Genomic DNA, 72089 nt, shown 5'->3' on the forward strand with positions numbered 1-72089 from the left:
CGGGAGCAGGCTATTGAATTGGATGATCAACTATGATCATAATGAATGGCAGAGTAGGCTCAAAGGGCCAAATGGCCTACTCCTGCTCCTAGTTTCTATGTTTCTCTGTATGAACAGCTCTATACTGATCTCAGGAGAATTGAGTCGCCACAGTTTTTTTTTCCTATATCCTACTGATGTAAGATATGAAGGCGATGAAACATGGAGGTGAGCCTTTGACATTGGAAGCACTGGAGAATCAAGAATGAATGTATGTCAACAATGGAGGAAGTATGAGACAGTAGAGTTTTGGTTGATCTGAAAGTTACATAGCATGGAGATGATAGGACAATTAGGAGAGTCTTGGAATAGTTGAGTTGGAAAGTGATGAATGCATGGATGAGAGTTGCAACAGCAGATAGGCTGAAGGAGTGAGATAGGAGATTGAGGTTATGGAGGTAGTTGAGGTTATGGAGGCGCAAGTAAATCTTCTTAATGGAGAAGATAAAATGGATTTTGGAAGTTCAGCTATTCAGCTGTAATAGGATTACCAAGGTTATCAACATTCTGCTTCAGCCTGAGACAGAGTTCGAGGGGGAGAATGGAGTCAATACTAAGGTTATGGATTATCTGGTGGGGCACTGAAGACAATGGGCAGAATCATCCCAAAATTACACTAAATGCGGTGGCAGGTGTGAAAAATGATGTTTTACCCTCTGGTCGCAATGGCAGGTTTTTGTGTCATATTGTCCGCTTCTTGCCTCATTAGTTATGCAGCCAAAGGAAACATGCTATCTTGCTGGCAGGTGGCGTCTGAATTTCCTGCCACTTTGTTACCTCACTGTTCCCTCACTCCAGGTGCCATAATTCAACTGCAACCGCACATACAATTCTCAATGCTTGTAGCCCAGGACAGCTCTCATGAAGACATGGCCCTGAAAGCCAAGGAGAGTTAAGTGACCCATCACTGGAATGCCTTTTGGAGGCCGCCTTGATGTCCTCTTCCCTCATTCTAGCTGCAGGAGGTCCAGCAACCTCACCACTCCAGCTTGGGAGGCGATGGCAGTGGTGGTCAGAGCCAATGCTGCACTGAAGAAGTTGGCCATCCAGTGCAGAAAGAAAATGAATGATCTCATCCCTACCACCAGGATAAGGCAACCACCTCAGTATCCTAAACTCACACACTGACAAGGCCATCACACATTCATTGGCATCTCACTCACTGCCAACTCACAGGACATTACGACTCACTCTCACACACATACCCTCACATTTCCATCTGGTCTCCTCTCCTCTGGAGACTGCCTCTTCAGCTCTCATCATCCTGAGGCCACTTGCACAGATCAACGTGCCCCCCCACACACACCCTGCGATACCTCCCTATCCCAGCACAGCACTTGCCCTGCAGCCTTTTCCCTTGCCTGGGGCCACAACTCCCTCTTCCCCAAGCAATCCCTAGCCCTGCAGCCATTGAAAAGCCAGCCCTGCTTTATGGTTGATCTGGTGGGCAGAGACCTGCCCATGAGCCCCCTTAAGAGAGATGTGGTACTGCCTGTGAAGCCTGGCACTGATAACTATGAGTGCGGCCCGAAGTAAGGTAGGCAAACAAACCTTGAAGTCTGGAGCGAAGTGCAGCTCACCAGGTGCACATTGCTTATGTACAGTTGTGGTTGCACGCTGATGTGCCCGGATGATCCAGTGTGGTGGTAGGGGGTGGGGGGGTTGATCCCGGCGAGCAGGGTTTATAATAAGACGCTAAAGTATTGAAATTAGGTTTCTGATGTGCAGTGAGGAAAATGTGACCCGGGGAGGAGACGATCACAAACTGGTTTTACAATGACGTGAAACCGATTTTTGAGATCTCCCGATACTTTCTGCTACCCACCCCCCAGCTATGATGCCCGTCACAAACATGAGTGGATGATTCCACCCAGTGATTCGGGCCTTTCCACCTGGAGGAAATCATCTAAGACTGGATATCAGTCAAGGAGTCTGACAGCACAGAGCAGCTGGGGCAGTCAAGAGAGGTGGCGTATAGCAAGATTTGGGGATTGTTAGCATCTGTGTGGAAGCCAACCCCATGCTGCAGGATAAAGCCTTCAAGAGACAGCATGTATATAAGAAAGAGTGGGAGGCCGAGTTTAGTTACTTGAAAGATTCCAGAGGAAATAATACAGGGAGGAAAGGGAAGTGACTGCTAGAGATATTCTGGTTAGGATTGACATCAAACAAGGGTAGACACACTGAGCTGGATAACAGAGGAAACGCATTGAGGACAGCATGATTAATTGTGTCAAAGGTTGCAGAAAAATTGAGGAGGATCAGGTGAGAAAATGCACCAGTCATAAACAATCGTGGCAATTCTTGACATTTTATCGCAAGGGTTGTGATTTGTCGGTAAAATTAAACATTGCTCGCGAGAGCAGTATGAAGTCTCACAATTTCCTGGGGGAACTTATTTTCTATTCGCACCAAGATGAATAGTTACTTTCAGATAAAACACTGAGTAGAGAATATTGATTTGATTTAATTTCTGGAAGCACAACTTTAAATTGAAAATCAGGGAACACTGTAAAGGTGTTGCTCATTGTTAAGTCCTTGAGCAGCTTGGCTGACTAAAGTTGCAATCTCTGCACCTTTACACTGGGTTTGAATTAAAATGAAAACAAGCTGACATCTACTCCTCCATGCCTTCTAGTATTTTCCTTTTGATTACTGCTTGTGTTGGGAAAAGTTCACAAATTCCCCCATGAGAGGGTGGTGGTGGTGAGCTGCCTATTTTAACAGTCCATGTGGTGTAGGTACACCCATAGTGCTGTTAGGAAGGGTGTTTCAGGATTTTGACCAAGCGACAGTGAAGATACAGCAGGATGATGTGTGGCTTGGAGGGGAACTTGCAGATGGCAGTGTTCCCATGCATCTGCTGACCTTGTCCTTCTAGGTGATAGAGGTTGCAGTTTTGGAAGGTCCTGTCGAAGGAGCCTTGGTGAGTTACTGCAGTAATCTTATAGATGGTACACACTGCTGCCACTGTGTCAGTGATGGAGGGAGTGGTTGTTGAAAGTTGTGGATGGCTTGCCAATCAAGTGGGTTGCTTTGTCCTGGATGGCGTTGAGCTTCCTGAGTGTTGTTGGAGCTGTACCCATCCAAATACGTGTAGAGCATTCCATCACACTCCTGACTTGTGGTAGATGATGGACAGGATTTGGGGAGTCAGGAGGTGAGTTACTCTACACAGAATTTCCAGCCTCTGACCAGCTCTTGTAACCACAGTATTGATATGGCTAGTCCAGTTCAGTTTCTGGTCAATGGTAACCCCCAGAATGTTGATAGTGGGGGAATTCAGTGATGGTAATGCCATTGAATGTCAAGGGGAGATGGTTGGATTCTCTCCTGTTGGAGATGGTGTCATAAAAGCCGATTACAGCCACAATTTACTTACAAGCATATTGAACTTTTTAAGGAAGGCTTGTGTTTTTAAAGAAATGCAAGAAAGTACATTGAGCAAAAGATGGCTGATAATGTAAAGTGACCACTTTCTGGAAAACTCCTATGTGGGTTATACTGACAGGCTTGTCCTGAGAGAACATGGAATCTTGCACCTGAAAAGGTGTTATGACTTTTCTCAAACAGAGACACTCAAAAGAGAGATAGGAAAGATGCAAAAGACTGAACGTTAATCGCTAGTGGTTGCAGAGACATAAGACTGATTACCACATTTCAGCAGGCATCTAAAATCCATCCATTTTTTTCATATCGCATAGTGTATGACATTGTCAGAGAGCAAAGAAAACAGACTCTGGGGGCAAGACATGGTTTTCTTCCCTTACAGGAATACACAAGGGAAAAATGGGTTAAAAAGCTAACTGCAGAGCAGTGTTAGTGTGCAGTGAGAGTGACAGCACAAGAAGATGAACTAGTCACCCTTACATTGGCAGGCAAAGTCTCTCTGCCTCCCTCTGTTACTGGAGGCAAGTCAGCAAAGCCATAATCAAAAAGCTTCTCCAGCCAACCTGCAGAACCAAACGTCTCCAAACTAAAATGCCAAAGTTAGCTGTACTGGAATCACCCAATTTAACCTCCGCAAAGAATTGCCATGTTTATCTCACGGACAAGCCAAAGACTGATTTGTTTTTTTTAACTTTTATTTTTGGACTCTTAATGTCTCATTTCTGATCTATGTGTTTGCATTTTTATTATTCTTCTCATGTCTTCAGTAAATAATAAACTTACTCTTTCTTTGACTCAAGAAAGCCTACTTAAATTGGCTCCTGCGAAAACGTAAATACGTATCGACTGGGAAAAGGTATCCACAGGGGAAGGAATCCTTTTTAAATTAACCTTGTTGCAACCAACTGAGGGGTTGAATAAAGAAAAGCCAACTCACCCTTCCTCATCTGGGCGCATGCTCTTGGTAATTTGAATGATTAAAAATTGTTTGCCCAATAATTCTAAATAAGCAGTTGAAATAACACAACAAAGCAAGTTTTATCTGTGAGTTAAAAAGACAAATAAGGAATATTTCGTAATTTGATTTAAATGATTGATGAAATGCCATCTTGATCTTATTCAATTTGTGCTATTTATGAAACTGAAGTAATGAACAGGATTATTAATTTCCTGAAGTCAAAAGCTTTAAGCATTTAAAGTATTTAGGAACTAAAATGAACATTTCACAAAAAAAGATATGTTAGATTGGAAAAATAAATGATCTTAATAATATACTTTTTGGAAAACATTACTTCTAAAACCACGCTGAGCTCTCTGGATGTTCATTTTTTACATAGCACCTTGTAAACTGTCTTGAAGCACTTCACATGTTAGATAAAGATCATTGGGTTTGTGTTGCATTCCTTTTCTGAATTCTGCCTTTGCATTTGCTCTCCTTAAGTGCATAATAGATGACAATGGATCAGACATTTGCCTTGTTTCTAAATTTAAATTTAATAGGTTTTTAGAATATTTTCAATTTTTGTATATTGGCAACTGATGCTGCTTTCATTTGTTTACTGGAAACATAATGGATATCTGGAATCTCTACTTTGTTGCAAGTATGAATATTAAAGAGTTTGATGAATTAATGTACTGTCTAGGAGGACTACATACTGAGTGTTAATTGCTAAATTCACAGAGGTGGCAGACACTTAAATTTGATTAAAAACAGAAATGCTGGAAATACTCAGGTCAGGCAGCATCTGTTGAGAGAGAAAAACAGATACATTTTCAGTGGCTCTTTCATCAGAACTGGGAAAAGTTAGAAATGTAAAGGCTTTTATGTAGGTGAAATGGGGGAGGATGTAAAAAAAACAAAAGTGAAAATCTATGATAGAGTGGACAACAAGAGAAGGGAAATAGAAAGCAATAAAGGCGAACAAGGAATTCCGTTGGAGAGAAGAGCAGAACTTCTTAAAGGTGGGAATTCCTGAAGAGATGTTGCAGTGAATTAAACACGAATACAAAGAAATTACTGCAGTTGCTAGAAATCTGATAGAATAAAAAGTATATGTTGGAAAAAACTCGCAGGTTGAAAGGATGGATAGTTGGAAACCAGCCAAATGTTCTCAACCCAAGTGACCGCTGTACCTCATGATGATAAGTGACTGATACTCATTTCTCTGGCAGTTTATATTTCAAAACAAAGAATGGGTGTAACATGCTCACTTTGAGAAAGCAGTGGAGGCTGAGCCACTGAATTTATTCAAGGCTGAGATAGATTTTGATAGACAAGGGAGTTGAGGTTTATGGGGGGAGTGGGCAGACAGCGAAGTGAAAGTGTCTTCGATAGGTATATATATAGTAAAAGGGTGGTAAAAGGAGGAGTAGAGTCGATTAGGGACCATAAAGATAATTTACCCATGGACGAAGGGGCCATGGCTGAGGTATTAAAGCCAAGGAGGTAGATGCTACCCAGGCCATGGTGACAGACAAGGAAACTCTGTTACTAAGAAGGGTTCAAAATTGATAAGGAGGAAGTGTTGAAGACTGTCGGTACTTAAAGTTGATAAGGCGCTGGGACTGGACGAGATGCATCCAAGGATGTTGAAGGAAGTGAGAGTAGGAATTGCAGGGACACTGGCCATAAGTTTTCAGTCTCCCCTAGACTCAGGGGAAGTGCCAGAGGACTGGAGAATTGTAAACATTACACCCTTGTTCAAAAAAGGTTGTAATGATAAGCCCAGCAATTACAGGCCAGTCAGCTTAACTTCAGTGGTGGGCAGGTTTCTAGAAACAATTATTCGGGATTGAATTAGTAGTCACCGTGGAAAAATATGGGTTGATAAGCAAAAGCCAGCATGGATTTCTAGAGGGGAAATTGTGCTTAATTAACTTGCTGGAGTTTTTTGAAGAGGTAACCGAAAAGGTCGATGAAGATAATGCTGTTGATGTGGTGTATTTGACACAGTGCTACATGATAGACTTGTGAGAAAAGTTATTGTCCATGGAATACAATGTGGATACAAAATTGGCTGAAAAATAGGAAGCAGAGAGTAATGGTTTTTTGGGCTGGAGGAAGGTTTGGAGAAGAGTTCCCCAAGGGTTGGTAGTGGGACTCTTGCTTATCCTGATATATATTAATGATATCGATCTTGGTGTGCAGGGTTTCATTTCAAAGTTTGCAAGTGATATGAAGCTTGGGAGTATTGTAAACTGCGATGAGGACAGTGTAGAACTTCAAAAAGACAAAGACAAGTTGGTGGAATGGGGAGATAGGTGGCAGATGAATTTCAATGTGGTGAAGCATGAGGTGATGCATTTTGACAGGAAGAATATGGACAGACAATATAAAATAAGGGGTGAAATTTTGAAGGAGGTGCAGGAGCAGAAAGACCTGGGTGCATATGTGCATAGATCATTGAAGGTGGCAGGACAGGTGGAGAGAGCAGTTAATAAAATATAAAGTATCCTGGCTTTTATTAATAGGGGCATAGATTACAAGAGCAAGGAAGTTATGCTGAATTTATATAAGATATTCAATGGATCTCAGGTGGAACATTGTGTATAGTTCTGGGTGCCACATTCTAGGAAGGATGTGACACATTGGAGAGAGTGCAGAAGAGGTTTACAAGAATGGTTCCATGGATGAAAAACTTCAATTATGAAGATAGATTAGAGAGGTTGGGGCTCTTCTCCTTGGAGAGAAGAAGACTAAGGAGATTTGATAAGATGTACAAAATCATGAGGGGCTGGACAGAGTAGATAGGGAGAAGCTATTCCCACCTGTAAAAGGATCAAGAATGAGAAGGCACAGATTTAAAGCGATTTGCAGAAGTAGCAACTGTGAGGTGAGAAAAAGCTTTTTCACACAACGAGTGGTTTGGGTCTCGAATCCACTGCCTGGAAGTGTGGTAGAAACAGGTTCAATCGAGGCATTCAAAAGGGCACTCGATGATTATTTGAATAGAAACAATGTTCAGGGGTATAGGGAAAAGGCAGGGTAATGGCACTAGGTCATAATGCTCATTTGGAGAGCCCGTGCAGACACAATGGGCTGAATGGCCTCCTTCTGTGCCATTAAAATTCTGTGATTCTGTGACTGGACTGCTGACTCTTTATAGCTTTCTTAGAGATGACTCTGTCATAGAAGTTGAGGGTGGTGTTCACCTTCATAGCCACTGAGGGACCAGTTGAGCAGATCAAATTTTCTTGTGGAGCACTTGAGGACATTTTACTATGTCAAAGGCACTACATTAATGCAAGATGTTGTTTTGATATTCATCATGTGACGTTTTCTTGCAGCAAATCACAAAAATGCTCTTTTTTTTCATGAAGTGCATTCTTCTCCAGTTCTCTGAATCAAAAGCAAAATACTTCAGACGCTGGAAATCTGAAATAAAAACAGAACATGCTAGTGATACTCAGTAGTCCAGGCAGCATCTGTGGAGAGAGAAACAGAGTGAATGTTTCAGGTTACTGTCCCTTCACCAGATCTGAAATGTTAACTCAGTTTCTCTCCGTAGATGCTGCTTGACATGCTGAGCATTTCCAGCATTTTCTTTCTTTTTATTTATTTACGGGATGTGGCCGTTGTTAGCTAGGCCAGCATTTATTGCTTACCCCTAGTTGCCCTTGAAAAGTTAGTGGTGCGCTGCCTTCTTAAACTGCTGCATTCCATGTGGTGTAGGTACACGCACAGTGCTGTTAGGAAGGAAGTTCCAAGATTTTGACCCAGTGACAGTGAAGGAACGGTGATACATTTCCAAGCCAGGATGGTGAGTGACTTGGAGGGTAACTTCCAGGTGGAGGTGTGCCTAGGACACTAACCTGAGGAACTCCTGCAATGAAGTCCTGGAACTGAGATGATAGACTCCAACAACCACAACTAGCTTTCCTTTGTGCTAGGTATGACTCCAACCAGTGGGGAGTTTTCCTCCTGATTCCTATTGACTCGAGTTTTGCTCGGGCTCGTTGATGCCACACTCGATCAATTGCTGCCTTGATGTCAAGGCCAATCACTCTCACCTCACCTCGCCTCAGAGAAAACCTGTGCTATCTCTATTGAGGGTTTAGGGGGATTTGGGGCATGCATGGAGCTCCTACTCTGATTGGGACATACATCTGCATGCCCATAAAACCATACTTAACTGGAATTGGGGAGGATGTGCTCTGACTCTGAGACACAGTCAGAAGCAATTGCAGATATTTGTTGAGATAAATTTTCAATGAAGTGGTTCAAAAATTGTTTCCAAGCTGCAGGCATTATTTAAAATTTCTAGGCATGTCAAACTCAGAATTTCTGACTTCTGTCTTGATCAGGTGATGCAGGCAGCTGCTGTGCCTCAAAAATTTCAGTCTAAAATGCATTGGCAGTGCAAACCGAGGAAACTTGCAGCTGCTCTGCCACTGGCTCTTGTTCTGACAAATGAACCCATGTGGATTTGTCAGGCAGATTCCAGAAAGTGCAAAGAATTCGGCAGATGTATTTTAAACTCCCTCAGTGGGCACAAGTGAAATGCAAGTAATTTTCTTCACTCAGTGCTGAAAATCATGAGGAAATTCACCCCTCTTTTTCTTCAACTGAGGCAGATTCAAAAGTGGCCATCACGAGCGTATTCTTCCTTGTAATTTTAATCAATTCTTGTCTGGGAATCCCCCCTCACAGTGAGGGTCCTGTTGTTCATGTGATTAGCTTTAAGACTTTCTCTTTATAACCTAGAGGATGCCAAGGTGCTTCAAGGGAATTTGGAGGGGCATAAGCAAGTGGGCAAAAATTTGGTGGATGGAATAAAATGTGGATAAATGTGAGGTTATAGACTTTGGTAGGAAAAGCAGAAATACAGAGCATTTCTTGAATGGCAAGAGTCTGGGAAGTGTTGAACTTCAAAGGGACTTGGGTGTCCTTGTTCATGGGTCTCTGAAAGCTGACACACAGGTACAACAAGCAATTAAGAAGGCAAATGGCATGTTGGCTATTATAATAAGGGGATTTGAGTATATTGTTATGAGCAATGTTAAATTTAATGGTTTCAGTTTAATTTAGGTTGTTTGTGAGCCTTGGTGCCTGGGAGTCTGGATAGACTCCTGTCTATCTTTTGGGTTTGTTTGTATGTATACATTTTTAATGAAGTTTCACAATCTCAAGAGGTGGGTTAAAAGGGGTTAAAGTTTATTGATTTGTGGGGAGGAAAACACAAAGGGCGGAATTGTCCCAGATTTGCACTAAGTGCAACAGGGGTGGGAACAAAGACGTTTTACCTGTGGGCCGCAATGGTAGTTTTCCACACCTTATTATCCCAATCCCACCTCATCAATAATGCATTCCCAGAAAACACGCCATTTTGGAGATGATGGGCTCTCATTCGCCTGCCACTCCATCACCTCGCCGTTCCATCACACCGGGCACCATTATTGATGTGCATCTGTGTGCACACCTCTCAGTGCTTCCAGAAAAGTACTACTGCAAAGAAGACATGGCCCCAAAAGGCAAGAAGACTGTAGCCCTCTGGCTTAATGAAGCGTTCCTCAAGTGCCTTTTGGATGCAGTAGAGGCCCACCACGATGTGCCCTGCCCCTCCCCTGTTTGCAGGATGGGTAGCAACATCACCAATCCAGCATGAGAGATGTTGGCAGTGGTGGTCAGTGCCAACACCCTACAAAAGAGGACAGCCACCCAGTGCTGAAAAAGGATGAATTATTTCCTCCATTCCACCAGGGTAACTCTTCTCATCACCCTCAACTCACACACTCACAAACCCATTACACATCCACAGGGCCTTCACTCACTGCCGGTTCAAGGGACATCACCATTCACTCCCTCACACTCACCTTCATTGTCTTTATCCTGTCCATGGGACCACTCACTATCCACACAGGCCAGGTATACTTATCATCTGGCCTGGCTGGCATCTTGCTTACACTCTCTCCATCTCTATTAATGCAGGACAGGCTGCCACACAACAACAGGGTGAGGTTGCAACTGGTGGAGGAATGTCTAAAATCAAGGTCCTCATGGACTTTGAAAATCCAACTGGCCGGCGAGGATCTGGCCGGTTCCTGTGCTGCCAGTGAGGTTGGCAGTGTTCCACCAAGTGAGGATCCAGAACTGCAACATCCATCTGATAACCATCCTGTAAATAATGTGTCCTGTTCCGCAGTCCCCTGCCATACACTAATTATTTCTCCTTGCTTTTGCAGGCACATCTGGGAAATAGCCGATGGAGTCTGCGACCCAGGGCCTCCAATCAAGCCATGAAGCAACCTCTGTGGCGAAAGCTGAAGGCACCTTCAATGAAGATCCATCAAAGCGCTCACCCACACCCTCCACTAGCACAGTGACACACACTTGATGGGACCTAGCTTTAGAGTAGCTTCAGGAACACAGTTGTAAGTAAGTTCCCAAGAATATTTCCTTGCCTAAGGCTCACTCTTATGATGAGTAGTGTTTGTGTCACTCAGTTGTGAAACCTTGGCTCTTGCACAAGATAAGGGCAGGTGTCTCAGTCCAGGGCCTCTTTCTTCTGCACTGTTCAGCCTTCAGACCAAAGTGATGGTCCGGCCTCACACTCACGAGACACGTTTGTGATGCCTGCATCTCGATAGTGCTTGGCATTGCTGCCAGAACGTCATGGGCTGGCATCACAGAATTCTGTCATTCTCTCTGTCTGCTGTCTGCAGCTTTAAGGTGGGGCTGGCCCCCATCTCATCAGCATCTGTGACCAGTGATGTTGTGCTCCTGAAGGGGTCAGGTGCTGAAGGCTGATAAAGGATCAGGTGCATTTAAAGTCTCACAGATGCGACTCCATGGTATGACCCTGATCACAGAGTGAGCTGCCCTCGGCCAGACAGGAGTCAGACATTCACAGAGGCAATGTGAAGATCGATGGAGTGTCCTTTCTCCATTTCGTCATCATTTTCCTGGAATTGAGTGACTATTAGGGCCTCAGCTGTGTTTCGATGACAGGAGCCTTATCAAAAGGGTATGTCCACTGCCATCAGCCAGACTGAAGTCAAATGTTCACAGATGCAATGTGAGGACCTATGGTGTCTCCTCACTGCATGATGTTATCATCCTCCACAAATCTAGCAACTATGAGGGCCTCCCGAGCTTGCCTGCTTCGTCTGGCCAGTGCAATGGCCTCATCAACATCATCGTCTCTTTCAAGAACCTCCTCACCCTCATCTCTGTTGACACCCTCCTCCTTGCAGGAGACGTCCAGCTCCCCCACCTCCTCCTCAGCCAGCTCGTCTTCCCATTGCAACGCCAGGTTGTAAAGGGCGCAGAAGGTGATGATGATCCATGACACCCTCTGTGGACCATATTGCAGGGCTCTACCAGACCGATCCAGGCACCAGAACCTCATTTTCAACATCCTGATGGTCTGCTCCACCAAGTTGCAAGTTGCTGCACGAGCCTCATTATACCTTCACTCTGCCGCAGTCTGAGGCTGCTGCACTGGTGTCATCAGCCATGTTCTCTGTGGGTAGCCTTTGTCCCTGAGGAACCATCCCTGCAGTCCCTGTGGACCCTGGAAGGCATAGGGATCTGAGACCGACTGAGAATGTAGGAATACTGGACACTCCCTGGGAAATGTGCGCATACCTGCAGGATGTTTTTGTGATGTTCACACACAAGTTCAGCATTCCACGAATGGAAGCCCTTTCGGTTGATATAGTTGACCGCTTGTGCAATGAAGATCTGAGCACCACGTGAGTGCAGTCAATGGCACCCTGCACCTGTGGGAAACCTGAGATCTGGGCAGATCCCATCACTCTTGCATCCTGGCTCACCTGGTCACAGGCGAAGTGCACAAAGTTCTGTAACTTCACGAATGTGGCATCTGTGACCTCATGGGTGCATTTGTGGTTGAAAGCTTTTTATATCCCACCGAGGTCACCTGTGGATTCCTGAAAGGAGCCACTGACGTAAAAATGCCCAAAGGCAGTTTTGGCCTCCATGCATCTGTGGCGCCAAATCCTGTAGCAGCTGGCAGATGTGACCTACCAGTTCCCTAGGCATGCGCAGTATTCAGCGACACTGGTTCTCGGTCATCTGCAGGAATGAAAGGCAGCGTCTATAGGCCCTGTGTCTAGCTAGGTGCTGACCAACGACAGCTGGTTGTGGCTCTTCAGCAGCATGTGTGGAAGTCCCAACCACCCCTTCTTCCTGAGGGTGTTGATCCTCCCTCTGCCCAGCCAGGCATCTCCATCGCTCTCATCTCCTTCATCTCCACTCTCTTTACACTACGAGGCATATAGCTAGGTCACCAGGGTCCATGCTCCTGATGTACTCCTCCTGCAGAAAGAAAGAGAGAGACACGTGGGTTATCTTGAGTGTTCTAAGAACCTTTCTTGGTTAAGTTTGAAAGCCCTTTAGTGCATCCCAGAGAGTGCTGGCCACAACTTGGATGGCCAGAGATTAGTGCATTGCATAGCTGCTTGAAACGCATCACACCTCTGCCCCAACCCACCTGACCGATTGGTGGCAGCTTTGCCCACTGGACTGCATGCTGTGCTCTCAGCTCAGGCATGGGCATCCTCCTAACCCACACTGCAAGACGGCACTGTTAGCTTGAACCATGCGGGAGACTGGTCCAAACCGGGATGATGACATTGCAAGGGGCTGTGAGCGCCTCCACCAGTGACTGCTCCACGGCCAGCTTTAGCAAGGAGATTATACAATGTGCCCAGACGTCCAACTCTTCTGCAGTCCACTAAAACTCTATTTAAATTTGCAGTCTGTGCCCGAGGGGTGAAAAGTTCAGGAGCATTTGGTGGCAATTTCATGCTTAAGGGGGCAGGTAAGCTAGAGATGTGAATCCAAGCATGTCAATTCGGTTGTTTCTGAACTATCTCAGCTGCCGAGGAATGGTCACTTTATACAAGGTTTTCCTGATGCGTGGCCGCTTCCCTCCCCCAACTGCATGTTCTTGTGCACTATGATCAACCACAGTGCAGCAATTGCTTTCCCCAAGTCGCCTCAACTGCAGTGCAGCCCTTGCCCCCCCCTCCAACTCACCTCAACCTCAGGGCAGCCCTCGCCTAGCACCCCGCTGCCAGCCAGCCAGCAAAAAGTGACTTGCCTGTACCTTCGCCTGAATGCCCAATGCCCCAACCTTGAAGTCCAAAAGGCGCACCTGGTGAGTGCTGTGCACTCACCTCAGAGTTCCCTTCGAAGTGCAGCCCGCAAAGTGTTTGCCTTAAATATGATGTTGTGAAACACGACGGCGTTATTGCACGCTGACCTCCTCGGATGATCCAGCTTGGGGGGGTTGATTATGGCAAGCTGGGCTTATAATGATATGCAGATATATTACAATGAGATTCCCAATATCTGACAGTGGGAAACATGACCTGCCATTGACAGGCAGAGGGGACGATCGCAAACTGGTTTCACAATGTTGTGAAACCAATTTTACACCATATTGTCCACTCACTGCCAAACACACCAGATGCCAGTGGGCTGGGAAAATTCCACCCAAAGTAGAAAAATACTTTACTGTTGCCCAGTGACAGTGGTGAAGTGACACAGGCACAGAGAAAAGTCAAGGGATAGAGTTTAGTGTGGTCAGAGAGAAGATAGGAATTTTAAACTCTCTGTAAGAAAGATTACAAGGCTGTTGGGGACAATAGTTAACTGAATAATCAGTTATAGAACTCAGTAAAATGATCAGTTTAGCACAGGTGCTACTAGAAGACTGAGTATAGGGAACTCATTTGTTTGCTCTGCATTTCAAGAAACAGTGTGCTTGGAGTACGGTTTTGGGGTGGCTCTGGAAGAGATATGAGTTGGATGGAAAGCAGCGAATGAATGCGCAGGAATTTAACTGGAAGAAAACCATTTGTCAATGTGCCTGTCCCAAGCGAGAAACCTTTGTGTCATGCTAGCCATAACTCTTCACTGGTTTATGTGTCTGTAAAGATATTGCTGGAGTAAGGAAATAGTGGAAATTTGAAGCTTCTTCTTTTGTTTGTATTGCAATCTTTCCAACCTTTTTATCTGGTGTAATATTGTTCATTTTTCTTGTTTAATAAATTGTTTATTCTTTGTGTTAGAAGCTCATCAACAAGCTCCTGTGAATTTGTTCAGTAACTTTTCTCCACGATTTTTAAATAAAAAAGTTAGGATCTATTAACCTAGGGTTTGCTCAGAGATCTGACATGTTGTTATTACACATCATTTTTTTAAAATGCTGTTATTTAAAATCCCAGAGAGATACATTAAACAACTGTCATAACCTATTTTTTCAATTGTTGTGTTTTGAGTTGCAGCTCTAAATTCAGGAATAAGACCAGGTTTTTATGTCAAACTAAATGAGGCATTTATTAATTTACAACAAGGTATTAAACACATATACATGGCTACAAATTACTACTATCATAACTTTTTAACAAATTCCCAAATTAACCTCCGCTAAGGCAACAACAACCCATAGACTTTAAACAGACACCAGGCAAAGCATTTTCACCTTACAAATTCAAAATGAATTCCCTTTCAATTTGGTTCCTTTGCAGACAGGCTGACAGGCTTTGATCTTACATGCCTTTGCCTTTCATACACAAAATCCTCTCAGGTTATATCCAGCCTGCCCTTTGAATGTAAATTTTCATTGTATCACGGCGTCCTTTGAACTCCACCTCTTCTAATAATAAAACCCCTTTCATTGTGCCAATTTTATTAGTAATATAAACATTGCATGGTGTTTCCTAGCTAGGTGCAAGGTTTCACACCCCTTCTTGAATGCTCTATTCTCTGTTTACACCTCAACTACTATTCATCAATGCACCCAGACTAGCTGGCTTTAAACCAATTAACACACACACAGACTAAACTTCTATTTGAAAAAATAATTTCTAATAACATTATATTCATTAATAGTTTTATGACACTTGTCCAGCATTAATTTCAGCTAGGATTATAAGAATAAGGGTAAAGATGTTTTACTACAATTTTATAGAGCCTTGGTGAGACTGCACAGAGAGTATTGCCTGCAGTTTTGGTCTCCTTACCTAAGGAATGATATACTTGCCATAAAGGGAGTGTAACAAATATTCACCAAACTACTTCCTGGGATGGAGGGATTGCCCTAAGAGGAAAGATTAAATAGACTGGGCCTTATTCTCTTGATTTAGAAGAATGTGAGGTGATCACATTCAAACATATAAATTCTTACAGGATTCGACAAGATGGATGCAGGAAGGATGTTTCCCCTGGCTATGGTTGGGTAGGTTCTAGAGCCAAGGGACACAGTCTCAGAATAGGGGCCAGGCCATTTAGGACTGAGATGAGGAGTAATTTCTTCACTTAGAGGATGGGGAAATGATTGGAATTCTCTACCTCAGAGGGCAGTTGAGGCTTAGTTGTTGAGTATGTTCAAGACTAAGATCGATAGATTGCTACATATCAAAAACATCAAGGGAAATGAGGACCAATTAGCTTAACATCTGTTATAGGGAAAATGTTGCAAACTATTATTGAAGATGTTATGGCAGGGCATTTAGAAAAATTCAAGCAATCAGGCAGAGTCAACGTTTTTTGCGAAAGAGAAATCATGTTTAACCAATTTATTAGAGTTCTTTGAAGGAGCCACATGTACTGTGGATAAATGGGAACCAGTGGATGTCCTGTACCTAGATTTCTAGAAGGCATTTATTAAAGTGCCACATAAAAAGTTATTGTGGAAAACAAAAGTTCATGTAGGGGGTAACATATTCGCATGGATAGAGGATTGGCTGGCTAATAGGGAACAGAGGGTAGCCATAAATGGGTCTTCTTTCTGCTTGGCAGGATGTAACAAGTGGTGTGCCTTAGGCATCAGAGCTGGGGCCACACTTTTCACAATTTATATGAATAACTTGGATGAAGGCACAGAAGGTAGGGTTGCTAAATTTGCTGATGATACAAAGAAAGTAGGAAAGTAAGTTGTGAAGAGCACATAAGGAGCTTACAAGGGGACATAGGTAGGTTAAGTGAACGGACAAAGATCTGGCAATTGGACATTCTGCTGACCCAGCACATTTCCCTTGCATCATCTTGACAGTCTAAATCAGCGAGCTCTCAAGAGGCTCGTTAACTACATCAATTGATTACCCACCACTTTCGGTGGGTGCCATGACCCCACCCCCTCCCACCCGCCCCACCCAACCCCCAACCAAAATCGCTGGGAGGCGGGAATGCACCAAAAACCCAGCATGTGGCATCAGCTCCATAATATAACTGATGTACTTTGCCTCCATCTCAGGATGGAAGTTCAGCCAAAGTGTTTGTTCCTTTCTCTTTAGCATGGGTAGGCATGCAACTGGGTAATGGATCAATGGCAGGAATGTGGGGACAGGGTTGTTTGAGGTGGGATCTCATGTGATGAAATCTCCAGGAATACACCCAATCAGAGTCAGCAACCAGAAGAAACAGACATCTACAAATTCAAAATAATAGCTGAAAAATCAACAGAAGAACAGTGTAGTTAATAATAACCAAAAAAAGCCCCATAAAAGGCAAAAAACTAACATTCTAAAAACAGACCATTAGTCACTGAAATTCTAGGATATGAGGCTTGAGATGTGTCTGTTTTTAACTTGATTGGAGTGGTGATGTAATTTCTCTGGGGTAAACTGTGCATAATGCAGGATGGAGAAGCTCCAGCTTTGGTTAATTATTTTCCAAGCTTTGAATGAGCTTGCACTGCCTTGCCATGAGAAATACCAAACGCCAACAGTCCAGATTCTTCACACAAATCTAATTTGTGCAGTCCCAGTGCTGAGTTGGAACAACATCTACTCCTGGGATCTTCCTGTTTCTAGCACACGTGGCTCCTACATTAGTTACACAAATGTGAAATTGATGTCAAGCATTGCAAAATGTTCCCTTTAGTACCTTTCATAACAATGGCATTACTTTGTTTACTTTATGGGGTTCCAGTAACAACAAATTTTATTCATATAGCCATTTCATATTCATATTTACCATTTTAAAATATCCTAAAGCACTTTAGCAGTGTTAGAAAGCAAAATTTAACATGGGCTACATATTATGAGATATTGGGTCAGCTGCTTGGCCAAAAAGGTAGGATTTATGGAGTTTCTTAAAGGAAGAAAGTGAGGTAGAGAGGCTGAGAGGTGAGGGGAAGACATTCCTGAGCTTAAGGCTTAGGCATCTAATGATGACCACCAATGATGAAATGATTAAAATTGGGGTTGCTCAAGATACCAGAATTCGATGAGTGCACGTAGGAGGGTTGGAGAGCTGGAGGAGATTATAGAGATAAGGAGAGTGTGTCAGTGCAAGGACATGGAGGGACTTAAAAAAAAGGATGAGAATTTTAAAATCAAGGCATTGCTTAACTGGGAGCTAATGTAGGACAGTGAGCATTGGGGTGACAATAGGTAAACAAAAAAGTGAGTAATTTAAGGAGCAGAACTGATGGGAATTTTACGGACTCCCAGGCTGGTGTATTTACAGGCAGAGGTGTGTATGGACAGTAAGACAGCTGGTTAGCCCACTTCCTTTCCCTCCGCCCCCGAGCTGACCCCCTAATTCAGTGGCTGGGTAAGGTGCAGCCAGCCCGTCTGCCCTTAGGCCTATTGAGGCCCTTAACTGGCCAATTAATGGTCAATTAAGGGCCTCATTCTGCTCACACCACAATAATACATGCAGCTGGGGAAGGCGGAATGAAGAAGGTCAGCCTACGACTTGACCATTTCATGTTAAAAGGTGGGAAAGAAGGGGGTACCTCTTTTCTAAGGAGCCATGTGTCCATCGGGCCAGGGGGTTCACCCCACCCCTCCAAGATGTTACCACCACCCTTTGTGACTCCCACCTTGGCCTCCAAAATCTGCCCCCCCACGTCTTTCCTTTAGACAGAAACCTTTTGTATCTCTCTACCTTATTCACTTCACCTGCATTCACAGCATTGTTTACGTCCAGACCTAATTTGTAGTTAAACCTACAATTTGATCCGTGGCAATTTCTTTTTTGAGTTCCCTTTTTGGATTCACTCTTATGAACTCCAATAATTGCCATGGGCTTCCCTCGCAACTTCCAGCATTTTGAACAAATGTGTCCCACTTTATCACAATGGAAATACTTAGGCCTTCAAGTTTCACTTCCACTCTCAGTACCTTCCTTCCTGATCTGGGGAGGAGATCGCAAGGTATTCCCAGCTATTCATTCTTTACCTTGGCTACTTGCCTTCCCTTCACTCTCCCACTTTCTATCCCTTTCAATTTTATGGTGGTGATGGAAAAAAGGTTTAGTTTTATGGACCAGCTCATAATCATCAGCCATTATTGCTGCCTGTCCAGCTGTTGCAACTCTTTGGTCTTCAACCTGGGTTCTTATTACAAAAGGTAGGGAGTTTTTAAATTCTTCCGAGAGAATGGTCTCTCTGAGAACTTCATAGGTAGTTTCGACTCATAATGCTCATATCCACCTCTCAAAACTACTTTGCTTAATCCTTTCAAATTCAATACAAATTTGCCCAGAGTGTTTCCCTAAATTTCAAAACTTTTGTCTGTATGCTTCAGGGAGCAACTCATATGCACTCAAAATGGTCTTTTCTACCATATCATAATCCCTAGAAATCTCCTCTGATGGTGAAGTATACACTTTCTATGGTTTATCTGTCAATTTGCTCTGCTTTTTTCCTTTGGCCACTTCATCTGTTTAGCTATCTTCTCAAATGAAATAAAGAATGCTTCAACATCCTTTTCCTCAAATTTTGGAAGAACCTGCACAAATTTAAACATCCCCCCATTGGGTTCTGATCTGGAAATAAGTCCAGCCTCACCTACTGGTGTCTGTTTTTTAACTGTCAGCATTCTAAACTGGAACTCTCTCTCTCTTTCTTTTTCCTCCTTTTTGAACTTCGCCTTTTTCTTACTTCCTTTGAAATGCTCTCTTTCTTTCTTTTTCTTTTTCTTTCTCTACCCTTTCTGCTTGTTCCCTTTGCAATGCACTTTCTCTTTCCTTTTCTTTTTCTGCTGTTCCCAGTTCCAATTTGTTGATTTGCAACTGAATTTGAACCACCCCTTGGAGAACTTGGTCTCTTGGGTATTCCTTCCAGTTTTAAATGCTACGCCACCTGTTCGATTATTTCTACCTTCCTAGCTTTGGCAGGCAATTCTATTCTTAATTTACTTGCCAATTCAATTACCTTTTAGGATCCTTTGCAAAATTGTCAGGGACATCTCTTGCACTTGCAGGAAAGCTTTAGCAGTTTCCAGTGCCATCTTATTTTTGATAGTGCAAACCTGGTGTATCATTTTAGTTTATATTACTTACTAAATCTACACCCAAATCATCATTGTCTTTTGTTCCAAAATATCCCGGACCCGAACCCCCAAACTCTATCACGGCCCACTGGAGATAGCGCTCAGTAATATCAAGCCCCACTGTTCCACGAGCTGCGACAAATGTGAAGAGTTTGATCAAATCGCCAGATTGCCCCAATTCTACCTAACTGTTTAATTTAGGTTAACAGAGTACAAGCACCAGGTTTGTAAACTTAATAAGTAAATAACTATTAATTGAACAAACTGTTGCTAACCAGTGGCAAAAGAAAGAAATAAAGGGCAGAATTTCCTGTTTGTCAGGTGGGTGCACGCCTGACCCAAAGGAGCATAAAATGACCTACAATGTCGTTGGGCGAGTGTCCCGACGTCATCGCGCTCTTGAGCAATATTTCGGTCTGCAGGCGCGTGCAGGAGTTGGCTGTGCGCCCACCGACAATTCAAAGGCCTATTAAGGCCATTAACAATCTAATTGAATTAAATTTTCCACTGCCTGTCCAACCTTATGGTTGGTGGGCAGGTGAAAAGGCCAAGCGGCCTTTGCATTTTTTGGGAAACCTCATCTACAGGAAGGGATGAGGTTTCAATCCGCCATTAAAAAAAATTCATACTAATTTCTAACATGTCCCTGCTGAAGTCACATGAGGGGACAAGTTTTTTAACTTCTTAAAATGCTTTATTTTTAATTTCTCATATCTTCATCTCCCTGAGGCAGCTTTGTGCTTCAGTGAGCTTTTCCTGCGCGCACCCGTGCGCTTGTGCTAAGTTCCCCGCTCGCCCTCCTCCACCCCACATGGGAAACGCTGAGCGCTGCAGCACACATTTCATGCTGGGCGGGCCTTAATTGGCTCGCCAGCGTGAAATTGTGGTCGCAGCCTGATCGCGGGCGGTGGTCGGCTTCCCGACTGTTCCTGGCTGCCCCCCGCCGAGCCCGCCCGACGAGGGCAAAATCCTGGCCACGAACTGCTAACTTCTATCACTATAGATTAAACTCTACCATCTTCTTAAATTCCTATACACGCACACATGCACACACATACACACAAGACACAGAAAACATGGATTTTAAGGGTGGGATAAACAGTTCAATAGCACCAATCTGGAGTACAGGATTCGATGGGTTGATTTTGATCGATGTCTTCCAAATTCCTTTTGGTTCTTGTTGATGAAACGAGGTGGTCTTCTAGCACTTTCAGTATTTAGGTCACTGGTAAAGAACTTGCTTTTCAATGTCTGTAACAGTGGTTTCCCCCTTTTCCTTTTTACAGAAGTTTACACAGAGAGATAGCAGGTTATAGAGCTAAGAGGAAAAGAGATTTTAGATGTTTCCTCTTTGCAAGCCAGGAGCTTTCTGCCCTGCTATCACACAAAACCCTGGTCACCTGGTCAGGAACCAATTAAAATGCTGTTGTCGGGCAGCTCCCTTGACTCCTTTCTGGCACCATCCTGCCTTTCATGATACACTCTATTCCAGGACTGCCACGTTGTATCTGTCTCTTATTCCATTCTAATGGACATGTCTTTCAAACTGCAGCCATTGTAACTGTAATCCACAGTTCAATAGAAAATAAAAAGATATGTTCTTTACAACAGTCGAACAGAAATAAAAAGATATGTTCCTTACAGTTGAAAATAGTCATGACTAAAAGCACAAATTGATGGATGAAGGATTCAGCAACAGATGAGTGGAGGTAAGGGTGGAGCCAGATGATGTTATGGAGATGTACAGAGGTCCCAGCGATGACAGTCTTAGATATGTGGTCAGAAGCACATCTTCTGAAATTCCTGTTCATCCACCCTGATAATTTGGAGACCATAAGACCATAAGACATAGGAGCAGAAATTAGGCCATTCGGCCCATCGAGTCTGCTCCACCATTCAATCATGGCTGATAAGTTTCTCAACCCCATTCTCCCACCTTCTCCCCGCAACCTTTGATCCCCTTACCAATCAAGAACCTATCTATTTCGGTCTCAAATATACTCAATGACCTGGCCTCCACAGCCTTTTGTGGCAATGAATTCCAGGATTTACCACTCTCTGGCTAAAGAAGTTTCTCCTCATCTCTGTTCTAAAAAGTCTTCCCTTTACTCTGAGGCTGTGCCCTCGGGTCCTAGTCTCTCCTACTAATGGAAACATATTGCCCATGTCCACTCTATCCAGGCCTTTCAGTATTCTGTAAGTTTCAATCAGATCCCCCCTCATCCTTCTAAACTCCATTGAGTATTGACCCAGAGTCCTCAAACGTTCCTCATATTTTAAGCCTTTCATTCCTGGGATCATTCTCGTGAACCTCCTCTGGACCCTCTCCAGGGCCAGCACATTCTACCTGAGATACGGGACCCAAAATTGTCACAATATTCTAAATGTGGTCTGACCAGAGCCTTATAAAGCCTCAGCAGCACATTCCTGCTTTTATATTCTAGTCCTCTCGAAATAAATGCCAACATTGCATTTGCCTTCGCAACTACCGACTCAACCTGCAAGTTAACCTTAAGAGAATCCTGGACTAGGACTCCCAAGGCCCTTTGCACTCCAGATTTCCGAATTCTCTCCCCATTTAGAAAATAGTCTATGCCTCTATTCTTCCTACCAAAGTGCATGACCTCACACTTCCCCACGTTGTATTCCATCTGCCATTTCTTTGCCCATTCTCCTAACCTGTCTAAATCCTTCTGCAGCCTCCCTGCCTTCTCAATACTACCTGTCCCTCCACCTATCTTTGTATCATCTGCAAACTTAGCCAGAATGCCCTCAGTTCCTTCATCTAGATCATTAATGTATAAAGTGAAAAGTTGTGACCCCTGCGGAACTCCACTAGTCACCGGCCGCCATCCCGAGTAGGACCCCCTTATCCCCACTCTCTGTCTCCTGCCAGACAGCTAAACTTCTATCCAAGCTAGTACCTTGCCTCTAACACCATGGGCTCTTATCTTACTGGGCAGCCTCCTGTGCAGCACCTTGTCAAAGGCCTTCTGGAAGTCCAGGTAGATAACATCCATTGGCTCTCCTTTGTCTAACCTACTCGTTACCTCCTCAAAGAATTCTAACAGATTTGTCAGGCATGACCGCCCCTTGATGAAACCATGCTGACTTTTCCTTATGTTACCATACATTTCCAAGTATTCTGAAATCTCATCCTTAATAATGAACTCTAAAATCTTACCAATGACCGAAGTCAGGCTAATCTACCAGTAATTTCCTGTCTTTTGCCTCACTCCCTTCTTAAACAGGGGGGTTACATTAGTGATTTTCCAGTCCTCTGGGACCTTCCCTGACTCCAGTGATTCCTGAAAGATCACCACTAACGCCTCCACTATCTCTTCAGCTATCTCCTTCAGAACTCTGGGGTGTAATCCATCTGGTCCAGGTGATTTATCCACCTTCAGACCTTTCAGTTTTCCTAGCACCTTCTCTTTGGTAATGGCCACCATACTCACCTCTGCCCCCCAACTCTCTTGAATTTTGGGGATGTTACTCATGTCTTCCTCCGTGAAGACTGACGCAAAGTACCTATTCAGTTCCTCCGCCATTTCTTTGTTCCCCATTATTACTTCTCCAGCGTCATTTTCCAGCAGCCCAATGTTCACTTTTTCCTCTCTCTTACCCTTTATATATCTAAAAAAACTCTTGCAATCTTCTTTTATATTACTGGTTAGTTTGCCCTCATATTTAATCTTCTCCCTCCTTATTTCTTTTTTAGTTGTCCTCTGTTGGTCTTTGTAGGCTTCCCAATCCCCTGGTTTCCCACTGCTCTTCGCTGCATTGTATGCTTTCTCTTTAACTTTTATGCTGTCCCGGACTTCCCTTGTCAGCCTTGATTCCCTTGTCCTCCCTTTAGTGTGTTTCTTCTTCCTAGGGATGAATTTTTGCTGTGTCTCCCAAATTACTCCCAGAAACTCCTGCCATTGCTGTTCCACTGTCTTTCCTGCTAGGCTCATCTCCCAGTCAATTCTGGCCAGCTCCTCCCTCATGCCCCTGTAATTACCTTTATTCAACTGTAATACCATTACATCTGATTCCAGCTTTTTCCTCTCAAATTGCAGGGTAAATTCTATCATATTATGGTCACTTCCCCGTAAGGGTTCCTTCACCTTATAAGCTCCCTTATCAAATCTGCCTCATTACACATCACTAAATCTAGAATTGCCTGTTCCCTAGTGGGCTCCACCACAAGCTGCTCCAAAAAGCCATCTTGTAGATATTCCACAATAGACAATGGGCTGGATTTCGTGTGGGAGGGGTACATATTGCTCACCACTCCCATTGCAAGAGTTGGCTGGAAGCTGATGTGCCCAAAAGTTCGCCCCGCATACCATAATGCGCTGCCATTGGGCTAAACAGGCTAAACAGCCCACCCGTCAGTGGGAGGAAGTCCAGAACTCAGTAGTGTGCGCTGCTAGGACTGCAAGCACCACCATGAAGAAGGCAGCAATGGCATCCAAACCCAGGTAAGTCGGGGGTCTTGGACAGGGAGGGATTGGACAGCCGAGGGAGGAGGGCAAGGGGGTCAAAGGACCCGTTTCGAAGGCCATGTGGGGAGGAATAAAATGTGGGAGGGAATAGCATCTTTTGGGCAGTGGCCCCCAATGCTGGCACCCACCTCCCTCCTGCCTTTAAAATATTGTTTTAAAACAGCCAGCCCTCTCCCACCTGCCTGCCCACACCAACTGTTTTATTGCATGGACAGTGTATTACATGGGTCAATTAGCTTGTTGAGAAGCTCATTTGACCTTTAATTATTGATCTAAAAATGGCAGGTGGGCTGCTAGTTTCAGCGATGGTCCATCTAGCGTATTATGGGGGACAGATCAGGGGTGGATGGGAAGGCGGCGAACTTGCTACCTCTCATATTTTACATGCCCCCACCCCCTGCTGAAAATACACCGGCCAGAGGGACATAAAATCCAGCCCAATGGAAGAGTTGAGAGTTGGTGATAATGTACAACTGGGTGTCATCAGCATATATAGATAAGAAATAGGAGGTGTCAATGATAGATCACGGCCTCAGAATCAAACCTTGTAAAGTAATTAATTTTCAAGAAAAATAATTTAAAGAAAAACATAGCAGTTCTGAATGCATTGTGATAGGGACATGTTAATGGACATTTCCAGCTGGACCTTAAAAAGGACAGAACTCTAAAGGCTAGAAATTTTGAAATAAGAAAAAGCACTGAAACACTCAGCAAATCCCCCAGTTTCTGCCAAGAAAAATGATAGATTATTGAGTTCAGGTGCCTAAATGGTAAACCTGTCTTTTCTCTTTCAGATGCTAATGGTCCTACTATGTATTTCAAGCTGTTTTGTTGCAGTTTGCACTTGCTTATTTAAACACCTCATTGAAGAACATTTGCCCTTCCAGCTAATGACACGGCCATTACCTGAGTAAGAGACACCCATCAACAATTAGCATTGCGTTCTGCTCGGGAAAGTTGAGAGAACAATGGAACCTGTCCAGCAAAGGAGACAGATGGATTACACATTCTTAGATGAAGCTGGGACATAAAAAAGCCCCAAGGTTACAGGGCAAGAAGAAAGGTGCAAGAGAGTACTGTATGTTACAGCCAGCAAGTGGACATGATCTGTGTAAAGGTGTTCTAGAAAATAGCCTAGAAGTCAGAGGTAGGATTTTGTGCAATTTGAGTTTTCATCTGCATTTCTTTCAGAGTTGTTAAAGGAACTATGTTCACATCAGCTAGGTGCGTCAGTAAGTAAAACATTTCTGGGGCTTGCAATGAGTACTAGAAATGATGTGTCAATGTTATTTTGAAAATTAAAATGCATAGCTGTGAATAAAGATAAAGCTAAAGAAAATAATTCTTCAATGGGTATTTTTATCGCTAACTGTACGGACTCCGAACAGTTCTTGAGATTGTGGTGTTTATTGACCAAATCTATTAAGGTCAATTTCAAGTTGCAATTCATGACCACTGTGCCATTTTATCCCTATTGGTTGTGTCAGGGAAATTGTTTTTTAAAGCTTATATTAACTACCGCCCTTCCCTTTAATATAATTGTTAATGTATTCAGTTCAATATCTTAACAAAGAAAACATACAATTGGAAATAAAAATATAAAACATATTAAGCAAACTTATTAGTAACTGGATGAGTTACACCGTTAACAGGGTCTCAGGGTTAATCCTTGGTCTGTGGTGAGTTAATTGGTTTTAGTGGAATAGCAGGAGGGGTGCTACGGTTGGCTTTAGCACTCTTCCTTTAGAATGGGAAATGCTGACTCAGGCCCCTGCTTCTGATTGCTATCTGGTGACCCTGGTTAGAAGTATTTGTGTGTAAGATCAAGGTGAGGCCTTATAGCATGTCAGGCTCTATTTGAGGGTCACACATGAATAATAGTTCTTCAGGCATAAGGGCATGACAGGCACTGTAGACCATAAAGGGAGGGGAGTGGAGAAAGTCTGGAGAAAATATTGACAAGGAAAACCAGAACAGAAAACGTTGGAAATATGTAACAGGAATGTCAGCATCTAAAAGAGGAAAATAGGCTAATGTCTCAGGTGGGACCTTGAGTCATGTTTTATTTTATTGCAGAAACTGGAGTGACCTTCAAAATTTGTGAATTAGAGCACTTGTGAGGTTTTATGAAACATTTCTTCTGTGGCTTGTCTTGCAATCTTTCAAATTTTCTCACTCTTGTATTAAACAGAGGTAACATTTTGAACATGAACCAGATAAACCAGTCAAAATAGTCACTGGCAAGCTGATTATTGGGTTACTACAGTCCTGTAATCTGCCAGAGGGCTCCCAATGCAGTCCTATCATTCCATAGCACAAGTCAGTACATATGAGAAAGAGGGTTAAAGGGGAGAAATTTGGAGGGGGATTTTTTTACCATAAATAAAAATTTCTACTTAATTATCATTTAGTTAAGGGAAATTCTTATCACTTTTATTTTATTTACACACATTCTGCCTCCTGCATCTGGTTTCCAGTTCAAATTCAATTCTTATCCTTATCGTCACACTATGAAACAATATTTTCACTTTAAAAGATTAGAAAAGATTAGAAAGATTGCAATCAGCTATAGCCACCTTCCATTTCCAATATTTTCTCCCTGTTACTCTCCTTAGGATGTAAATTGTGCTGATATGTGGCCCCAAAAAATCATTTGTTCTTTACACAAGTGCTTTTTTTAAGATGTGAACCCAATTCTGTCTTCACTTGACACACATGGTACTTTTCAGTGAATCTTACTAAACAATGAGCAGGAGTGGGAAAATTGGCCTATTTACTCCTTCCTAATAAACTTAAGGGATTTGCGATGGCCAGCTGCTGGGAAGATCTGTGCAGTAAGTTTTGAGGTAATTCCAGCAATCAGTGAAAAATGGAATTACAATCAGATGGCAATAGGGCTGCCAACAGCCTCTGTAAATAACAAATATTTAACTCCATTTGCATGAAGCTGACAAGTAACTGGTGCCAGTGAGTTTACCATTCCTGAAGTGTAGATCTCGTTCAGCCAGTAAGAACTTAAATGTAATTCTGACAGAACCACTAAATCAAGCTACAAGGAAGGTTCACTTTTTACCAAAACTCCAGGCAATTAGATTCAATGTCCAGAATATTGCCATTGGCGTGTGGGAGTGTGTCCGACATGCCGACACGCAAAGTGACATGTGATGACATCGGGCGTGTATCCTGACGTCATCGTGCGTCATTTAGATATTTCGTTCGATGGGCATGTACTAGAGGTGACTGCATGCCCGCCAAACTGTCAATGGTCTATTAAGGCCATTAAAAAACCAATTAAAGTTGTTAGCAACACTGCCTGTCCAACCTTAGGGTTGGTGGGCAGGTGAAGAGCCCAAGCAGCCTCCGCGTTTTTCAGGAAACCTCATCCATGGGCAGGATGAGGTTTCCTGAAGGTTTTATAAAATTATTAATTTTTGCACAATTCACAAACATATCCCTGCTCATGTAACACAGTCATGTGATGGGACATATTTAAAAATAATTTTCTTCCTTTATTAAAAAGTTTCACTTTCAACTTAATCTCCCTGAGGCATCTCTGTGCCTCAGGGAGATTGCTGCGCGCATGCGTGAAAGAGCCCAGCCCCTGACTCTCCTTCCTCCCCCTGCCCTCACAGGTGGTGCTGAATGCTACTGGCCATGCGTCAGGCTGGCCGGGCCTTAACTGGCCCGCCCACGTTAAATAACGGCATGTAGCCTATACCGGACGGCGATCGGCTCTGTGCCCGTCCCCGCCCGCTCCTGCCCAGCCTGCGCAACATAGGTAAGTTTCTGGCCAATGAAACCAGCAAATTTGCAGTGGAATTGCTGCCAGCTGAGAGAGACCCACAAGGTTTTGTGAATTGATGTTAATAAAGAGATATATTTTGTTGGTTCCTCTTCTTTCAGCTTTTCCCATGTTACATGGGGTTGATAATATGCTGGTTGAGCACCTTCATATCAACAATCATTTTGTGGATTTAGTGGGTGGTTTTACAGCAGGATGAGAGAGGTGGCTTTTGTTGACTTGAATTGTGGTTGGTAAACAAGATGCAATTGTGAAACTTGTGTTTTATAATTGTAGTCAGTACCATGACAGCAAATGTTATGATCAAAGAATTTGGCGACATATTGTGGATTGTATGCAAAACCGCAAACCTCTTATTGCAAACTGTATTTGTCAAGATGGTGCAACGTGAGATTCTTTTATCTCATGGCACCGTCCTGCCTTGATTTTTTTGTGCCTGTCCCAATGTGACAATGGAATTCCAGCTCCTTTCAGCGAGTTTATAAATGAGCTGAGCCAGTTTGCCATGTGTATCACGACACAAAGCAGTAGTGTCATCAGACAAGTAGGCTGGCACATGGGCAGGAGTCTAAACTCCAAACATTCTGACTTGTGCAGACACTGAAGAAATGACAGCACCAGCCTCAGACACTCACCTGGATTATAATCTTTGGAAACAAAAACAGAATTACCTGGAAAAACTCAGCAGGTCTGGCAGCATCGGCGGAGAAGAAAAGAGTTGACGTTTCGAGTCCTCATGACCCTTCGACAGAACTTGAGTTCGAGTCCAAGAAAGAGTTGAAATATAAGCTGGTTTAAGGTGTGTGTGTGGGGGGGCGGAGAGATAGAGAGAGAGAGAGAGAGAGGTGGGGGGGGTGTGGTTGTAGGGACAAACAAGCAGTGATAGAAGCAGATCATCAAAAGATGTCAACGACAATAGTACAATAGAACACATAGGTGTTAAAGTTAAAGTTGGTGATATTATCTAAACGAATGTGCTAATTAAGAATGGATGGTAGGGCACTCAAGGTTTAGCTCTAGTGGGGTTTTTTTTTAAATAATGGAAATAGGTGGGAAAAGGAAAATCTTTATAATTTATTGGAAAAAAAAAGGAAGGGGGAAACAGAAAGGGGGTGGGGATGGGGGAAGGAGCTCAAGACCTAAAGTTGTTGAATTCAATATTCAGTCCGGAAGGCTGTAAAGTCCCTAGTCGGAAGATGAGGTGCTGTTCCTCCAGTTTGCGTTGGGCTTCACTGGAACAATGCAACAAGCCAAGGACAGACATGTGGGCAAGAGAGCAGGGTGGAGTGTTAAAATGGCAAGCAACAGGGAGGTTTGGGTCATTCTTGCGGACAGACCGCAGGTGTTCTGCAAAGCGGTCGCCCAGTTTACGTTTGGTCTCTCCAATGTAGAAGAGACCACATTGGGAGCAACGAATGCAGTAGACTAAGTTGGGGGAAATGCAAGTGAAATGCTGCTTTACTTGAAAGGAGTGTTTGGGTCCTTGGACGGTGAGGAGAGAGGAAGTGTAGGGGCAGGTGTTGCATCTTTTGCGTGGGCATGGGGTGGTGCCATAGGAGGGGGTTGAGGATAGGGGGTGATGGAGGAGTGGACCAGGGTGTCCCTGGTCTTTGGAGTCAGCCTACATGGAGGCTGTAAACAATTCAGTGTGGCTCCTCTCCCGTGACCCAGACCTGGACCCAACAGAGCATCACATATTCAATCCCTAATCTTGGCTGGTTTAGTGTACTTCAACAAAATTGATAGTTTGGGTGCTGTAATTAGCTTCAATATACTAGAACAATGAGAAGAAAAAGTAACCAAGGTTCCTGATTGTTATTTATTGATCTTTACCAGATTGACCATAATGATGACATGATTAGGCAAACACTTCCATAATCTCATGGAAGGATAACCTGATGATCCATTGCTTAGGTTCACACAGGATACATGGCCAGTTACATTGGGTACCAGAAAGTGGCTTGTTCCCCAGCAGGAATTTTTTTATTCATATATGGGATGTGGGCGTTGCTGGCTAGGCCAACATTTATTACCCACTCCAAATTGCCCTTGAGAAGGTGGTGATGAGCTGCCTTCTTAAACCACTGCAGACCATGTGGTGTAGATACACCCATAGTGCTGTTAGGGAGTGAGTTCCAGGATTTCAACCCAGCAACGGTGAAGGCGATATATTTCCAAGTTAGGATGGTGAGTGGTTTGGAGAGGAACTTCCAGGTGGTGGTGCTATCATGTGTCTGCAATCCTTATCCTTCTAGATGGTAGTGGTCGTGGGTTTGGAAGGTGCTGCCTAAGGAGGCTTGGTGAGTTCCTGCAGTGCAAATGGTAGATGTTACACACAGCTGCCACTGTGCGTCAGAGGTGGAGGCCGTGAATGTTTGTGGAAACAGTGACAAATCAAGTAGGCTGCTTTGTCCTGGATGGTGTTAAGCTTCTTGAGTGTTGTTGGAGCTGCACTCATCCAGGCAAGTGCTGAGTATTCAATCATACTCCTGACTTGTGCCTTGTAGATGGTGGACAGGCTATGGGGAGTCAGGAGGTGAGTTACTTGCCACAGGATCCCTAGCCTCTTGTAGTCACAGTATTTATATGGCTATTTCAGTTCAGTTTCTAGCCAATGGTAACCCCCAGAATGTTGATAGTGGGGATTCAGTGATGGTAATACCATTGAATGTCTTGGGGCTATTGTTAGATTCTCTCTCGTTGGAGGTGGTCATTGCCTGGCACTTTTGTGGCACAAATGTTACTTGCCACTTGTCAGCCCAAGCCTAGATATTGTCCAGGTCTTGCTGCATTTGGACATGGACTGCTTCAGTATTTGAGGAGTTGCGAACATTGCTGAACATTGTGCAATCATCAACGAACATCCCCACTTCTGACATTATGATGGAAGGAAGGCCATTGGTAAAGCAGCTGAAGATGGTTGGGCTGAGGGCACTACCCTGAGGAACTCCTGCAGTGATGTCCTGGAGTTGAGATGACTGACCTCCAACAACCACAACCATCTTCCTTTGAGCTAGGTATGACTCCAACCAGCGGGGAGTTTTCACCCTGATTCCCATTGATGCCAGTTTTGCTAGGGCTCCTTGATGACACTCTGGGTCAAATGCAGCCTTGATGTCAAGGGCAGTCACTCTCACCGCACCTCGGGAGTTCAGCACTTTTGTTCATGTTTGAACCATGGCTGCAATGAGGTCAGAAGTTGTGTAGCCCAGGCGGAACCCAAACTCAGCATCAGTGAGCAGTTTATTGCTAAGCAAGTGACGCTTGATAGCACTGTTGATGACCCCTTCCATTACTTTACTGATGATGGAGAGTAGACTGATGGAGGAGTAGTTGGCTAGGTTGGGTTTGTCCTGCTTTTTGTGTACAAGACATACTCTGAGGTTTGAGCACATAATCCTGGTTGACAGTTCAGTGCAGTGCAGAGGATGTACAGCACCGTTAGGGGTGCCATCTTCTGGATGAGTCGTTAAACTGAAGCCCTGTCTAATCTGTCCGGTCGATGTAAAAGATTCTAAGATACTACAGCGTTCGGAGAAAAACAGGGGAGTTCTCCTGCAGGCACATCGGTCAATATTTATTCTTCAACCAACATTAGTGCTACATATGGAACCTAGTTGCATGCAAATTTGCTGCTACATTTTCCATCATTACAGTGCAGCAATTCAAAAATAATAAATTGGCTCTAAAGTGCTTTGGGCAATCCCGAGGTTGTGAAAGGTATTATATAAATGCAAATCCTTTCCTGTTCCTTTTTTAACTCCAGACTTGACTGTTCCATTAGTCTTCTGACAGGCCTCTCATCCTCTAAATTCTTTAAATTTCATCTCATCTAACATTCTTGCTGCCCTTGATCTATCCTGGTCCCACTCACCTATCTCTTCTGTCTCTGCTGGCCTGCATAGACTTCTAGGGTAGAGTTTTTTATTTGGCATGCGGGCGCACGCCTGACACACTTGAGTGTGAAATAGCGTGCGATGATGTTGGGCAAACGTCCGGATGTCATCGTGAACTTGCACGATATTTCAGTCAGCGGACGCGTGTGAGAGTCAGCAGCACGTGTGCTGACAATTAAAAGGCCTATTAAGGCCATTAAAGGAGTAATTGACGGTGATTTTTCGCTCCCCATGCAACATTACGATTGGCTGGCAGGCGAATTGACCATACGGCCTTTGACTTTTTGAGGAATCCTCATCCAAGGTGGGATGAGGTTTCTGATATTAATTTTAATACAGATTAAAATGTTTGGACAGAATTTCCAGCATCCGTATGTTGAAGTGACATTTTTTCTGGATTTTAAATTCTGTTTTTTCTGATTTAAAAATTGTCAGCTCCCTGAGGCAGCTCTCTGCCCTCAGGGAGCTTTCCTTCTGCACTCTCCCGTGCTCGTGCTGACTTCAGCGCTCGCCCTCCTCCCACCTCCACCCAGTAGTGCTGAGCCTTTCAGCACGCCTTTCACGTTGGCTGGCCATTAATTGGTCATGGACCATTGCAGTCGGCAGTCAGTTCCATGGCCAGCTCCGGGCCTGGTTATTGGAGGTCAGTCATCTCAGCTCCAGGATGTCACTGCAGGAGTTCCTCAGGGTAGTGTCCTAGGCCCAATCATTTTCAGCTACTTCACCAATGACCTTCCTTCTATCATGTGGTCAGAATTAGGGACGTTCGCTGGTGATTGCACAATGTTCAGCACCATTGGTGACCCCTCAGATACTGAAGCAGTCCATGTCCAAATGCAGCAAGACCTGGATAATATCCAGGCTTGGGCTGACAAGTGGCAAGTAATGTTCACACCACACAAGTGTCAGGAAATGACCATCTCTAACAAGAGAGAATCGAAACATTGCCCCTTGATGTGCAATGGCATTACCATCACTGAATCCCCCACTATCAACATCCTGGGGGTTACCATTGACCAGAAACTGAACTGGAATAGCCATATAAATACTGTGGCTACAAAAGCAGGTCAGAGGCTAGGAATCCTGTGACCCCCTGACTCCCCAAAGCCTGTTCACCATCGATAAGGCACAAGTCAGGAGTGTAATGGAATACTCCCACTTGCCTGGATGAGTGCCGCTCCAACAAAACTGAAGAAGCTGGACATTGTCCTGGGCAAAGCAGTCCGCTTGAATGGCATCACATCCACAAACATTCACTCCCTCCACCATCGACGCACAGTAGCAGCAGTGTGAACATCGGCAAGATGCACTGCAGGAACTCACCAAGGCTCCTTAGACAGCACCTTCCAAGCCCACGACCACTACCATCTGGAAGGACAAGGGCAGCGGATAGATGGGAACATCATGACCTGGAGGTTCCTCTCCAAGTGACTCATCATCCTAACTTGGAAATATATCTCCATTCCTTCACTGTCGCAGGGTCAAAATCCAGGAACTCCCTCCCTAACAGCAATGTGGGTGTACCTACATCACATGGACTGCAGCGGTTCACAAAGGCAGCTCACCACCACCTTCTCAAGGGCAACTAGGGATGGGCAATAAATGTTGGCTCAACCAGCGAAGCCCTCAACTAGTGAATGAATAAAAAAAATAGAAGTAAACCAAAGTAAAATTAAGTTAATGTGAATAAAGTAAATTTGGGCATGGCAGGGCAGTTTGGTCATGTGGAATACACGTCCTGTAGTATGTGTGAAATTGTGGAAGCTACTAGTGACCTAGACAAGCACATGTGCAGGAACTGTCATCAGCTGCAGCAACTTGAGCTCCAGGTTTCGGAGCTTAAGCAGCAGCTGCAGTTAATATGGTACATCCGTGAGGCTGAGAGCTACCTGGGTAGCACATCCAGAGAGAGGGTTACACCACAGCTTAGGAACATATAGGCAGAAAGGAAATGGGTGACTGTCAGGCAGCCTAAGAGAACCAGGCAGTTAGTGCAGGAGTACCCTGAGGTCCTGCTCGCTAATCCATTTTGGATACTGGTGAAGGAGTTGGTTCGGAGGAGTACAGTCAGAACCAAGTTTGTGGCATTATGGGCAGCTCAGCTGTACAGGAGGGGAGGAAGGAGAAAGGAAGGGCAGTAGTGATAGGGGATTCATTAGTTAGGGGAACAGACATGTTTTCTGTGGCCATAGATGTGACTGCAGGATGGTGTGTTGCATCCCTGGTGCCAGGGTCAAGGATGTCAAAGAGAAGCTGCAGGACATTCTTCTTGGGGTGGGTGAACAACCAGAAGTCATGGTACATGCTGGTACCAATGACTTAGGTAGGTAAGGGGATGAGGTTCTGAAAGCAGATTTTAGGAGGAAATTGAAAAGCTAGACTTCTAAAGCATTAATCTCAGAATCACTCCCAGTCCTATGTTCTAGTGAGCATAGAAATAGGAGAGTTGAATGATTGAACATGTGTCTGAGAAGCTGGTGTAGGAGGGAGGGCGTCAGATTTTTGAGGCATTGGGACCAGTTCTGGGGAAGGTGGGATCTGTACAAAAACAAAAATACCTGGAAAAACTCAGCAGGTCTGGCAGCATCTGCGGAGAGGAACACAGTTAACGTTTTGAGTCTGAATGACCCTTGGGCACACAAGTCATGAACTTTTTTAGCCAGCATGTAGCAAGCACAATGAGAGGGGATGCAATTCTAGATTTAGTCTTAGGAAATGAAGCAGGACAAGTAGATGAAGTAGCAGTGGAGGACAATTTTGGAAATAGTGACCATAATACAGCTAGATTTAGAAAAGATCGAACAGGAGCTCTAAATTGGGGGAAGACAAATTTTATGAAGCTGAGAAGTCATCTGGTGAAAGTGAACTGTTACTTGAAGGAAAATCAGTGATGAATCAGTAGGAGGCATTTAAAAGTGAAATTCTATGGGCACAGTGTAGACATGTCCCCACAACGAAAAAATGGTGGTTCTGCCAAATCTAGAGCTTCCTGGTTATCCAGAAACAGACAGGGTAAGCTAAAGCAGAAAAAGAATGCTTATGACAGTCACAAAAGACTTAATACTGTAGAATACCTAGAGGAGTATAGAAAGTGCAGGGGTGAAGTAAAAAAGGAAATTAGGAAAGCAAAGAGAGGATATCAAAAATGTATTGGCAGGTAAAATCAAGGAAAGCCCAAAGAGGTTTTATCAGTAAGGAAAGGGTAGGGCCTATCAGAGATGTTCAAGGTAAACACATGGATGCTGAAGATGTGGGCAGTGTTCTCAACGAATACTTTCTCTCTGTCTTCACAAAGGAGAGGGATGATGTAGACATGATAATTAAATAGGATGTTCACAGAACATTAGATACAATAAGCATGCTGAGAGAGGAAGTACTGGAGAGACCGGCATCCTTGAAGGTGGACAAATCACCAGAGTCAGATGGATTGTATCCCAGGATGTTAAAAGAAGCCAGGAAGGAAATAACAGATGCTCTGAGGATCATTTTCCAATCCTCACTTGGTGCAGCTGAGGTACCAGGGGATTGGAGGTTTGTGAATGCTGTACCGTTATTTGAAGAGTGTTCAAGGGATAGGCCAAATAATTATAGGCCAGTCAGTCTGAATTTGGTGGTGGGTGAATTATTAGAATCAACTCTGAGAGACAGGATAAACTGTCACTTAGAAAGTGATGGATTAATCAGGGATAGTCAGCATGGTTTTGTTAAGGGAAGGTCATGTCTCACTAATTTAATGGAATTTTTTGAGGGCGTAACATGGATGATTGATGAGGGTAATGCAATGGATGTTGTCTACATGGATTTTAGTAAGGTATTTGACAAGGTACCCATGGCAGACTGGTCAGAAAAGTAAAAGCCCACGGGATACAGGAGAATGTGGTGAATTGGATCCAAAATTGGCTCAGTGACAGGAAACAAAGGGTAATGGTTGATGCATGCTTTTACGAATGGAAAACAGTTTCCAGTGGTGCTCCACAGGGGTCAATGTTGGTCCCTTGCTATTTGTTATATATATTAATGATTTGGACTTAAAAGTGGGAGGCATGTTTGGGAAAGTTGCAGATGACACAAAAATTGGCTGTGTAGTTGATTGTGATGAGGATAGCTGTCGGCTCCAGAATTATATCAATGATTTGGTTGAGTGGGCAGAAAAGTGGCAAGTGGAATTAAATCCAGAGGATTGTGAAGTAATGCATTTGGGGAGGGCAAACAAAGCTAGGGAATACACAATAAATCGGAGGATGTTGGGAAGGGTTGAGGAAATGAGAGATCTTGGAGTGCATGTCCAAAGATCCCTGGCAGGAGAGGCGGATAAGGTGGCATATGGAGTTCTTTCCTCTATTGGATGAGGGTTAGAATACAAAAGCAGGGCTGTATGCTGGAACTGTAACAAAATGCTGGTTAGGCCACAGCTGGAATTTTGTGTACAATCCTGGCCACCACATTACAGGAAGGACAAAATTGCTCTGGAGAGATTTACAAAATATCGTCAGGGCTTGAAAATTGCAGCTATGCTGAAAGATTGGATAGATTAGGGTTGTTTTCCTTATAATAGAGGAGGCTGAGGGGTGACTTAATTGAGGTGAACAAAATTATGAGGGGTCTAAGTAGAGTAAACAGGAAAGACCTGTTTCACCTAGTGGAGAGGTCACTTACTGGGGGTACAGATTTAGGTGATTGGTAGAAGTATTAGAAGAGTCATGAGGAATTATTTGTTCACCCTGTAATTTTCTGCTTGGTTAGGTGGTAGAGGCAGAAATCCTCAATTCTTTTAAAAGGTACCTGGATCTGCACCTGAAATGCTATAACTTGAAAGGCTACAAAACAGGTGCTGGAAGGTGGAATTGGCATGGACGGCTAGTATTTTATTTTTACTTTTTTGCTGGCACAGACACAGTGGGCTGAATGGCCTCTTTCTGTGCCCTAACCGTTCTATGTTTCTATGGTCCTAAGCATGGCTGACCAGGAGTCTCTCCCACTCTTACCATCAGCCATGGGCCGGTTGGAAAGATTTGCAGGTTGATAGTCAACATGTTTGGCTACAGCCTTCTGTAATCATCAGGTCCTGGAGTGGAACTCAGATCAGGAGCTTCTGACTCCGAGGCAGGGATTCTACTCACTAAGCCATGAGACCTCAGAGCTGACATACAATTCCAAAGTTTTTTTTCTTTCTTCTTTTATGGGATGTAGCTGACAAGGCCAGCATTTGTTGCCCATCCCTCAGTGCCCTTGAACTGGGTGGCTTGCTCTGCCATTTCAGAGGGCACTTGAGAGATAACCACATTGCTGTGGGCCTAGAGTCACATGTAGGTCAGAGCAGATAAGGTTTACGACAATCGATGATAGTTTCATGTTCACCATTACTGAGACTAGCTTTCAATTCCAGATTGTATTAATTGAATTTAAATCCCACCAGCCATTGTGGTGGGATTTGAGCCCATGACCCACGAAGTATTAGCCTCGGCCTCTGAGCTATTGGTGTCCAGTGACATTATCACTGCATCACCATCTTCGCCCCTCCCCCCCCCCCCCCCCCCCCCCCACCCCCGACCTGCCCCAACCACCCCAATAGTTCATTAGAGTCCTCTAGTATTTCGTTGAAGTACTGAATTTACATATAGAATCTTGGGCCTGAACTTTATGCTTGGCTCAGGAGTGTGTTCGGTGGGCTCTCCTACCAGGAGAAGAGAAGCAATAATGCTCAGGAGTGAGGCCGAACATGTGGGGGTGAGCCCTAGTGATTTGACACAGGCGGTGGAGGAAGCTTTGCAGATGGGGACGAGAGGAGGGGGCTCATGAGGGGTGTGAGGGGGGAGGGCTTGTGAGGGGGGCCAGGGGAGGGTGTTCACGAGGGGGCTGATGGGAAAGGGCTCGGGAGGGGATCGAGGGGATGGGGTTCACGAGGGAGGTGAAGGGAGTTGTCCTCTGCAACATGTGGAGTAGGATTGCTGTCTTTGTTCTTCGATGGGTCCTCCCTTCACAAAGCCAGATTGTGCAGAGCACAACAGACAATGACAATTGATGAGTCAAGCCTGGAGGATATCGAAGTGCTTCCCTGATCAGTCCAGGCAGTGATCCTCATCTTGAGCAGCCCAATGGTCCTCTCAGTTATTGCTTTTGTAGAGGCTTGACTTTGATTGTACCTTTCCCTCGCTTCTGCCCTTGGGTGTCTGAGTGGTGTCATGAGCCACCTTTTCAGGGTATAGACTTTGTCCCCAGGAGCCTTGGCACTTGAGAGTGTCGCAGGATGTATGCTGTTATGACCAGTCCCCAGGCGAGGTCCCCTAATTTGTTAACTTCCCAAAAAGGGTCCCCAATTTCATTATGCTTCTGAGTGAGGAGAAATGAGCTGGCTCCCTTTTGTTATTCAACCCTCTTGGTTGGTCACAACAAGGTTAATTTAAAAGGGGCCCCTTCCCCCATGGATAGCCTTTCCCGGTCCAAATTTTTTTTTAGAAGGGGCCAATTTAGCCAGGCTTTCAAGAGTCAAAGAAAGAGTAAGTTTAATAGTTACTAAAACCTGGGAAAAACAACAAAAATGCAACAAACACACAGCTCAGAAATGAGAATCTATGAGTCCAAATGAAAGTTTTAAAAATATACAAATCAGTCTTTGGCTTGTCCTTGAGGTATAGATGGTAGTGCGTTGCAGCCATTAAGTTGGGTGATTCCGGTAGAGCTGACTTTGGCAGTTTCACAGTTAGTTTAGACACTTGGTTCTGCAGGGTAGCTGAAGAGGCTCTCCTATTTTCTTTATAATTGTGGCTTCTGCTGAACATTGCCTTCAGTAACAGAGAGAGAGAGAGAGAGGGAAAGAGAGGCTTCACTTGCGATGGCAGGGGTGACTAATTGATCTTGTGCTGCCACTTTCACAGCACACACTACACTGCTCTGCAGCTAGCTTTTTAACCCATTTTTTATCCTGTGTATTTCAGAAGAGTTAATAGTCATCCTGCAATCATGTCGGAGCTATTTCCACATTCTGAGATATAAATCAACATGAGATAGATTTTTGAGTGACTGCTGAGATGTGCAGATCGGTTTTTTGTCTTCACAACCACAAGAGATTAATGTTCAGTCTTTTGCATCTTTCTCATCTCCCTATCAAGTGTCTCTACTTGAAGAAGGCCATGACACCTTCTATAACTCACATAGGAATTTTCCACAAAGTGGTCACTTTTCATTATCAGCCATCTTTTGCTCAGTGTCCTTGCTTGTATTTCTTTAAAAACGCACAAGCCTTCCTTAAAAAGTGCAGTAAGCCCATAAGTAATTTGTGGCTGCAATTGGCTTTTCATGACAATGCATCTTAGCACCTGCAAGCTGGGCGTACAGAGAGTGGAACCCCTTCCTGTTGACCAAGGCACCCAGCTCACCTACTGGTGCCTTTATGGCCACATGCAATCTATGGCTCTGTGGATGCGGGATACCCAGCAATTGCAGCAAAGCCTCTGGCTCGCTCAGCCTGGCTGGCTTCGCCAGTCCTGAAATGAATGAAGTTACTGACCCGTCTGAACAGAGTGTCAGTGACCAACTTGACATGGCTGTGAGCAGCAGATTGGGAAACACCGCAGAGATCTCCCGCTGAGTCCTGGAAAGAACCTGAGGTGAACAACCTTGAGGTCCACTGGCATAGGGTGGCCGCCTATACAGTTTGAGACATACTCTGGGCCAATTGTCTGCAAACAGAGGTCACAATGTGTCTAGAGAAGCAAAGCCTCCTTCAGCACTGGGACTCAGACATGTCCAGGTAGCAAGAGCGCTGCCTGTAAACTCTGGCTGCAGGAGAACTGCGTGTTCTGTGGACCCGCCTGCCTTGCCCTTCCTGCTGGCTCTGCATCTCCACTGGCTGTGCCTTTCTTTCCACAAGTTGCACTCTGGGGTGCTGCCTGCAGGCACGTGGCCTCCTCTCCCTTCTGACCTTCTCCTCCTCTTCTGACGAGGTCCCTCCAGCAGAGTAGAAAATCCCCATTTGCTGAAATATGGATTGCACAGGAGAGTACACTGAAGATGGCTCTCAGCAGAAAGCCTCTGAAAATCCTGTTTAACCAAAGAGTCCTCTAGAGTACAGGGTGGAATTTTATGGCTCCGTCGCCGCAAGGCAAGTCATACAAAAGTCCATTGATTTCAGCAAGATCGTAAAATCCTACTGGCGTAAAATTCCGCCCACAGAGAAAATACAATGAACTGTCTGGAAACCACCTCCAACCAACTCACAGCCAAACTCCTACTTACTGAACTTGCCAAGATCCTGTTTGCCTTTTATGCCGCCCGTGATGGCTGCCTGGCCAAGTGCCCTGTGTGCCGAGTGTGAAATCACATGGGCCACACAAAATCCTAGTGAATTGCCTTTTTAATTGGCCTAATAGCCCATTTAATTGCCTGCGGGTGTGCTTCTGAGATCCGTGCTCACCCACTGACTGTAATATTGTGTGACAGCGTGATGACATCAGGATGTCCCCCAATGTCTTCACGTGCAATTTTACGTGAGATCAGGACTGCTGCGCACCAGCTCTGACACTGTAAAATTTAGACCATAGAATCACAGAATTATTACACACAGAAGGAGGCTATTCAGCCCATCATGTCCGCATTGGCTCTCCAAATGAGCAATTCCCTTAGTGCCATTTTCCCACTCTTCTCCATGTAACCCTGCAAAATTCATTTTCAGATAACAGTCTAATTCCCTTTTGAATGCTTTGATTGAACCTGCCACCACCACACTCTCAGGCAGTGCATTCCAGACCTTAACCACTTGCTGCGTGAAAAAGTTTTTTTCTTTTGATGCTTTTGCTTCTTTTACCCTTATGTTACTATGAAGTAATTGAATTGCGATGAAGAACAGGTACACAACCTGTAGCATTTGAACCATTTACCATTTATCATTAGCTATCTGAAAACATGCCAGAGATTAAAGCTGTGAATCTTCTGCTCTGTCTGTCTCAATACCACACCTAGCAGTGCACTTACCCCTGAGCCATGGTATCATGTTACATTTTTTAAATAGTCATTAAATCACTGAAATCATTGCTCAGTAAATTTTTCAGAGACTAAATAGTTAAATTTTCAAAAATCTTAGACATATTTTATGATAAGGGTTTCATCTCCAAAGAATCTGAGATTTGTTTCCATTTTATAATTGGAATGATAAATTGGTTAGTATAAGGAAACAGGTATCTAAATGTCTCTGTCAAACAGAAAGAATTCAGAACGCACAGTTTTCTCATAAAAGGTCTTTGTCATTGTCCTGGGAAGTTTTGAAGCAGGCTTGGCTCCAGCAGCAGCCTGCTTTGTCACAACTACCAAGCTGGCTGCCAGGAAAATTCATGTGCTATCTGCTGTTCTCAAACTCTTGTAGTGGAGTTAATTCATGAAATGTTTTAATTTCTTTTATTAACTATATGGATGCATTTTAAAGGCAGTAGTGGCACCACATCACCTAACTCTGGATATCTGTTTACAAGCATGCCAACAACTTTACTTGCATGGCAATGGCTCTATAGGTTCAAGTTATATAAGCCTAATCAGAAAATTATGGAACATGATTGTTAAGTAGATTGATTTGATTTAAAACATTCCTTTAGGTGTCCCATAACAGTGGTGCCTGCCAATCTAAGAATCTTAGAAAACTTTTTATGCGGACATTACTCTGTGTAACAAGGCTTTCCATTCTGCTCCAATCTATGGTGAGTTGACTTTAATATGACAAGTTATTGTTCAAATAAGAATTATAGGACCCTTGGGATGGATGACACTGCAGATTGTAACTTTTGCTGCAAGCATGCTGAAGTGGATTCCCTCTCCCCTATTGGATAAATGCCAATTGTTGCAAAACTGTACTAGACTAGAAGGTGCCAGATCATTATCAGTTAACTGATTGGGCCAGAATGAAAAGTCTTGTGACATATACAGTAATGTCCACAATCAATATTTTCAATTGGCAGGCACCAATACAGAACTTGCAATACAGAATCTAAAATTGAAATCAACATCTCTGAACTTGAGAGGGGAAAACAGAGACAAAAGCCCCAATTTTAATCAGAGTGGGAAATGAGTGGAGGGCAAATGACAAATCGTTCTGATGTGACCACACAATTTTAACTCCCATGGACCTCATTTCAACAACATTGATCAGAAAAAAGCAAATTGCCCATTTTCTCTGCACAATTTTGGGTTGACTAATTTAAAAGCACCTCTTCAAGCAAAGTTACATTCTCTGCTTTCAGATTTTATACATTGCAAGGATGGAAGTCTCATAAGTGAGTCTGAAACATTCCCCCATTTTTCAGAAGCCTCCCTGGAGGCCCTCATAGAGGTCTCTAGACCCACAGGAAAATCCCCAGGGCCATTATACAGCAGGCCTGGATAGATTGTTTATATTTGTTCACAGGATGTGGGCTTTGCTGGCGGGCCAGCATTTATTGCCCAACCCATTTGGCCTTGAGAAGATGGTGGTGATCTGCCTTATTGAACCACTGCAGTCCATGTGATATAGGTACACAGTGCTATTAGGGAGGGAATTCCTGGATTTTGATCCAGCAACAGTGAAGGAACGGTGGTGTATTTCCAAGATGGGATGGTGTGTTGGTTGGAGGGGAACTTCCAGGTGGCGGTGACCCCATCTATCTGCCATCCTTGTCCTTCTAGATGGTAGTGGTTGTGGGCTTGGAAGGTGCTGCCTAAGGAACCTTGGTGAGGTTCTGCAGTGCATCTTGTAGATGGTACACACTGCTGCTACTGTGCGTTGGTGATGGAGGGAGTGAATGTTTGTGGATAGGGTGCCAATCAAGCAGGCTGCTTTGTCTTGGATGGTATCAAGCTTCGTGTGTGTTGTTGGAGCTGCACTCATCCAGGCACACTCCTGACTTGCGCCTCGTAGATAGTGGACAGGCTTTGGGGAGTCAGGAGGTGAGTTACTCGTCACAGGATTCCTAGCCTCTGACCTCCGCTTTTAGCCACAGTATTCAAACGGCTAGTCCAGTTCAGTTTCTGGTCAATGTTAACCCTCAGGATGTTGATTGTGGGGGATTCAGTGATGGTAATGCCATTGAATGTCAAGGGGTGATGGTTAGATTCTTTCTTGTTGGAGATGGTCATTGCCTGGCACTTGTGTGGTGTGAATGTTACTTTCCACTTGTCAGCCTAAGCTGGATATTGTCCAGAGTCTTGCTGCATTTGGACATGGACTGCTTTAGTATCTGAGGAGTTGCAAATGGTGCTGAACATTGTGTAATCATCAGCGAACATCCCCACTTCTGACCTTGTGGTGGAAGGAAGGTCATTGATGAAGCAGCTGAAGATGAGTGGGCTGAGGACACTACCCTGAGGAACTCCTGCAATGATGTCCTGGATTTGAGATGACTGACCTCCAACAACCACAAGCGTCTTCCTTTGATATGACTGATATGACTGATCCCCAAGAGCTGAGTTCAATGTATAAAGAGGTCAACATCCTCAGAAGAACAGCAGGGAAGTGTCACATTTCATCTCTGTCAAAAATAGCTCACAACACCCCTTTCACTCCTCTTCTCAACTTTTAACAATTCTCCCCATCACCCATTCGAGGATTGTTCACATCCTTCAGCATACAATCTTAAGGTCACAATGCAAAGCCTTGCCCTCTTTTGTTCCAAACATACTCACCTCTTCTTTTGGTCCCTTACACTGCACAGTAACAGACTTCTCTTCTCACATCTAAGCAATTACACAACCACAAACCCCTCCCAGGATTCCATCCTCACTGCAAATTCCATACACTTGGTATTTCATTGGCCCTTTCATCTCTTCCCCATCCTGATGCTATCTAGCTGCTTCTCCAGCTCTCGGCAGATGCACTGTATGCCGAGGTTCACATACTTTCCTTTTTATGAGGTCATTCTCTAACTGTCACCCTCTCTTTTTGCAAGACAAAATAACCCACAATGCCAGGGAGAGGTCTAAGACCAGGGGAGGAGTACCTGACATTATTGCCCTCCCCCAAATGGAGCATGGAGATTAGTGGCTCCATCCTCAAATATTGAGCACAGGGAAGGCAAGGTTAGCAACATATCTGATCAGGTTGCCTGCATATTATTGTAACAAAGCAAATATTTAACCAGCTTTTCAACTTTAAGCTACATTCTGAAAACTACCAAGTTCTGATGTCCAGCCGACTGTGTGATCATAACTCTTATAGCTTTTCTTTTCTCATTAGCTCTTGTTACACCCCCATAGTTGTACCTGTGGATGTATGAAAAATGAGCACTTTCTTTTCTTTTAAAGCACCATGGTGAATGGACAATCCATGGTGTAACAAGATGGAATCAAAGGGGTCAGGTGACCTCCCTCCTTGCCTGCAAATATACACAAAACTGCCCAAGGCTGAAAGTAAGCATGTTTGTCTGGTCAGGATATTAAAATGTAAACAACATTTGCAACATTCCTGTCAGAAGACATTAAAAATGCAACAGCTCTTTCCTGTGAATTTAACATCTGCCATAGTCCTATGATGCACAATGACCGTCCAGATTTAGTGGCTGCAGAATGAAATTCTACAGAATGGGCGTGAAAAAGGAGATGAAAAGTGCTGAGATTCAATTTGTACATTAATACAAATGTCATCAAGGACCATTTGTGTAGACAGTAGGAACATCAATACAATAGTCACCTAACAGAAACCAGCTTGTGTTAAGAAACTTCTATTAACAGACCTGTTGAGAGCATTCTCATGTCAGTGAGTCTGTGAGACAAAGAAACAACAGAGGGAAGAGATCCCACCCAGAAAATTAAGAATCCTGCTTAGAATTCGCCAACAGGCAAGGACGTGGGGCTAGCCCTTTACCTATAGATTTGCAGGACCAAGCCAGATCATTGTTACAGGGGCTCAAGCACACCTCAGTTGGAACAAAGCCAGAAACCTACTGCCATGAGCAGTAAGACTGTGAATTCATCACCAGAAACTTGCCACCTTCATTTCCTCAGTGAACCAAAAGAGAATTGTTGCAATGTTTCTAGCTTCAATCTTGAAAGATTTAAACGTACTAGTGACTTTTTAGACATTTTGAAAAAGCTCAGTGTATGCTATCTCTTTTGTAATCACATTTTTTCTTCTATGTGTGTGTGTGCTGTGTGCGTATGTCAGTGGGTGTTGATGTGATTACATTTGGTTATTGACAAATAAACATTTATTCTTTCTTTTTTTAAACATACGAGACCCTGTCCTGTGTTTGTTCTTGAGAGTCAGAACACTCAAGGAGTTAAAACACTTCTTCTTTTAATCACATTTAGTCAAGGAGAAAGAGGGAACCTTTTTGGTTGTCCCATGTCCTCAACAGTCCCTATCAGTCCTGGATCCCACGGTTGAAGACACCTGAAGTGAGGCCTATCCTTTGCATTGCTAAGTTCTCCACCTCTCCAAGCACCCAGCACAGACATTGGGATTCCACATGAGTTTGCAAATGAGCTAGCGAAGTCTGCATGAGTGAGCAGCAGCAAGCACTGGCAGCAGAGATAATCAAGGAGACAACTCTTCAGTGCGTGATTTGCTGTCCCAGCTCTGCTGAACTTCAGGGACTCAACTATGAAAAGAAGATAAAAACAAAAAAACTGCGGATGCTGGAAATCCAAAACAAAAACAGAATTACCTGGAAAAACTCAGCAGGTCTGGCAGCATCGGCGGAGAAGAAAAGAGTTGACGTTTCGAGTCCTCATGACTCTTCGACAGAACTGTTCTGTCGAAGGGTCATGAGGACTCGAAACGTCAACTATGAAAAGAAGGCTGCCTGCCTCATAAAAGCAGTTACACAAGGTATTGGAAGGCTTGTCAAAGGGTTTCAATATCATGGCTGAGAGTATAAAGGGGTCCCCTTGCAGTCTATGTGGTGTCATCTTTCATGGCAAGAGCACTAGTCTACCAGTGAGAGTGTGGACATGTTCGAGGATGCTGCAGCTGGTCCAACATAAGGAGTAACTATCACCAGCCTTTGCAGCTTCAGTTGAAGCTCAAAATGCCTGCCATGCAGGCTCTGGGCTCTCCCAAGGAGGGGCAGGAGTTCACCTTCAACAGATTGGTGTGCTGAAGTCAGGGTTTTCAAGGAGTTGCTCATCTTCTGCAGCTTGCTCCCATGCAGGTTAGTGAAAGTGACAAGCTTCAGCCCCCCGAGAGTGGCAATGTGCAAAGGAAACAGTGTCAATGGTCCAACTATCTTTACCCGCAGACAAGGTAAGTCTATTCCCTCGAACTTATCACTAGCTTAGAATCCCAACTAAAAGGGATTTCTAAGTATTAAAGGAACATAGCCTTAGACGGGTCCTCAATTAAAAGTCCAGGAGTATTGAAGCCAACAAAGGTGCCTTAGCATGGGACATACATTGAGGCATGTCTTAGTTGACAAAGCTTCTTTGAAAGTTTACCAGTACCGGTCCTTAGGAGTCTAACTCAGATCCCTGGAGTTGTGCGAATATGAGATAACATGTACTTTAGACTATAAACCCTTGTATGCCTCATTAATACATGACTTTTATTTAAGCCAATTATAGATTATAATTTATACATGAGATTATATATAGTAACTAAAGCTAATCGTAACATGTCAATAATGTGGTAAAGATACATGTAATTTTTAATTCTACCTTATCAGCAAATCTTGAATCTTCAAACAAATATCACAAAAAAATTGTACTCACAAATACAATATGGTTATGTTAGGTTTTGAACTATCTCTGCCTTGGCCCAGGGAGAGTTCGAAAAGGAACTTGGCCCCTTGTATGCTTCAAAAATGGCTGCTTACTGACTGACTTGTCTCAGTGAATATTGACTATTTTAAAATTTGGTTTAGATTTTAAAAAATGGCTTACTGACTTCTAACTACATGTGTCTATTTAAGAAGTTCAGTAGAATTTCAAAATGTCTTTTATTGTTTATTGTTTTGGTGAGATACACCCTCTTATGCGAGGAGTGACCTCGGTTTACTAAGGTCTTATTCATAAGGCTTTAGTCTTCAGCTGCTTTAGACAGGCAGCTGGCAATTTTGGCTACTTTTCTATTTTCAAAGACGGAAGTTCATCTTATTTACTTTATATATATTGGAAATAATTCAAATTAGCAGCCATTTTCATGCCAAGCTTTCATGTCAAGCTGCCATTTTATATTGCTATCTTGGGATTAACACCATAAAATTTTAAGTTCCTCATCAGATTCGTGAGCTTTTTAACAACAGCATATGTTGCCCTCTCTCAGGCTGTCAGCATTTCTGTTCCTTTGGCACTCCTCAATACATGCCATTAAGTCAGAAGGCCAACTAGCCCAGACTGCCCTGGCGTTCAGCAAAGGAGCAGCAGTCTGCAGTAGGGCCCTCACTGGCTCAAGCATATAAAAGTTGTCAGCTACTAGCATCTCAATTGTCTCAACATGAGCAACTGCAGCCATCTACCAGCAGGGAGCATCTCACTGAAACAGTAGAGTTGGGGATCCTTTCAAGAAAGACATCACAGGTAGACACCTGGCTGGGAAATAAATTCAAGCTAATTATTCTTCGACGTTAATAACATCGTAGGATCCCAACTTCTGTGTATTCATGTATGCGTATACTCATATTCTACTTGGTAGACTAATACTACTAGTAGTAGGTCATGGATCCCAAGAAAAGAAATTTATGCAATGTCTACGAGATGGCTTTTTGGAGCAGCTTGTGGTGAATCCCACGAGGGAACAGGCAATTCTAGATTTAGTGATGTGTAATGAGGCAGATTTGATAAGGGAGCTTATGGTGAAGGAACCCTTAGGAGGAAGTGACCATAATATGATAACCTTTACCCTGCAATTTGAGAGGAAAAAGCTGGAATCAGAAGTAACGGTATTACAGTTGAATAAAGGCAACTACAGAGGCATGAGGGAGGAGCTGGCCAGAATTGACTGGGAGATGAGCCTAGCAGGAGAGACAGTGGAACAGCAATGGCAAGAGTTTCTGGGAGTAATTTGGGAGACACAGCAAAAATTCATCCCTAGGAAGAAGAAGCATATTAAAGGGAGGACGAGGCGACCATGGCTGACAAGGGAAGTCCGGGACAGCATAAAAGCTAAAGAGAAAGCATACAATGTGGCAAAGAGTAGTGGGAAACCAGGGGATTGGGAAGCCTACAAAGACCAACAGAGGACAACTAAAAAAGAAATAAGGAGGGAGAAGATTAAATATGAGGGTAAACTAGCCAGTAATATAAAAGAAGATTGCAAGAGTTTTTTAGATATATAAAGGGTAAGAGAGAGGCAAATGTGGACATTGGGCCGTTGGAAAATGACGCTAGAGAAGTAGTAGTGGGGAACAAAGAAATGGCGGAGGAACTGAATAGGAACTTTGCGTCAGTCTTCATGGTGGAAGACATGAGTAACGTCCCCAAAATTCAAGAGAGTTGGGGGCAGAGGGGAGTATGGTGGCCATTACCAAGGAGAAGGTGCTAGGAAATCTGAAAGGTCTGAAGGTGGATAAATCACCTGGACCAGATGGATTACACCCCAGAGTTCTGAAGGAGATAGCTGAAGAGATAGGGAGGCATTAGTGGTGATCTTTCAGGAATCACTGGAGTCAGGGAGGGTCCCAGAGGACTGGAAAATCACTAATGTAACCCCCCTGTTTAAGAAGGGACTGAGGCAAAAGACAGGAAATTACAGGCTGATTAGCCTGACCTCGGTCCTTGGTAACATTTTAGAGTCCATTATTAAGGATGAGATTGGAGAATTCTTGGAAGTGCATGGTAAAATCGAGCAAAGTCAGCATGGTTTCATCAAGGGGAGTTCATGCCTGACAAATCTGTTAGAATTCTTTGAGGAGGTAACGAGCAGGTTAGACAAAGGAGAGCCAATGGATGTTATCTACTTGGACTTCCAGAAGGCCTTTGACAAGGTGCCGCACAGGAGGCTGCTCAGTAAGATAAGAGCCCATGGTGTGAGAGGCAAGGTACTAGCATGGATAGAAGATGGGCTGTCAGGCAGGTGGCAAAGAGTGGGGATAAGGGAGTCCTTCTCAGGATGGTGGCCGGTGACTAGTGGAGTTCTGCAGGGGTCAGAATTGGGACCACAACTTTTCACTTTATACATTAATGATCTAGATGAAGGAACTTAGGGTATCCTGGCTAAGTTTGCAGATGATACAAAGATAGGTGGAGGGACAGTTAGTATTGAGGAAGCTGGGAGGCTGCAGAAGGATTTGGACAGGTTAGGAGAATGGGCAAAGAAATGGCAGATGGAATACAATATGGGGGAAGTGTGAGGTCATGCACTTTGGTAGGAAGAATAGAGGCATAGACAATTTTCTAAATGGGGAGAGAATTCAGAAATCTGGAGTGCAAAGGGACTTGGGAGTCCTAGTCCAGGATTCTCTGAAGGTTAACTTGCAGGTTGAGTCGGTAGTTAGGAAGGCAAATGCAATGCTGGCATTTATTTTGAGAGGACAAGAATATAAAAGCAGGGATGTGCTGCTGAGGCTTTATAAGGCTCTGGTCAGACCAAATTTAGAATATTGTGACAATTTTGGGCCCCATATCTCAGGAAGGATGTGCTGGCCCTGGAGAGGGTCCAGAGGAGGTTCACGAGAACAATCCCAGGAATGAAAGGCTCAACATATGAGGAATGTTGGAGAACTCTGGGTCTATACTCAATGGAGTTTAGAAGGATGAGGGGGGATCTGATTGAAACTTACAGAATACTGAAAGGCCTGGATAGAATGGACATGGGAAGGATGTTTCCATTAGTAGGAGAAACTAGGACCCGAGGGCACAGCCTCAGAGTAAAGGGGAGACCTTTTAGAACAGAGGAGAAACTTCTTTACTAGAGAGTGGTGTATCTATGGAATTCATTGCCACAGAAGGCTGTGGAGGCCAGGTCATTGAGTGTATTTAAGACCGAGATAGATAGGTTCTTGATTGGTAAGGGGATCAAAGGTTACGGGGAGAAGTGTGAGAATGGGGTTGAGAAATTTATCAGCCATGATTGAGCAGACTCAATGGGCCGAATAGCCTAATTTCTGCTCCCATGTCTTATGGTCTTATGGACTACAGAGTATTAATATCATGAAAGCTGCTATTGTATCTGGTGGATGCCTCACCTCACCTGAAAAATGTTGGAAAAGGAATAGTAAATCCGCTAAAGCAGTTTGAATGGCTCAACCTCTCTGCTCCTGCTGAAAAATGCATATGTGTAAATGATCATGATAGGATAGATTGTGCTTTGTTGTAATGTCCACTGTTGCCAAAAGCTAAAGTTCACTTAGACATGAAGAATAATTACTTGACAAGGACCAGAGGAATGTTGTCACCTATGAAACCAATGGCTCAACACCTTCATTCATTGAGAGAAAAGGAAAAAAGGGCAAAAGAATTGGGGAAAAATGGCTTGGTGATTAAGTTGCTCTCTGATATGGCACAGAGTCCAACACATATTAAGCTCTGATTTAATCAACAGTTTACTCCGAGTTAGTTAATTTGATCCAGAGCTGTGGTGTGATTGCTACAATTGACCTCAGTGCTCCTGGACTTAGATGGAGGCGCTAGGGAGTGTTGGTGGTGGTGGTAGGGAGTTGGGGATGGGTGGATATCAGCTAATGTGCTTTCTCTTACTTGCTATACCTGGTAATCCCAGCTGGGATTGCACATATACAATATCGGGTGAGGACACATACACAAGGTCGGGTGTGGGCAGTATCAATTGACCTTGAAGCTTTACAGGCTACGGACACTCACCTACACACACACGTGAAGTTGGGCAAGTTAGAGGAGCTGATGATGCAAATGGAAACATGCCTTTGGGTGAGTCAACGTTTCAGCTGAGAAGGGAAGGGAAAGGAAAATAAATTGGAAATACATACTGCAATCTCTCCTACAGTGAAAGATGCTTTTACTATTACTTGGTTGTGAGTTGGCTCCCTGTGCTTAATAATTCTGTCTCCTCAGGGGATCACCCTGTTTTGTATTCTTCTAATCTGCGGGAACGTGATGCAAATGTGATGAACCTGATAGCAAAATCATAGACGCATTAATAGCTGGTGTATAGTGTAAATGCCTAGAGCAAGCATACAGACACATAGATAGATAGACATGGAATTCAACCACAATAAATGCCAGTATAAAAGAAGTTACAAACTGTCTTTGGGTGGCCATTCTGGTAGTGCTAAGAACCACGTTTCTCCTAAAACACTCCAGTGCTGAGAAAAGGCAAATTGCATCACGTTCCTGCAGATTAGAAGAATTCAAAACAGGATGATCCCCTGAGGAGACGAAAGCGTCACTTTACATAGCACAGGGCTAATGTGCTGTGTAGAAATATGTCGCTTGGCCACTTTGAGCACACAACAACCTGTTACATTCCTCTGCCTCCAGTTGCAAACCTTGCTGATCATTTCATGACTTAAACCTTTCTGTGCTTTAAATAGGTTGGATATTTAGTTTCTGACCTCATCTCATCTCATTTACTTGAAGTTGGTCTGTTAAAAACAGAGTTGTTAAATTAACGATTTGTGTTTGAGAAGAAGGAAAAGACTTTAATTCTAAAGAGGAAAATTCACAGGAACTCTTTGATTTTCCCCCTGTACTGTAGCCTTACCATCAAGAAAAGGAAGAAAGTGGTCCACGATCTTTGTGTTTTTGAACAGAACAACATTGATTCTGTTGGAATGTCGTCTGGGAGCAAAAATCACATCTTCTCTTTGCTTAAATGGAGAAAAGGTAATTTTATTATTGTCAACTGAATATGTTGAAGTACACGTGACAATTCTTAGCTCATATGCTTAAAGTTCAAAGTAGCACTCCTTCATGAAGGGGGCTGCAAATTCTATGATTACTTTTTCAACGTGAGTGGAAAAGGCACAGTGCAGTGTGGTTCTGAGGTGAGCCAGCTCTGAGAATTTTTGAGGATATTGCAAGTCCAAGTCATTCCTATAAATTTTAAATTTTAAAGGAGATAGGAACTTGGGGTCAGTGCTGTGAATTTTAGATGAGATGATTGGTTGCGTCAGTGCTCTGAATGTTAAGGAAACCAGTGTCACTGAAATCAATGCTGTGAATGTTAAACATGATAAGAACTATCAATGCTGCAGAGCAGGTGCACTATGTGGAAAACTGTTCCCTGACTTCAGGATGTGAGCCCCATTCTTAATGTAGGATGGGGTCATTCAAGGCTTTGCAGAGAAATCCTTCAATCAACATTTTTCATGAGGCACATAAAGTAAAAACCAAATTCAATACACTTAATATAATAATGGCCCATTGAGTATTCTGACCCCTAGAGGGAGCTTTCCCTTTAACTGGAATATAGTAATAATAAGCTGAATAAAAATTGTTGGAGCGATAAATGTTTGAAGCACTACAAAGATCCAATTGTGCTAAAGAGGTATACTGTAATTTTAGCGTGAAGCACCATGCTCTAGGTTTTAAAATATTGTTAATTTTTATAGTCAAACTTCATTAGAAGAGACTCGACAGGGCAGAAAAACGCAGGAGCTCTTATCAGTTTTGTGGAACTTCCAGTTCAATTGGGTTCCCGTGTGACGATGGAAGGATTAAACATCAAGCTGTTTTTGCACTCCTCTTAAAAGTTTTTTTCAATGCGTCCCAGCAGGTCACCTACAAGTCCACCTAAGTCGACTTAGTGCATGGCGTACAGAGACTCAGAGAGGAAAAAACATTTAAGAGCATAGTTGGCTCACAAATATATATGCAATATAAAAATGTTGTTAGAATTTCAAAATTTTCTTCTGCATTTTAGACATTATTTTACACCGTGCTTGTGGTCCCTTTCCCTACTGCTTGCCACTTAGCACTTTGAGGTGATGTGATTTCATCCTTGCCGCAACACAACTCTTAACCTAGACCCAGAAATGACCAGAAATTCTAAGTCCCTCCCCCAAAAACAGCATTTCCTATTTTTGCAGGGGTGGGACTAGAGTCACACGTGCAAGTTTACAGAGGCAGCGGGCCATTTAAATCACCAGCTGCCTCCACTGAAGTGGGATTTTTATAGACCAGGAGTGTGAAACTGGAAGTGTGCCAATTAGACCAGATGAGGTGAATTTATTTGGTTAGCCAGGTTACCCCTTTGGAGAGGTAAGGTATCCCTTTGAATATGACCCAGGGACACCTTTGGAGAGGTAAGGCACTCTTTGTAAGAGTTAAGGCATGTCTTGTGAGAGTTAAGGCACCCTTTGGGATTGTTATAAGGAAACACAATTGTGCGTAAAAAGTGCATTAACTCACCAGAACAGGGAACTTTAAAAAAACACTGTCAAGCTGTCAAGGGACTATCAAGTTGTCAAAGAGCTGTCAAAGCTGTCAAAGAACTGTCAACGGATACTAAGTGAATTGGCATGGAGGGGATGAGGACAAAGAGTAATGGATGAGAGAATGTGTTGGCATGAGTTGGCACTAAGTTGGCATAGGGCTACAAAGGGCCATGGGGATGTGGGGGTTGTAGTAATTATGGTTTTACCTAGTGCATAATGTATCTTTAAGAATAATACTTGTTAGAAAAGATCACATGATCTGTCATAACCAATAGGAGAGTAGCACAGGTTACCTCAGTAGACAGTATAGAGATAGAGTTGGCATTGAAAGCACACATGTTGTTGCTGCTGAGCATATTGTAAATAAGCTTAATGTTTCCACTTAAGAAGTCTGCAGTTTAACTCTATTACTAAAAGTAGAACTCAACCACCCTACAACAAACTGGTGATGAGGATAAAACAGGATTGAACTGAAGAAATCAAGTTAAAAAGGAATCAACACTAACTCACCCAGTGATTGTAAGTAGCAAGCTCCATTAGAATTAAAGAAGTTATTCTCTCGCAAAATGCCACAATTTGGAGAATTGATCCTTTTGAACAAGCCTCATGTGATTGGTCTCAATGCGTTGGACGCCTCATGTTCTTTTTTCAAGCAAGCGAGATTACAGGGAAAAAGGAGAGGCAAACAATCCTCTTGAGTACTTGTGGGAGCAAAACCTATAGTTTGATTTGAAGTTTGACTGCACCCAGTGCCCTAGATTTGAAGAATTTCAATGAATTGGTGGACCTAATGAAGGAAGGGTCACTTTCAATCCAAGTCTTCAGCCATGATGCAGTTGCTCAGGTTTAATTCACGAAATAGAGCCCTTTGTGAGACAAGTGCATACTACATGGCAAATTTAAAACAGCCATCAAAACATTGTAAGTTTGGTACGACTCTGAACGATATGCTCAGAGATAGTTTAATGTGTGGTGTGAAAGAGGACACTATTTGGAAAAGATTATTGTCTGAAGTGAATCTGGATTTCAAGAAGGCTTTAGGAATAGCGCTGGCCATGAAAAATTATGTAAGAGATTCACAAGCAATACAGGGAGCGCAAAATGGTGTCGTCGTCCACATCGGGTGGAAACCTCAAGCGAAAGTGGCACGACAAAGCGAGACTCTGCCGAGAATCAGGAAACAGCCCCCACTAGCCAAAGAATAAAGAAAAATAATTTAGCAGTGAGACTGAAGAATAATTTTAATAGAGATGGAAACAATAAGCCGTTTAGTGATTGGCAGTTTTTAAAAATTAAATGCTACTATTGTCACAGAAGTGGACATATGATGAGGCAGTGCAAGGAAAGATTCAAGCAGGCTTGTAAACAAAAGAAGAAGCCCAATGAAATCTACAATGTGGAAGAGCCTGAAACACCAAATTCAGACATTTACTCATCATTTAATCTGAAAATTTTAAAGACAGAACCAATATTTGTCACAGTGAAAGTAAATGGCAAACCTGTTAAATGGAAGTAGATACGGGAGCTTCCACTACAGTAATTGGGGAACACACCTTCAGATATTTGAATAATGGTTAACATCAATTAATTTTAGAACAAACAGCTGCCAAGCTAAAAATATATATGGGTGAAGATATTCAAGTAAAAGGCATAAGCAGAGGATCTGTCCATTATGGAAGCCAATTGGCACGGATATCTGTAATGGTGGTAGCAGGTCAAGGGCCAAACCTCCTGGGGTGAAATTGGTTAAAGGAGATTAAGTTAAAAAGGTCTGAAATTTTCCAGTTGCGAGCAAGTGGGCTACCAGAGCTACTTAGAAAGTACGCTACCATCTTCAAGGACGAACTGGGGAAAATCCAGGGCCTGCAGGCCAAGATTCATGTGGATCGCTAGCAACCCCTCACTTCATGATGGCAAGACCGGTGCCACATGCCTTGCGAGAAAAAGTCGACACTGAGCTGAACAGGCTAGAGGAAACCTAGCCTTATACAAGCTGTTCAGTTCTCAGAATGGGCAGCATCCATAATCCCTGTCTTAAACCCGACCAAATCATCTGAATTTGTGGGAACTACAAACAAAGTAGTCAAGTTGGACAGGCACCCCACTCCAAAATTTGAAGACCTGTATGCCAAGCTGGTAGGAGGGATAACATACACATAGCTTGACATGACTCATGCTTATCAACAATTACAATTGGATAATGCCTCCCAGGAATTTGTCACAATTAATACCCCCCCCAAGGGTTGTACCAATGTACACAATTGCCTTTTGGTGTCTGCTCAGCTTGTGCCATCTTTCAGAGAACATTGGAAAGCCTCCTGCAGGGATTGCCCAAGGTTGTAATCTACTTAGATGATATATTGGTGGCAAGATTTACTAAAAAAGAGCATTTGGCAAACTTAGAAGTAGTCTTAAGATGTTTCTTGCAAGCTGGAGTGCATCAAAAAAAAGAAAAGTGCACATTTCAAGTGAGGGGGGTAATCTATTTGGGTTACCGAATGGATTCACAGGACCTCCACCCAGTTGAGGAGAAAGTGAGAGCCATAATAGAGGCACCCGTGCCAAAGAACACCTCAGAGTTCAAATCGTTCCTAGGAATGATCAACTATTATGGGCTTTTCTTACCCAAATTGCCTACAGTGCTGGCCCCCAATGCATTCTCTACTCAAAAAGAATGAACGTTGGTCTTGGGAGGCCCCCAGAAAAAAGCTTTTATGAGGTAGAAACAATTGTTGCACTGATCCAATCTATCAGTGCATTGTGACCAGATGAAAGAATTGGTGCTGACATGTGATACATCTCCTTACGGAGTGGGAACAGAGCTCTCTCATCGGATGGATGACGGCACAGAACGGCGAATAGGTTATATATCAGGAACACTCACCACAGTGGAAAAGGGATATTCACAGATAGACAAAGAAGGCCCATCTATCATCTTTGGTCTCAATAAATTACACCAGTACGTGCAAAGTTGCCATTTTACAATCATTTCAGACCACAAATCACTGCTAGGTTCATTTAGTGGGGAAAAGGCTATACCACCTATAGCCTCAGCAATAATACAAGGATGGGCTTTAATTTTGGCAGCATACGAATACGCTTTCGTTCATAGGCCTGGCAATCAAATTGCAAACGCGATGCTCTTAGTCATTTGCCTTTACAAGAAAATGATGAGCATGTCCCAGTTCCACAGGAACTTGTTTTATCGTTAAATTTCTTAGATCCCTCACCGCTATTGTCTCGGCAGATCAGAGACTGGGAAAGTCAGGACCCAGCCCTATCTCAAGTACGAGAACAAGTGCTACATGATCGGACATAGGAGCCTGTATCTGATGAAATAAAAGCATACTTCAACAGAAGACATGAAATAACCAGCCAGGATGGCATCTTATTGTGGGGTGCATGAGTGATAGTTCTTCCAAAGGGAAGGGAGCCACTTTTAATTGAATTACACAGTGCCCCTCCAGGAATTTCCCAAATGAAGACTATAGCACACAGCTATCTACGGTGGCCTGGGGTGGATGGTGAAATAGAGAGTTTAGTAAAGCACTGTGTGCAATGTCAGCAACTACAAAAGTTGCCAGTGACAGCTCCATTACGCCCATGGGAGTGGCCAGGTAGACACTGTTTGCAGTTACACATTGACTACGTTGGGCCTTTCCTGGGAACAATGTTTCCGCCCATTGTCGATACCCATTCAAAATGTTTGGACTTATATGAGGTGAAGTCACCAACTTCGGGCGCTACAATAAAGAAACTACGTCAGAGTTTTGCCATTCAAGGACTATCAGAAGTAATCGTTTCCGATAATGGCACAGCATTTACGAATGCTGAATTTCAACAGTTTATCAGCCGCAAAGGTATCACTCATGTAAAAACTGCACCATACCACCATTCCTCAAAATGACTGGCTGAAAGAGCAGTCCAAACATTCAAGGCAGGCATGAAAAAACTAACTGGTGATTCCTTGACAACCAAGTTAGCACACTTTCTTTTTCATTACAGGGCTACCCCTCACACAACAACAGGTCTCACACCTGCGGAGTTATTGCTAAAACGCTGTCTCAGGACAAGATTGAGCTGAATAATGCTGAATTTAGAGGGGAAGATGGAAAGGAGTCAGGGAAGCAAGAAAACTAGACACGACTGGTATAGTCGCAAGAGGAAATTTACTGTTGGAGAGCCGGCGTGCGTGAAAAACTTCGGAGATGGACCAAAGTGGTTACCGGGTGAAATCAGTGTGGTGACTGGATCTCTATCTTACCATGTGGAGGTGGAAGGCTGGATCATCTGTAAACATGTGGACCACTTAAGGAAGAGAGAGACAAATCATCAAGATATAGTTCCACCAGTGACCATGGCCGGGTCTGTGTTTCCTGTGGAAGATACTCAACCCAGGACTGACATGCCTGATGTTTCTGTAAGAGTTGAGACAGAACTGCAAGTGCCCATCGAAGCATCTGATGTTCAAGCAACTCCAGAAAAGGAGGTTCCTGACCAAGAATCTGAAATTGTGGAGCTGCGACATTCCGCACATACCAGGAAACCACCTGAAAAAGTGAACATGTAAATTCCTTACCCAGTGTAAATTTTATGTTGTCTTGAAAAATATATACTTGTAAGTATGTGTATAGCTGAGTTAAAGGGGGAGGAATACAGTAATTATAGTTTTATTTAGTGTGTAATATACCTTTAAGAATAATACTTGTTAGGAAATATCACATGATCTGTAGTAACCAATAGGAGAGTAGCATGGCTGCCTTAGCTGACAGTCTAGAGATAAAGTTGGAGTTGAAAACACACATGTAGTTGCTGCTGAGTATATTGTAAATAAACTTAATGTTTCCGCTAAAGAAGTGTCTGCAGTTCAACTCTATTTCTAATAGTAAAACTTGGCCAACCTACAGCAGAGATATAGGGAATGTGAGGGGCCATGGGGGTGGGTGGAGGGGCATGAGTTGGCATAGGGGGTATGAGGGGCCATGGGAATGGGTTGGGCCATGAGATGTTTTAGGTTGGCATGAATGAAGCTTCGTAAATGGATCGGGAACCAGAGGGCACAGTTTTAAAGTGTTTTGCAAAAGAAGCAAATGTGAGGTGAGAAAAAACGTTTTCACTCAGTGAGTAGTTGGGGTTTGGAATGCACTGCCTGGAAGTTTGGTGGAGGCAGGTTCAACTGAGGCATTCAAGGGGGCAGTGGATGACTATTTAAATAGAAACAATTGCATGGTTATGGAGAAAAGGCAGGAGACTGGCACTAAGTTAAAATGCCCAGAGAGCCAGTACAGACACAACAGGCCGAATGGCCTCCTTCTATACCGTAACAATTCTGTGATTCTATGATATACATGAATAATGAAGGCCAGGAAAAGGCCCTTTGTTCCATCCAGTCTGTCCCATACAATTATGATGCCTCATGAATTGCATTATGTATGCACTGTACCTGACCCAAAATGATGTAGAGACCTCCTTTGCTCTGTTATCTTATTTCCTCTCCCTGCAAATCAAGCAGGGAAAATTGATTGGAAAACTAGGAATTACAGGCACAGTTCATTGATCCAAGACAAATGGCTATTCAAACAGTGAATTAACCTGATCTTCTCCTCCCACACTTGGAAGTCCACCAATGCATAACAATTCAGAAGGGATGTTTTATCCCCCTTCTTTAGCAAAGGAGGACTGAGGCCCAATTGTAGCATCCTAACTGCTACACTGCTGAGATCAGTTAACTCCGCACAGCCTGAGACTTTTTTGTGTCAGTGCTGTATCAGGTGCTACATTTATGTACTAAGCTATCAAGGCAGAACATATGTTCAATTTTAAAAAAAAAAATATTTGCTGGCCAGTAACTTATGTGAACAATTTCATTTCAGGTAAGAAAGAGAAAACTGAAAAAGCGAATGTCGTAATTCCAGATGATACAGATTTTGGTTCTTGTCAACCTAAACAAACATCCTCATTGTTTGGGAGGAGTCAGTCAGAAGATTCAGGCCTGGGTCTATCAAACTGTTCCTGCCTTTTTCAGAATCAAATGCAATCTAATACACAAGAGAATGCCTCCATCCACAGCAGACACACATCAACTAGCTCCGGCCTCTACTCGTACTTATCCTATGACAGTACGTCAGCACTGTTTCCTAGAACTCACAGTTTTACTACTTTCTCAGGTGGAGAGCATGAATTTAAAGCAGCAGCACTTTCATCAGAAGAGGATGATGATATTTTTGGGTTAAAAGACATCTTGCAAATAGTTAACACAAAATGTAGCTTTCCAGAGTTGACAGAACCAGTGAAGATTGATTTTACAGTCGCAGATGTTACAAAGGGTGAAACAAAAGAACAGGAAGACCATGGATTAAGCTCAAACAACTGGTGCAATGAAAACAAATGGAAAACCCAGGAGGATTTTGACATTTTGGGAAGTCAGCAAGCGATACTTGGGTTCCATGAACAAGTTAAGAGAAGTAGCTTGGAAAGCAAGGTTAGTCAAAAAATTAAGGTGGTTTGTTTATTTTTTAACCTTAATTATTTTTTCCTGATATTTTTGCTGCTATGAAGGTAAGGAGAGTGGTAATAGAAATATTTCATTTCCAGTTGTGTCAGTATCAAGTATTCCCATCAACCAAATGTAGTAAAGAACACCTATGTTCCACCAATGCCTCAAACCCCTCACACCATCTCAAGATTACATAAAGATTGGAGGTGGCAACACAAGCAATTTGTCAGCACTGTGATATGTGGGACAGCGAGGCTGTACTGGACTGCCACATCTGCAGGAAATATCTGTGCTTTGACTTATCCCAGCTCAGAGACATTGAACTGGAGTGCAAGTTAGCAACTCTGACACATTAGGAAGCAGAAGGAATTTCTGGATAATTTTCTCTAGAGTACAGTCACACCTCAGAGGAAAGCACAAGTGAAAACTGGGGAAAATGTAGCTGTCAGTCAACAAGGTGCAGGAAACCAAGTGGAGATACAGAAAGAGATCCTATAGCCATTGGTCCTGTCCAACAGGTACAATATACTTGCTAGCCATCAGGATAAGGCTGAAAGTTGCAGAGGGGAAGATCAGGATGCTAGCCATGATGCAAGAGACAGTCCAAGAGGAAGAGGAGCAAAATAGAAAAGTTGTAGGTAGAGTGAATTCAATAATTAGGGTGAAGGCATCCTCTGCATTTGTGACTGAGTATCTAGGAGAGTGTGTTCTCTATCTGGTGCCTAGGTAAAAGATATCTCAATTGGAGAAGATCGTGGAAAGGGAGGGTGAAGATCCAGTTATCATTGTCCATGTTGGTACCAATGAAATAGGGAAGACAACGGTGAAGGGAATATCAGAAGTTAGGAACTAAACTAAAAACTAGGACTTCATGGGTGATAATCTCTCAGGGTTACCACTCAAACCATGTGCTAATTGGCATAAAGATTGGCAGATGAGGAAGGTGTATGGCTGAAAGACTGATGTAGGGGGTGGTGTTTAATTTCATGGGACAAGAAGGAGCTATACCACGGGCTGGGCTCCACCTGAACCTGAATGGGACCAAGGTAATGATAATGGTAAAGTTAATGGTGTGGGATCAGATACAGTTATAGAGCATAAGTCTAAAATGACTATTAAACATAAAGTGAACAACTAATAAAAACAAATAAAATTTCCTGTACAGCAATGTGGACAGGATCCAAATCAAAATGGGGGAAATAGAGGCCATAAATTATAGCAAGGAGGTAGATGTAGCAGTAATTTTTGAAACATGGCTTAATAAATAATAGGACTAGCAGATAGAAATACCTGCATGTAACTTTTTAGAAAGGATAGGGAAAGAAGAAAGGTTGGGTGGTGTACTAATAGTAAGAGTAGACAATGGTTATGTGGTAGATTAATATATTTGAATTTTCAAAAGGCCTTTGAGAAGGTACCATATAGTAGACTTATGATATAAGGTCAGAACATGTGTAGTCAGGACACAAGCAGCAGAATGGATAACAAGCTGACTACAAAACAGGAAACAAAGAGTAGGTGTTAAGGGTAGCTACTTAGACAGGCAATAGGTAGAAAAGTGTTTCATAGGGTATGGGGCTGAGACCACTCTGGTTCACAATTTACAGTAATGATTTTAACTTGGTAATTGCTTATACAATTTCCAAATTTGCAAATGCCAACAAATTCAGATATGTAGTTATTCCACAGGGATAATGTGATGAATTACAGTAAGACTTTAATACCTTTGCAGATTGAGCATATAGTTGGCAAATGAATTTGAATATAGATACACTTGAGGTGGTGTATTTTGTTAGGAAGAATATTAGAGGAGAGGAGCTAATGGATCTGGGGTACAAATAAACATATCACTGAAAACAGTATCACAGGTTAATAATGCTACAAAGAAAGCAAACCCACCACTGTAGTTCATTTCTGGAGGCATAGAATTGAAAAGCAAAGAAATTGCGTTAAGCTTATAATGAATATTGGGTTAGACCACACTTGGATGGGACTTTACATTTGCAAATCAGGAATGCTGCTATCCCACACACGCATAAAATCCAGCGTGTTGGCAGCCAGTGCACCATCTAAAAATCAATCATTAATGGGCATAATTGAGCTTGTTAACAAGGTAATTGACTATTTGGGTGAAAAAGTGGGAAGGGAGGTGGGATACATCTTTTAGGGGGTGTCCTGTGTGTATCAGCGACACCCCTGCTCCCAAGGTGATACTCCTCTGCTTTGTGCATTCCTGCCTGGCCTCCAAAACCAGTGTCTCCCACCTTCCTCAGCCCCCTCGCTAACATGCCTGATCGGTCCCCATCCAAAAGCTCTGGATTTACCCAAGTCTAATATCCATTCCTCTCTTCTTTGTGGGCCTGTTTGCAGTCCTAGCAGCATCCAGCACTGAGTTCTGGCAGTGCTAGTACTGCTAGGTTGGTCCCACTTTCTGCTTCTTTAGCTCACTCACAACATGTTATTGCTGTGGGAGCTACCTTTTATGAAGCCTGTCAGTTCACACACAAATTTTCTAATGGATGGGGAGGGCAGGCAATATGCACCGTTCCCCCTCCCACACACCCGCCTCAACCCATCCCGCCCTCTGTAAAACCTGGAGTACTGTGCACTGTTCTGGCCTCCACATTATAAAGAGGATACAGAGGCTTTGGAGAAGGTGCAGAAAAGATTCACAAGGATGATACTAGAACTGAGGGGATATACATATCAGGAAAAAAGCTGGGGATCTTTTCTCTTGAAAAGCGAAGGCTGAATGGTGACTTGATAGAGGCATTTAAGATAATGTAAGGTCTTGATAGGGTAGACATAGAGAAAATGTTTCCAGTAAAGGTCATAAATATAAGATAGTCAATAATAAATCCAATACTTAATTCAGGAGCATTGATTATGTGGAATGTGCTACCACAAGGTGTGGTTGAGGCAAATAGTATAAATGCGCTTCGGTGGAAGCTAGATAAGTGCACGAGGGAGAAAGTAATAAAAGAATATGACATGGTCAGAGGAAAAGGGGCGGAAAGAGGCTCATGTGGTGCATAAATGCTGGCATAGATGCATTGAGTTGTTTCTATGCTGTAGACTTGATGTAACTCAATGATTTTGCAGCAGCTAGTAGCTCCATCAATAGCACCAGTCAATACTTCGTATCTTACTTAGCATACTTCAATCAAGTGTCAACTAAGTACCAATTAGTACTAACTGGTCAGAACAGTTGTGCTGTGGATTTTTGAACAATACATTATGCCTGAGAGCACATCATTGAATAAGTTGGTAATGGAGTGAGATGGGAAGTGAATGAGAAACAGTACTTTATTAATGGTAAAAACAAAGAAACTGCGGATGCTGGAAATCCAAAACAAAAACAAAAACAGAATTACCTGGAAAAACTCAGCAGGTCTGGCAGCATCGGCGGAGAAGAAAAGAGTTGACGTTTCGAGTCCTCATGACCCTTCGACAGAACTACTTCTGTCGAAGGGTCATGAGGACTCGAAACGTCAACTCCTTTATTAATGGTAATTTAACTAACGTGAAAATTCAGAGCAGAATGGAAAAAGGAACAGAGTACTTGGAGAGGTTTGAGTTAAAGATATCTAGCATGGATTTCTAAAAGGCAGACCATGCTTGACTAATTCAATTTAATTTTGTGATGAAGTAACAGAGAAGGTTGACCAAGGGAATGCATGGATGTTGTGCATATGGATTTTAAGAAACTGTTTGACAAAGTACCACATAAAAGGCAGGTTAGCTAAATTGTGGCTCATGGAATATGAAGACTATTGTCAGCTTGGATAAAAAATTGGCCTAAGGGCAGAAAACAGCAAGCTGTGGTAAATGGTGGTTTTCAGACTGGAGGATGATAGTGATGTTACCCAATGATCGGTGCTGAGACCATTGCTTTACTTGATATATAAGTAATTTGGATATTGGAATACAGAATAAAATTTCCAAATTTGTTGATTATACCATATTTGGAGGAGTGACAAACAGTGGGGATACCAGTTGACTGCATAAGGACATAGATGGACTGGCAGAATGGATGATTTAATACAGATGATTGTGAAGTGATGCATTTTGGCAGAAGGGTTAGAGAGGCAATATAGGCTAAATGGCACAGATCTAAAGTATGTGCAGGGACAGAGGGACATGGGGGTGTATATGGCAGGATATATTGGAAGAGTGGTTAGCAAAATATGGCATCTCAGGCTTCATAAATAAAAGTGTCAGGGAAGTTATGTTGAACATTTATAAAGCCGCAATTAGAGTACTAAATCCAGTTCTGATCACCACACTTTAGGAAGGATGTGAGACCCCTTGAGTGGGTGCAGAGGCTGCCCTACCTGTGGTGGAGATTGTGGTGCTGAGTGTTTGACCTGTTTTTGGGCAGAGAACTGAAGAAGAAATGTGTGTGCACAAATGTGTAGTCACCTGGCATGTAATGCAGAGGCCACTCACAAGCTGTCCCCTCTAAGATACCACTCATCGCCGTGCAAAAATTTAAAGGACCATGCATTTAAATGGGCAGTCCACTCACTTCGAGGGGACATTGCTACTATCCATATGCGGTTGCATCGGTGGTTTCCAAAATTAAGAACCCTGGTTAATTTCTTTCTTCCCTCCATCTGAGTCCCACTGCAATGTCACCAACTCCAAGAGAGCTGCAATCAGTTAATTCAGCACAAAGTATTGAATATGTGACCTCCTGGTAGCTTAGTTCTTTAATGCTACTTTGGGCAATGTTTTCAACAGTCATGTTTAAAACCGACCAAGTATTTTCGGAGCATTTTTATGCATGCTGTAGTTCTTGTTCTTGTTTGACATCTATGCACTCAGTATATATAATATTGATATTTATGAAATTTGTATTCTGTATAAAACCTCACAAAAGAATTCTTCACATGACACTTGGGGGAGAATTTTCTCCCCATCGGGCGGGCTGGCCGGGAGTGGGTGCGGAGCCGATAACTGCCCGCGATCGGCTGCGCGCTGCCATTTTACCTAAGCAGGCCAATTAAGACTTGCCTAGCATGACACACATCCAGAAGTTCTCAGCGCTACGTGTGCGGGCGGGGGGAGGAGGGAGAGACAAGGCCTGTACTCTTTCGCGTATGCACGCGAAAGAGCGCAGAAATCTCCCCGAGGCACAGAGCTGCCTCAAGGAGATTAATTTCACAATAAAACATTGGAAAAAAGAAAAAAAAATTAGTCAGACAAGTCCCTTCATGTGACATTGTCACATGAGCTGGAACATGTTTATAAATTTTCATAAAACAATTTATTTAATTAAGAAACCCTTCATGAAACCTCATCCCGCTCGTGTATGAGGTTCCATGAAAAATGCAAAGGCCGCCTGGGCTCTTCGCCTGCCCGACAGCCTTAAGGATGGACGGGCAGCCCTGACAAGTACTTTAATTAATTCATTAATGGCCTTACAGCCCTTGGTCAGTTCGGTGGTCTCCCGCCGACCTGAAGATTGGAATGACGCACGCCTGACGTCACTGCCCATCATTTTATGCGTCAGCATGTGGGGCCCACCCCTACGTGCCGAGCAGAAGATTCTGGCCTTGGACTTCTGCCAGACTACAATGAGCAATGCATATAATGTAACTGAATCACATGATTCAATGATGCACCAGTAAACACCAACCTCTCTCTAAATTCAGGATTTTGCTGTTCTATATTTGCAGGTGTCTCGAGCTGCTACAAAGAGAATGGGGATGGGAATATTATACAGAATCTGTAGTATGATGGAGAAGATTACTGAACTGGAGAAAGATCGACTGGAACTTCTGAAGCAAAACAATGAACTTCAGGATCAGCTATCTCAGAGTCAACAGGCAGAAGTAGGTTACAGATAATTACTTTTCTAAATGCTTTTTAATTTCCTGTTTAGTCTGCCCATAGGCCTTGAATGCATGGTTTCCGAGCTGAAATATTGGCCAAAGCTGTTGAAAGAGGATTTTGTAGCTTAGTAGTTTGGTTTGTTATCTGTTAATGTAAGAAATCTGAAACAGAAGTCTAATCCCCTTGAACCCACCTACTTCCGGTTTAAACAGAGCTGGGATGAGAGATGGGCAATTAATATACTCATGGGAAGTGGGCTGGTCATTTAAATAATTTAACGAGACTGCCCAAATTCATTTTTAATGTCATTCTATGTTTAAATGAAAGAAAGACTCGTATTTATATAGCACCTTTCATGACCTCAGACATCCCAAAGTGTGTTACAGTCAATGAATTACTTTTTTTGTTGTAAAGATTGGTGTCTCAAAGGGAGGTCTGGACGATTGTATGATTGAACATAAACCACTTATTGTTAACCCATAACTATGTACATATCCAAGATACTGCCATGCATGGGTGTTGGCTCCATGCTGGCTCCTTCCAGACTCTACTCCACAGTCTACTATCATGTGACTCCCAATGTCATACTACGGGTAGTACTGTTCTCCAGTCCCACTTAGACCTTGCTCTGCCAAACACCCTTATACTAAAATGGCATGCTGCTACCCCTCAAAGGCATATTACAACATCTCCCTTTCTTTAAAAGAAACTTTCCCCTTTCCAATGATTGTATTTACAATACACTTTTTACCTTACTCGCTACCTCTTCTCTCCCCTTCAAGTCTCTGACTTTATAAAGTCAGGCTTGACAACTATTCCAGACCTCAGTCTGTCACATTTGGAGGAACGGTAGTTTCAGTTGCTTTGGGTTGACTTTGTCGTTTTGGCACTGCAATTGTAGTGCCTTGTGCTTCTGGTACTTGGTTATCTCTATTTGATTCGTTTTTTGCATTCCTTCAAGTTGTGTTTCTCTTTATTGACAACCCACTGCTTTGTTTGGGTACCATGGTTCTTCCCATTCCTTCCAAAGGGAACATTCACTCCATTCATGGACTCAGATTTTCTTTTTCTGTGGGGTCTGCCATGTTCTTCCTGGATCTTAATGCTTCAAAAATTGAACTTTTGTTTCCACTTGTTTCACAATTTCAGCCAAATATTTGGCTCTCTTATTTTCCAAGTCTTTTGCAAGCTTATGAATCTTTTGAATCAGCTCAGCAACTACTCTGGTGAGTTCAGTAGTCTTTGTATCAGGTTTATCTGTGAAATCCACACTTATTGTACTTCACAGCTTCACTTGGGCATTCAGTTCCTTTCAGAGTCTCTTTTCCATGGTCACTCACTGACTGCTCCTTAGATTCTTTCAATTCACTTAATAGACCCTTACCCTATTTCTTAGCCTATTCCTTGTTTTGAGCTTTCTTGTAATTCAACAGTCTCCTTGAGTTTCTTTCTCAGTTTGTCTTGAGTTTTCTAGTAGTTCAACAGAGCCTCCTTGAGTTTCTTCTGCTGTTCTTCCATTCTACTGTTGAAGCCAATCTTCATTTCTTCTCGCTGCTGAAGGGTTATATACTCCTTTTGCAGTTGATCTTGGGATGAAAGGGAAAAGGCAATACCTGAACAAATCACATGAGGGCACCTGAGAGGCATAGAACTTCCCAGACATCCCAGGAATCTATCTATTTGGGCAGAAGTCACAAATGATTTCCTTTTTGAAGACACAGACATGTTTCCAAAATTGTACCAGCTGCTGGGAGTGAATGACAAGGAAAAAGCCCTGCAGCAGATGAAGCAAGAACAATTAGAAATAAAATCAGAAAATGCTAATATGAAAGTTGAACTGTAAGATTTGAACCAGCAGATCCAAGCTGATCCATGCATTGGATCATGAAGGACAATTAGTTGTTCTTTCAGCTCTATTTTCTTGCTGACTTCTTGCCGGCTCAAACTGCGCTTCAGCACATTGATTTATTGCTAATGATAGCTCTAAGGCTGTTTTTGCTGAAATAGTATTCAACCTCATTTTTAGCCCCTCATGTTTTTCCATGGCTACACGTTGATTCCTCAAAGAGTCCTTCAGGGCTGCAACACCTTTGAGTGCCTTTTCTGCCTGCTGTTGTGCCTGGCTATACAGCTGGCTGAGTTTTCCCAACTCCTGCCTCAATTTGCAAACTGTGGAATTGTGGTCATTATTTCCTCCTGGTACCTTTGTGACATCTCAGCAATTTGTTTGTTCAGGTTTTAAACAGCTTGGTTCATTGAAAACTTCAGTTTATCATGTCTTTTCAAAGGTTTACTTCTCCTGCAGAATCAATTATTTTGAAGGATCGGACCTGCAACTGCAGTGGAAGCCCCTTTGCTGGGGGTTTTCTGTGCCTCTTTGTGAGCTCTGCACGGTCCTCAACTGGAAGGTTAAATATTTGCCAAAAGGCTCCTAATATTTCATTGAAGCTGGTTGAGGACTCATCAATGCACTGCATTAAGATTACTTCATCAGCAAGCTCACCAAATGAATACAAAAAGGTGATTCTAGAATTCTTCAGATTTTGTGCTTAGACCAGAATACAGTCCAATAGTTTAAACATTCCCTTCACCAGGACACCCAATTGTTTGTCATGTTTGATGAGTCCAAACTGACCCGATAGTTGTCATTTTCTATCCATGGCTCTTTTTTTATAACAAGTGAGTGCCTCTTTAATTTTTTATTCTCTCCAAGATGGCTCCCCAGCTGCCTTTTTTCCCTCTCCCTCTGTTCTTCCCCCGCTTGTCAGTTTTGGTGAGCTTCTGCTGCGGTTACGGGCTTGATCCTTCAAAGTAACTGTTTCTGCAGGAAAAGTAAAATAAAAGCCATTTTGGGCCAGCCATATGCCCCTTCAAGCCTGGGAGTCAAACAGAGGGGAATGTTTTTACTCTGTCTGCAGTTTTTAAAATTTCTTTTTTACATTAGCCCAGCCCGCAATGCGGGACCAGGTGTTTGGATTTCTCAGGCCTTGGGGAAATTTGGCTGCTTGAAGAAGGTGAGAGGGGCTGAATCTATGAGGTCAGTGCCTAAACAGCATTGCCTGTGGGACAGCAGGAGCAGGAGTGCTTCCTCTAAGTCAAAAAGCTGACCAGTAAACCCCCACCACCCCATTGCTATCTGCCTGCTCCCCACCCAGAACATCATCGGACATCCCCACCATATTCCAACCCCCACCTCTTCCAGTGATCAGGAGTCCCTGGACCACCGTGGAATTGACCTCCTCCATGAATTTGGCCATCTTTCCTTGATCCCATGACCTCACTCCCCCAGTACACCTGCCTGCTCTCATAGGCTTTGACCTCCCTGCCTGAAAGGGACGCAGCCTGTCAATCTGGCTGCCTGTGGCTATTTTGGGTTTCCTGACATTACAACAGCCCATCTGCACAGAATTCACCTTAGGTGAAAAGCCAGCCATTGAAAGTTAACCCACAGTAGTAATGGAGCTACTTATCTAAACATATTATGAAGTATAATAATCTGCTGTCAACTAGTTTTTTTCTAATACACCCATTCCTCTCCCTTCTCTTAAAAGAGGTCACTTATCCTGGGCACAGATTCATAATTACTAACCCAAATGTTATTGTACAATTCAAACGCAGGAGGCATGACAGCCAAACCCAATCTTGTTCACACCCAGTTTCTCTCTCACACCCCCACACTCACTTTCAAGCAGGGGTAATTGCAGACTTTTCTCTATGCAGCACAGAGGTGACAATTGCCTTGCAGGGACCTTGTGCAAAGGATTGGTTTAGAGTCCATACTTTATCTGGTGTCAAGGTTTGCAGTAGGTCATAAAAAATTAGTTGACTAAAAATCAGGGGTCAGCTATTGCCAATGCTCAGGTGCCCTTTAACTCCACCCTATGATAGCGTGTGGCTTGCATGGTCCTATTGCCACCCCACCCCCACCTTCACGGCTTAAGACATTGAAGTTAAATGCTCTGTTGCTGTGTTGTCATGACTGAAATCAGCCAGCTCAGTGCAAAACAGGGATCAATGAATGGCTTCCTTCTGTGGTGTGACCATTCTGTGATCCTGTGAAGTTGGGATCTCCATTGAAGGTTGAATACTGTAACAGGTACAGCATTGACTCACCGAACTATTGGAGGAGCCGCTGTAAACTGAGGTTTTTTTCCTCTATTTAAAGGGAAACTGAATAGCAAAACTGAATGCTTCTCAGAGATAAATTTCCTCCTGAATTGAACAATATATACTTAAGGGCTGGATTTTACATGCCCGTGGTGAGCACGTTTCCAGCGAGGGGGCACATAAAATAGGGTGGGTTCCCACCCCATCACCTTCCTGCCCACCGCCATAATTTGGGGGTTGTGTGGGCACCAAAATTGGCAGCCTGCCCACCATATTCAAATAGGTTATCAAGGGTCAATTAGGCTTGTTACTCTGATAATACGTTGCTCACGCTATAAACCGTTTGATGTGGGTGGACAGGTGGGAGTGGGCAGCCCGATTTTTTACCTAACTTCTTTAAAAGGCGGGGGAAGGAAGGAGGATTTTGATTTTTGGGGGCTGCCCTTTGCGGATTGGCATCGGCCCTCCTCAGATCGAACCCAACCCTACTTCCTAATCCCCTTGCCCAAGATTCAGGATTTACAGGTTCCATGGATCCCTGGGCCTTCGTTGGCTTCTTCTTGCAATCCCGGCAGCAGCCACTAATGGGCTCTTGGCACTGCCGGGATTGATAGAGTTGGTGAGCTGCCTGTGTAACCCCCCCATCCACCACTATTATTCACCCCTAAGCGTCAGTAACAATCACTTCACAATGTTTCTCTTGCCTGTTGTAGGTCACATTTCTTAGTTGCTGTACCTGTGGTGCAGGTGCTGGAGTGAATACTTCTCACAATATTCCACAAAAATCTACTTGTTCCAGACAGACGATGACAAGGACAAATCCAATAACAGAAATAAAGGGTCGAGTGTTCCTTGGGCCATCTTCAGGTAAACTCTCAACTTCTTCTCATGTTTAGCTGTAAAGCACTTTCACTGAGGGTGTTGTACTCTTCCTCAATATTGCTTCCTCAGTTCTTGGTCACTGAATCAGATTGTTATTTAAATCACAGAAGCAGGTAGGTTTTTAGCGATGGTAAATGATGGATCCTGACCAACACTTCTGATGGTGAATGTTACAAATTATAAAAGAAAGGAAGAAAGACTTGAGTTCTTATAGCACCCTTAATGACTTCACGACGACTTAATGCATTTTGCATTCAAGTTAATACTTTTAAAGTGTCGCTACTGCTGTGTTGTAAGGAACAAGGCAGCCAATTCGCAACCAGTAAGGTCCCACAAACAGCAACATGATAGTGACCAGATAATCTGTTTTAATGATATTGGTTTAGGGATAAACATTCCGCAGAACAGAGGGGAGAACTTCCCTCACCTTCTTCAAAATAGAATCATGGGATGTTCTATGTTTACCTGACACAGCAGACTAGGTCTCAGTTTAATGTCTCATCCAAAAGCACCTCTGACAGTGCAGCACTCCCTCAGTATTACACTGGAACGATAGCCTAGATTTAGTGCTCAATACTCTGCTTTCTGGGTCAGAGATGTGAATTCTACCAATGGAACAATGGCTAACACCATGTAATTACATGGAAACAAAAAAAAATAATAATTTATGACAGTCGTGGACTTTAAAAAATAAATAATCTAACATTATGGGCAGAATTTAATGCAGTGATAGGGGTCCTGACCCCCAAAATGATAAGTGCTGACAGCCCCATCGACCCAATCTCCCAGAGCCTTGATAGAATACAGTGCCCAATTGACAGTGGGATTCTTGTTGCCGGGGTTCTGAGCTCTGCCGGGGGCATTAAATTGCCGCATCATTTAGTGTGGATGGATATCCTGCTCCCAAGAGCTGGAGGCTAATCAGAGGCTGGTAGCTCTCCATGACTGAGCACCTTCGGGAACACTGGCCATTGCCAATTCCACACTGGGGCCTATGTCAGGGGTCATTGATGGAGCCCTCGGAGAGAAGGAAGTGGAGAGGAGTGGGGGGTCCCAGGGAGGGAGATACCAGGAGGGATGGGGGGTGGAGAACGTTAATAGCGTGGGCAGTAGGGTTGCTTCACACAGGCACCCGCCACCATGTCTAATGCTGGGTCCCTCGATCGGGCACAGAGTAGGGAAGATGATGGAGTCTCCACCCTGCACCTTCCCATCTGATTAAACAGGCCTTCCAGCACCCCCTCTGGGGGGGGTCGGGGGAGCGATGGAGGAAATAAAATTCTGCCCGATATTTTTGTGTGTGAATGCCGATGTTACTTTCAAGGAGAAATTTAGTTTGTCACTGATCCAGTGATGGGCCCACTCATAACTATAGTTTTTCTTTTTCTATTTTTCAGAAGCCAGTGCAGGATTTGAACAGTCCAATAGTTCCCAACACAAATTCACTGGTGTTGCTTCGACTTTTACACCCATATCTCCAGAAACACTGAATCTTGTGTCTAAGGATGATCTACAGTTATGTATTAGCAGAGTGTGAACAACAAAACCTCATGCAAGAAGAAGTGTCAGACACAAACGATCAACATTGCATCTTTTCTTCCTAATTTATCCACTATTTCTCCCGATATTCATAAATGTGTCTTTCCT

This window comes from Carcharodon carcharias, chromosome 8 (assembly GCF_017639515.1).
Source record: "Carcharodon carcharias isolate sCarCar2 chromosome 8, sCarCar2.pri, whole genome shotgun sequence".
In the NCBI taxonomy this organism is placed as follows: Eukaryota; Metazoa; Chordata; class Chondrichthyes; order Lamniformes; family Lamnidae; genus Carcharodon; species Carcharodon carcharias.